Source organism: Lagenorhynchus albirostris, chromosome 7 (assembly GCF_949774975.1).
Source record: "Lagenorhynchus albirostris chromosome 7, mLagAlb1.1, whole genome shotgun sequence".
Taxonomy (NCBI): domain Eukaryota; kingdom Metazoa; phylum Chordata; class Mammalia; order Artiodactyla; family Delphinidae; genus Lagenorhynchus; species Lagenorhynchus albirostris.
Genome location: NC_083101.1, coordinates 40,246,001 through 40,318,089, shown reverse-complemented (window position 1 = coordinate 40,318,089; position 72,089 = coordinate 40,246,001). Strand labels below are relative to the sequence as shown.

Sequence of the window (72,089 nt, the reverse complement as noted above, 5' to 3'; positions counted from 1 at the left end):
TATTGATGTTTAAAATATTCATAGGAAGAAATGACTCTAAGTGTGGGTCTTTATAAATTACATTTAACCACTAGAAGAAAAAAACTAGGATGTTTAACTCTCAAATAAAACAATCTATCCAATGAAAGGCCATATAGGAGGAGACGAAAAAACAGTAAGAAATGGAAGTGTAAGCAATAGAAAATATAAAGTTAAATAGCCAAAATAAATCCTAATATAAGATTAATTGCAGTAAATATAAATATGTTGAATTCAAATACCATAAGACTGGATTAAAAATACAAAATTGAACAACATGTCTACTTGATTAATTCTTAAAATAATAGGACAAAAATTTGATAATAAAAAAAATTAAGTTTTGGTATAGTTACCAGTCAATATGAACTATAAGAAATCAGTGTAGTGATTTAAAACTAGATAAAATAGAATTCATGATAAAATACATCATAAAACATAAAGAGATTATATATACTGGTAAAAAAATAGATCAAGAATGTATAACGATCATGAACATATAGGTACCTAAAATAGACTGTAAAATATGTGAAAAAACAAGTGCTAGAAGCATAAGGTAGAACTGAAAACTAAAAAAAATTTTAAAAATCAGTATTTTACTGCGAGTTTCTTAAAACTAGATAGATCAAGCAGAAAAAAATAAGAAAAAATTAAAGTTTGAATAATGCTATGTATAAGTTCAAACTAAGTGATTCAGAAAGAACTTCACATTAAAGAACAACACAAAATCCACACTTTTTTCAAATTATATGAGAATTTCACAAAAAGTTATTAGAAAGAAAGAATAAACATTGTTTTAAAGAAACAATAACATATCATAAAATATAGTCTCTTACGATAATGTCGTATGCATAATATATAGCAAAATTTCATATATATGATTATTTAAAACAAATTTAAAAATCATAGGGGAATTCCCTGGTGTTCCAGTGGTTAGGACTCTGTGCTTCCATTGCAGGGGGCACAGGTTTGAGCCCTGGTCTGGGAACTAGGATCCCGCATGGTGTGCAATGCGGCCCTCCCCACCCCCGTCATACAATGACCCTTGAATTAAAGAGAAGATCAAGAAAAATGTATAAATACTTAAAACTGAAATGAAACGACAATGGAAACACTATTGCTTTAAGTTAGAGCGGGTATTTTTGCAATGCTCCCTTTAGTAAGTTATTAAACCAAAAAGCTATTGTGTGGAAAATTCAAGGTGTATGTGTAGGTATATGAATTTTTTCACTTCTCTGTCATGGGACAAAAGAAAAAAAGTTGGGTTTCAATGATGGCAAATTAGACACAGATATTTCATGGAAATATCTGTACCTTTAGGGTACTCAGAGGATGACCTTAAAAGAAGGAAGCTAAAATTGGATGGAAAAAAGTGTTAAATGTTGTTTAGAATGAGTTATATTTGATGTGCTTAAGTAAGAGCAATATTTACAAAGCCATATGAAGGCATACCTAAGAGATATTGTGGTTTTGGTTCCAGACTAACACAGTAAAAAGAATATCACAATAAAGCAAGTCACAATTTTTTTGCTTTCCCAGTACATATGAGTTATGTTTTCACTATACTGTAGTCTATTAAGTGTGCATTAGCATTATGTCTAAAATAACAATGTGCATACTTTAATTTAAAAATACTTTATTGCTAAAAAATGCTAACCATCATCCGAGTCTTCAGCAAGCCATAATCTTTTTTGCAATAGTAACATCAAAGATCACTGATCACAGATCACCATAGCAAATACAATAATAATGAAAAAGTTTGAACTATTGAGAGAATTACCAAATTGTGACATAGGGACACAAAGTGAGCAAATGCTGTTAGAAAAAAAGTGCTGATAGACTTGCTTGACAGAGGGTGGCCACAAATCTTTAATTTGTAAAAAACACAATGTCTGTGACGTGCAATAAAGTGAAGCACAATAAAACAAGGCATGCCCATAATCTGTATGTGTATGTGAATGTGAATGTGTATGTGTATGTGTATATCAGACTAAAAGTTAGTTATAAAATGTCAACAGTTAGTGGAAGGGGGTTTTACACTTTCTGTTTGTTTATCCTAAAACTGACTGAATATCAGAACCACCTGCAGAAGCAAAAAAATAAATAAAATCCAGATGCCCAAGTCCCATCTCTGAAGATTCTCATTCAATGGGTTCTGGATTTCCACTATGTTTAAAAACCTAAAGGTGATTCTGATACGATTCATAGACACAATATAAAGCTTCTGCTTTACAGGAAATAATACAAGATTACTTTGTTACTTTATAGTTATATTAACAGGTTGTACTGTTGACAGATAAGTCTGATGTCAAAATGCACTCCCCACTAGGGATAAAAAAGGAACTAGTACTCTCTACCGCCGCTTGGTGGCAGCATGCATATATTGCAAGGGCAATTATTGTAGGAATCCAAATTAATGGAACATTTTAGAATTGGAAGACTACATAGAGATCATCTAGTCAAGCTTCCAGCTATTATAGTTATGAAAACTAAGGCCCATATAAATGAAATGATTCATCTCCAAAGAGCATTAGTGAAAGAGTATGAAATAAAAAATGTCTCTGAACTTTTAATTTAGTGCTATTTTTATTAATCTCAAGAATTAGCTCAAACTTCAGTGTGACAGATTTGGGATTGAATTCTTGCTCAGATTTACTGGCCGCTTGCCTTTCAGTAAGTTACTAAAACTTTTAACTTCGCTTTTCACATATGTAAAATGGTGAGCCTTGACTGATATAGAGTATGAGATAGCCTAGCACTGTTCTTAACACATACAAGTACTTAAAATTTTTTGGCTCTCATCCCTCTTAAACAACCTCTGTCCTCTTAACAATAAAAGTGTCTTTCAGCTAGCAAAGCACCCCAGAGCTGACAACATTCTGGCAAGAGATACAGGATTCTTTTTCTTACTGGGGGTTCTTTATACCTGATATTTGAACTGCACTTAAACATGAACATCTCTTGTTTACACTGTATTAATGGATTTGATAGATGAATTTTAAAAAGTAATACGCAGAAATTAAGCTGCCTTACTCTCAAGAAATATAATTCGATAGTGGTGGCTAGAATGATAAAGAGTATTTGGACAGGGAGTCCATATTGGATATGAACAACCTGTACTCCCATTTGTCTATTAAGAATAAATAGAATCCTTTCAAAATCTGTTTTAAAGGGCAGTTATTTTCTTCTGACTCATTTAAGTTACCTGCAAGAAAAGGACAATCTCCTGAATCCTTGTTTAAAAGGCTTTTAATATAAAGCAAATAATTTTTTGCAACCTTTCCCAAACTTTTCATTACCAAATTGGCTGAGGCTTCTCAACGATGACCGTTTCACAACAGTATCTCCATTTTCACCTTCTTCAAATGAATTGGCCTAATAGATGTGCAATTAAAACAGAGCTTCACTCTCAACATATTTTTAATTTTGTATTCAAACAGTATGAAGAAAACAGGATCAGGGAGTTCAGCCATAAAAGTGAATGGATTACTGATACATGTTACATCATGGATGCAATTAAGTGAAAGAAACCAGACACGAAAGGCCACATATTGTATGGTTCCATTTATAGGAAATGTCCAGCAGTGGCAAATCCATAGAAACAGAAAATATTATACATTAGTGGTTGCCAGGGGTTTGGAAGAGAGGGAAATAGGGAATGACTGCTTAAAATGGGTGTAGGTTTCCTTTTGGGGTGATGAAAATGTTTTGCAACTAGGCAGTGGTGATAGTTACACAACATTGTGACAGTACTAAATTCCACTGAATGGTACAGTGAATTGTAAAATGATCAAAATGGTGAATTTAGTGTTATGTTCATTTTGCTACAATAAAAAGGAGAAAGAATTAGGGAAAGACTTTGAGTTTGGGAAAGTAAGTTGAACTGGTCAAGAAAAAGACAGCTCTACTGTTCAGTTTTCTCTCAGCTCTCCCAGTGCATTAATCGTCAGCAAAAAGTAGCCTGAACTTGTCGATGATAGTCATTCAACACAGTCCAGGGAAAAGTAAATAAAATAAAACCCAACTCTTCTTCTTTAGCACATCTATGAAAGGTTAACTTGCTGCTCAGCCACATGGACATTCATGAAGGCGTTTCACTTTAGGTGTCCTCTACTTCAGTACTTTACTCACAGCTCATTCACACATGTAGGCAACAGCATTCCTTAATTCGATGGACTCTGCAGTGCTGGTTGTGATCAGTCTCATGAAAAGAAAAGGAAAGGAGGAAAAAGCCTCCACATTGGCTTTGTGGTCTTGGATGCAGAAGACAGCTTGAGTGTCAAACTGGAAACTTTTATTTTCCTTTTCCTCTTCTTTTTATCTTTCCTCTCAGGTCTTCTGCCCACTTCCCACCCCCTTCTTTCAAACAGGAAAGACACTAATTAGCTCCTTTTTTTTTTTTTTTTTGTAAAACAACTGTTGTTTTAGATTTCTTGTTGTTCTGTGAATGTTATTGTTTTTACTGCCAAATGAGCTTCAGTGGTTAATGTAGGGGGTCTCTTGGGAACTTAACTTTTTCAAGTTTAAGTGTAAAAGCTTTTTAACTTGAATTGGCTTTTACTGGGTGCTTCAAGATTTGCTCTTGGCTCTCTGACGGGGGACCGAATAGCACTATGTTTCCTTTGAGGTTCCAATAAATAAAGGATTCCATGTCCTCCTGGGCACTTTTTGGTGATTTTGCTGTGTGTGCTCTCTAATAGCTATTTGCAGATTCCAGGAAAATGACATATAAATGAATATAAATAATCTTATAGTTTTAGAATTTGCTTTGGCTGTACTGGTATCATTCTTCTTCTTGTAGCAGATGGCTTTAAAGAGCATTAGCTATGTATATATTAAATATAATATAAATATACCAATATTAAATATTGATGTATAAATGTAATATATTAATATTTATATTAATGTATAATAATTATGTATTATATTAATATATATTTTTGCATAGCATATATTATATACAAAATATATATGGCTAATGTAATGTATTTATATGTTTAATATGTTCATAATATTAATATGATATATCATATAATATTGATTATAAAATAATTATATCACAATATATAAATATATAATTATTGTCTGATATAATACATTATATGTAATATATTCTATATAACACAATATATAACATATTATTATAAGACAACTATATAATACATATATAAAACTATATTTTAATTATACAGTACACATACAAGTATGTATAGCTACTTATAATTTTATTTACATAGGAATCTGTTCATCATAACAACTGATATAAAAATATGCAATATTTTAAATCAAATGGGCCATAATCTCACTACCTACACATAACTACTTTTAAAATCTTGAACCCTGTCTAAATCATGCTTACATATCTCTCAACCTGTTTTTCTACACATGCACATATACACACATTTATACATAATATGTATGTATACTACTAGTTTTCGGTTCAATGTATATAAATATATGATATATATAATTATATTCCTGTGTATGTATACAAATATAAATCAAAGGTATGTGTATATGTATATATTTCATATGTTTATATAAATATATCATACAAATAATGTATGTGTATATAAATACATGACTATATACATACATACACAGAAATATACTTATTTAAACAAAAGGGACCTAAATAAACATAGTTCTCTAGGAATAAAAATACTTATGTCTCACTGTTTCAATAACAGTTTATAGTTTTCTACTGTATTTGCTTCTATAATTGTTATGAACAATTCCCATTTGTTGAATGTTAAACTGTTTTAGTTTTTTGCCATTATTAATGAAGCTATGAAGAATACGGTAGGCAAGATTACTTGAAAAACTCTCCTCAAAGAAAACAGTTAGGTATGCTAGGTTAATGTAAACAACTTATTTTTAAATGTGTGGTTGATTTTTGAAGTGTGCAATAGAAATTTCCAGGACCCATGAAAGAAGGGTGGTACATGTGTGAGAGTTATAGCTACATTAAGAGTGGATTGAAGATCTTGATAGCTTAGAACAGAAGCTGGCAATCCTGTTTTTATGGAGCCAGATAGCAAATATTTTAGGCTTTGTAGACCAAAGAGGCAAAACTGAGGATATTATTTAGGTACTTAGGTAACCATTTAAAATGCTACCAGTTAAAATGTGAAAATTATTCGTAGCTCATAGGCCATAAAATATAGGCAGCTGTCTGGATTTGGAATACAGGCCATAGTTTAATGACACACCTGACATAGAGACTTGTTTTTAAATGACCATGACCACATGGGAGGCAGGAGATAAGACTCCATCCCTACTAGATGGGAAGTTAGAACTAAACCTATCCCTAGCTTCACCTTTGATGAAAGGGTGTGCCAGGAGAAAAAATATCTGCTGGCAAAGGGAGACTAAGATCAAATTCTCTTGCCCTCTGCTCTTGGTAGGAAACAGGTAGGAAATCTTGAGAATTCTGAACCGCAGATCTGTGTTCACGGTGTTTGGGTTGCAAATTTATTTGTGGTCTTGCAAACAGAAGGTAAGAAATTAACTTAAAATGCTCCCAAGTAGGTGGTATTCCAAACACAAAGCTAAACCCTTTCTAGAGAGGTAGACCTTCAATCCAGGCCTATAGCGTTCCCACAGATAAAGTTTAGCTAAACGTGAGCTCATGATCTAAATTTACACAATAATGAAGAAATCAGCTACAATTGGAGAGAATCAGCAAAAACAATCAATACCAGAATTAGATTCCCAAAGGCCATCCATCAGATGTTGGAATTATCAGGTGCAAGGCGGAAAATATACATAAAACTAGAACTGAAACAAGGAACAAGGATGTTTTAAAAGACTGGGTAAGATCTTTAAAAAGTTTTTAAAGTACATGTCATTGATAAAGCTAAAAACTCGAAGGTTGTGTAAAACAGCAGATTAATCGTGGAGAAGAGTGAAATTATGCTGTTTTTAAAAATATGGCAGGTCAGATTTTCTGCCTAATTATATAAGTAGATTTATCTTAAAAAAATACACGTTATTTTAAAGACTTATTGGCTGTAAAATAAGTAAAGGATATTTCAAAGGGCTTCTCTCCAAAGAAAAGTGAGAAGTAGCAAAACACAGAAAGTCTAGGGGAAAAAATGTCAATATATACATTGCTATAGGGTGAACTAAGCCTTAGGCCAGCAACAATGTGGAGGAGCTGACCCTTAGATACTTACAACTAAGGTGGAATCTTCAAAAAGTTTCAAATATTTATAACTAAAAAGATTTATTAAAATTAATAACCAAGTGTTTTAATTGACCTCAGAAGAACAAAACAATAAACCCTGAGAACATAGAAAAAATAAGTAATAAAGATATGAGCAGAACTTAATAAAACAGAAAAAAGTATAAAATTGAGGTGATTTAGTAAGTCACTTTGAAAAGATTTAAAAAACACACTTTGATTAAGAAAAAAAGCCACATAAGTAAATAATATACAGAAAGAATCAGGACAATGTTATAGCAGAGAGTACAAACAGAGAATATATGAAATGCCAGTAAATTTGAATATTTCTGTAAAGTGGACAATTTCCTAGCTCCTAAAGTTTACCAAAACTGACACAAGAGGAAATTTATAGCTGGAGTTCTTTAACCAGTAAAGGAATTAAGTCAATAGTTTACAGTCTTTCACCAAGAAAATACCAGACCCACCCAGATCATTTGCGAGGTGAATTCTATCAAACTTCTATTAAACAGATAACATCAATATTCATAAAGAAAAACTTCTAGAGAGTAGCAAAGGAAGAATGCTCTTTTATTCATCTTATGAAGTCTATATAATCCTAATACTGAAAAGAGATTAGGACTGTAAGGAAAAAGAATTTTACAGGTCAAATTTATTTGTAAATATAAAAGCAAAAATTTTAAATTATTATATTAGCTACCCAAGTTCACTAGAGTAAGAAAAAGCATGACCAAGTTAGGTCATCCAGTGAATGAAAAGGTAGTGTAATGTCGAGAATGTATATCAATAGATTTAAGTCACTACATTTTATCTCTTTCATTTGTCTCTTTAAAAAATTGATAAGTACTTATATTGATTTCTCTTGTACTAGGCACTGTCCTAAGTCATTTACAAATTTACTCCTTTAAACCTTCTATCATCCCTGGGGGAAGGTTCTATTTTGCTTCCATTTCTTAGGTAGGACTCTAACCCCCAGGAGAGTAAAGTAACATTTGCAAGTTTTTGTAGATGGTCAGTGATGGGACCCATACAGGAACATCCAAAGTCTGTGCTTGGAAACAGTGCCCCATATTGACGCTCATATTGCAGATGAAAGGAAAAGAACCACGCACTTACAGTATAGATTAAATCTTACATTACAGGTTAAAGGAAAGGAACCATGCATTTACATTATAGATTAATACCCACAAAACATGTTAAAGGAAAAAGAAATATGTGCTTCTCTCAAAAGTTGTAAAGAAAGCATATCTATTTCTAAATATATTTCCCAATTTCTTTTGGTTGTTTTCTGACCTTTGTAGTGCATTTTGCCATGAGGAAAATTTTAATTCTTACATAATTAAATGTATCCTTTTTTCTTTGTATCTTAGAGAGGTATTCCTCATGAATAATTTATTTCAAGTCTCCCAGGTTTCTGATACTTGTACAGTTTCATTATTTTTTTACTTTTAACTAGTTGCTATATCTAGAATTTATTAATGATAGCCATATTTTCCCACTTTTGTTGAATAATTTTTGCTACAGATCCAAAATGTCAATTTTATTTTAATCTCAATTCCCTTATGCTCTTGAATCTAATCTTAAGATGCTTCCTATTCCACTGGTTGTTTTGTCTATCTGAAGCAAAATGCTACCTTAATTATAATGTAATTATAATATAATAAATGTAATTAGTAAACATAATACAATATATAATAAATAGCATAATATAAAATAACAAAATATAATTTACCATATAACAAGGTCAAAGGAGAGCAAGACTATACAGTCATTTGAAATATCCCCCAAAGATATTTTATAAAATTCAATATTCATTTCTAATTTAAAAGAATTAGTAAAATAAGGATTGATGAATGCTTCCACAATAAGAAGAAATTTTATGTCTAAAAGAGAAAGAGGTAAATGATAAACTTTAGTAACACTGGCAATAAATGCAGGACAAGATGAAGGTGCCTGATATAATGTTAAAGAAAAACTATTATTTAACATTGTTTTTGCAGTACTGATGGGTTCAGTGAAAAGAGAATCTCATAGAAAAGAGTATCTCATTCTTCTTAATGTCTGTACACTTTTCCATTGCATGAACATAACAGCTTTTTTTTTTTTTTTTTTTGCGGTACGCGGGCCTCTCACTGTTGTGGCCTCTGCCGTTGCGGAGCACAGGCTCCGGACGCGCAGGCTCTGCGGCCACGGCTCACGGGCCCAGCCGCTCCGCGGCATGTGGGATCTTCCCGGACCGGGGCATGAACCCGTGTCCCCTGCATCGGCAGGCGGACTCTCAACCACTGTGCCACCAGAGAAGCCCCATAACAGCTTATTTAATCAATATGTTACTGATCTGCATCTGGATTTCTAGGTTTTTATGGAATTTTATTTATGCACAATTGTTTCAAACTCTAGGACTTCCTCTTATGTTTATATCTTTTGAAAGAAACAATATCTCCATAGATGATTTATCTGTGCTGGCTGCTAGCAGACTATGGCTACTTCTCAGTTCTTCCCTTTACATTCCTAGTCAATATGAAAATGGAAGGCAAGAAGGTCTTCTGCTTAGAGACTGTAAAGATAGGTCTTGATGATAAAGTCTTGGTGTTAAAGGCTAAAAATATCAACCCAGAAAAAATGTTTTTCCAGCTATAACTATGTGTGATTCCCTTGGCTTGATTCTGTAGAGAATGTAAGACAAGACTGTAGGATCTGCCCTCAAAGTGCTTTCAGTAGGACGAGCTAAGTAAAGTATGGTGGCATATCTAATTCAAGACAAAATATAATGGCTACTTTTCTCTCATAGCAAAACTTGGTGGAGTGAATGTAGAAGTCACTGTAGGCTTTTAATTAAATGAACACAATAAATCTTGTATTGGAAGGTGATTATTCTGGTCTCTTTGTGGAGATGAATTGGAAATTGTCTAGAAGAAGGAAAATTAGCTTAACCAAAGTTAAACTCATAAATAATTGAGCATTAATTAAATATTTGTGGTCTATGTTTCTCTTTGACCATAATTTCTCCCAATTTATACAGCTCTTTGATACCTGATTAATCATTGTCAAAGATGCAATTAACAATGATTATTACCGTGTATTAGGTTTTGCCTGGGCCCTGAAGAAACTATCCTAAATTACCAGCTATGACTGTCACTTGATTTCCTCACAAAGAACAATCAGAACTCCTGGTCTTAAGTGGCTTGGAATGTGAAACTAAGAAGTCTCTTAGATATTATTAGAGGACACTACAGAGCCCATTGGTGAAAGTTTGGAAAACATTGGGCTTCTTAAAATTGATTCTTGTAGTGCTTTGGGAAAGATCACTGAACCAAAAGGATAATGGTGTTTCTGGTTCTCTTGTTAGACTTCTACATGGAAATATCGCTGAAGCTTCTGGACTCAATTTCCTTCCTCTTGTGTGAATGTCACTGAAAATATCCAACTCCATTCTATCCCCATATAACTTCTGAAACTAAGCAAAATGAAGACTCAAAATTCATTTCGAATAATGAAATGAATGTATAACGTAGAATGGAACTGGGAGAATACCTGGTTTAAATTCTGGGAAGTACTAACTATACAATTCTGGATAAGTTGCTTAATCTTGCTTAGTCTCATTTAATGCCCATCTCACAGGATGTTATGATGATTAATATCTTTGTATAACGTACAGTGTTATGTAATTTCTTCTTATTGCTTTTCTTGAGTAAATTCATATCCTTAAGCAACTCGCTGTAAAAAATAGTTACTTACTTGCTTAAATTACTCTTATCTTCTATTATCAGCTGAATTGTGTCCTGCTCAAATTAATATGTGGAAGTCTTAACCCCCAATACCTCGTAATATGACTGTATTTGGAGATAAGGCCCTTAAATAGGTAACTGAGGTAAAATGAGGTCAAATGGGTGGGCTCTAATCGAATATGACTGGTGTCCTTATAGAAAGAAAATATTAGGACACAGACATGTACAGAGAGAAGACCATGTGAAGACAAAAGGAAAAGATGGCATCTACAAGCCAAGAAGAGAGACCTCAGAAGAAATCAATCCTGTTGACACCTGATCTCAGATTTCTAGCCTCTAGACCTGTGAGTAAATAAATTTCTGTTGTTTAACCTACTCAGTCTCTGGTACTTTGTCATGGCAGCTCTAGGAAACTAACACAACATTTTATGGCCTCCTTGTCTCAAGTTGAAAGTTCAATATTTGGCATCGTAGCTAGGAAACAAAAATAACATCTACATTCCTTGTTATAGTCTTTCTTCCCCATTCTCATTGCTAATAATTTCCATATTTGGGTCTGTTTTCTATATCTTGTAAACAGAGTGTTATGCTCATTTCTAGCCTTACTACTAATATACAATAAATGTGTAGATACTGAATAGATTTTGGAGAAGTGCAACATATAGTTGGTACATGTGTGTATGTGTGTGTGTGTATTCATATAATTTATAATTTTTCTCTATTTTCTTCCTTTGGTGTGATCTAGGATTCTCTGATTTTGTGACTAGTACTCTTGAATACTAATCCCTGAGTTTAATTCACCAAAATTGTCAATAATAATAATAATAATATGGGGAAAGAGTGAGTGATAGAGGGAGAAGAACAAACAATCAGGCAAGGGCAATACTGTGAAGTATTAGGGTCTTATTAATAAGATTAGGTTAGTCTAGAGGAAATGACTGTAAATATCATCAGTGAGCCCAGTTGGACTTTACTGACTGCTAGACACATCCCTGAGTTCTGTTCTTAGTCTCCAACTGTATGATTACTACTGTCTGGAAGTATTATTTGAACAACTAAAGCCACTTAATGGAAAAAGAATATGTCTTTAGAGAATCAACAGTAATTTTTCTATCTGATTAAAAAGCAATGTTGACTGTCTGGAAATCTCAGTCATATTTGTAAGCAGGAAAACATTGGCTATTAAAAGCGGATGATGTAAAGAGATAAGCAGAAGCTTTGGCAATAGATATACCTGGATTTAATTCTCACTTCTACCACTTGGCAACCGGATAGCCTTAGGCAAGTTTCATACCTCCCTGAAATTCACTTAATTCAGTCTGTAAATTGACATAATAACTTATTATGTTATTATGTGTGTATTATGTTTTAGGAATTTTAAATCAGTTATTGAAATAAAAGTGTACAATATATAGACAAGTATGGATTCCTCAACAGGTGTTTGACTTTTCATTTCTCCAGTATCCCACCCGCATCAAATAAAGAAAAATACTTTTTAAAATTTACGAATACTTCATTGTTCTAAAGTTAAAGCAATAAAAATAACAATAATCAAAAGGCCTACTACTATCATACCATTAGAAGAAAAAAAATACGTGTTCATGAGAGTTCCAAATTAGAATACAGGTTTTCATTAGGCACCTGTTTATGTATGCTATTCTGCTCTTTACAATAAATAATTAAATTTAAAAGACTTAATTTCCACTTTTAAGACTTTATATTATTAGTTTACAAGTCACATATTGACCTATGCCAAATTTTATACTGGCCCATGCTAATGAATTCAGTACAGAAAACAAAAAGCACCACACTCAAGCAAACTATATATATATATATATATATATATATATATCTTACATGCATTTATTTTATTTTTTTTTAACATCTTTATTGGGGTATAATTGCTTTACAATGGTGTGTTAGTTTCTGCTTTATAACAAAGTGAATCAGTTATACATATATATATGTTCCCATATCTCTTCCCTCTTGCATCTCCCTCCCTCCCACCCTCCCTATCCCACCCCTCCAGGCGGTCACATAGCACCGAGCCGATATCCCTGTGCTATGCGGCTGCTTCCCACTAGCTATCTACCTTACTTTGGTAGTGTATATATGTCCATGACTCTCTCGCCCTGTCACAGCTCACCCTTCCCCCTCCCCATATCCTCAAGTCCATTTTCCAAAGGTCTGCGTCTTTATTCCTGTCTTACCCCTAGGTTCTTCATGACATTTTTTTTCTTAAATTCCATATATATGTGTTAGCATACAGTATTTGTCTTTTTCTTTCTGACTTACTTCACTCTGTATGACAGACCCTAGGTCCATCCACCTCACTACAAATAACTCAATTTCGTTTCTTTTTATGGCTGAGTAATATTCCATTGTATATATGTGCCACATCTTCTTAATCCATTCATCTGTCGATGGAGACTTAGGTTGCTTCCATGTCCTGGCTATTTTAAATAGAGCTGCAATGAACATTGTGGTACATGACTCTTTTTGAATTATGGTTTTCTCAGGGTATATGCCCAGTAGTGGGATTGCTGTGTCGTTTGGTAGTTCTGTTTGTAGCTTTTTAAGGAACCTCCATACTGTTCTCCATAGTGGCTGAACCAATTCACATTCCCACCAGCAGTGCAAGAGTGTTCCCTTTTCTCCACACCCTCTCCAGCATTTATTGTTTCTAGATTTTTTGATGATGGCCATTCTGACTGGTGTGAGATGATATCTCATTGTAGTTTTGATTTGCATTTCTCTAATGATTAATGATGTTGAGCATTCTTTCATGTGTTTGTTGGCAGTCTGTATATCTTCTTTGGAGAAATGTCTATTTAGGTCTTCTGCCCATTTTTGGATTGGGTTGTTTGTTTTCTTGTTATTGAGCTGCATGAGCTGCTTGTAAATTTTGGAGATTAATCCTTTGTCGGTTGCTTCATTTGCAAATATTTTCTCCCATTCTGAGGGTTGTCTTTTGGTCTTGTTTATGGTTTCCTTTGCTGTGCAAAAGCTTTGAAGTTTCGTTAGGTTCCATTTGTTTATTTTTGGTTTTATTTCCATTTCTCTAGGAGGTGGGTCAGAAAGGATCTTGCTGTGATTTATGTCATAGAGTGTTCTGCCTATGTTTTCCTCTAAGAGTTTGATAGTTTCTGGCCTTACATTTAGGTCTTTAATCCATTTTGAGCTTATTTTTGTGTATGGTGTTAGGGAGTGATCTAATCTCGTACTTTTACATGTATCTGTCCAGTTTTCCCAGCACCACTTGTTGAAGAGGCTGTCCTTTCTCCACTGTACATTCCTGCCACCTTTATCAAAGATAAGGTGACCATGTGTGCGTGGGTTTATCTCTGGGCTTTCTGTCCTGTTCCATTGATCTATATTTCTGTTTTTGTGCCAGTACCATACTGTCTTGATTACTGTAGCTTTATAGTATAGTCTGAAGTCAGGGAGCCTGATTCCTCCAGCTCCATTTTTCGTTCTCAAGATTGCTTTGGCTATTCAGGGTCTTTTCTGTTTCCATACAAATTGTGAAATTTTTTGTTCTAGTTCTGTAAAAAATGCCAGTGGTAGTTTGATAGGGATTGCATTGAATCTATAGATTGCTTTGGGTACTAGAGTCATTTTCACAATGTTGATTCTTCCAATCCGAGAACATGGTATATCTCTCCGTCTATTTGTATCATCTTTAATTTCTTTCATCAGTGTCTTATAATTTTCTGCATACAGGTCTTTTGTCTCCTTAGGTAGGTTTATTCCTAGATATTTTATTCTTTTTGTTGCAATGGTAAATGGGAGTGTTTTCTTGATTTCACTTTCAGATTTTTCATCATTAGTATATAGGAATGCCAGAGATTTCTGTGCATTAATTTTGTATCCTGCTACTTTACCAAATTCATTGATGAGCTCTAGTAGTTTTCTGGTAGCATCTTTAGGATTCTCTATGTATAGTATCATGTCATCTGCAAAAGTGACAGCTTTACTTCTTCTTTTCCGATTTGTATTCCTTTTATTTCCTTTTCTTCTCTGATTGCTGTGGCTAAAACTTCCAAAACTATGTTGAATAAGAGTGGTGAGAGTGGGCAACCTTGTCTTGTTCCTGATCTTAGTGGAAATGCTTTCAGTTTTTCACCATTGAGGATGATGTTGGCTGTGGGCATGTCATATATGGTCTTTATTATGTTGAGGAAAGTTCCCTCTATGCCTACTTTCTGCAGGGTTTTTATCATAAATGGGTGTTGAATTTTGTCAAAAGCTTTCTCTGCATCTATTGAGATGATCTTACGGTTTTTCTCCTTCAGTTTGTTAATATGGTTTATCACATTGATAGATTTGCGTATATTGAAGAATCCTTGCATTCCTGGAATAAACCCCACTTGATCATGGTGTATGATCCTTTTAATGTGCTGTTGGATTCTGTTTGCTAGTATTTTGTTGAGGATTTTTGCATCTATGTTCATCAGTGATATTGGCCTGTAGTTTTCTTTCTTTGTGACATCCTTGTCTGGTTTTGGTATCAAGGTGATGGTGGCCTCATAGAAGGAGTTTGGGAGTGTTCCTCCCTCTGCTATATTTTGGAAGAGTTTGAGAAGGATAGGTGTTAGCTCTTCTCTAAATGTTTGATAGAATTCACCAGTGAAGCCATCTGGTCCTGGGCTTTTGTTTGTTGGAAGATTTTTAATCACAGTTTCAATTTCAGTGCTTGATTGGTCTGTTCATATTTTCTATTTCTTCCTGATTCAGTCTTGGCAGTTGTGCATTTCTAAGAATTTGTCCATTTCTCCAGATTGTCCATTTTATTGGCATAGAGTTGCTTGTAGTAATCTCTCATGATCTTTTTTATTTCTGCAGTGACAGTTGTTACTTCTCCTTTTTCATTTCTAATTCCATTGATTTGAGTCTTTTCCCTTTTTTTCTTGATGAGACTGGCTAATGGTTTATCAATTTTGTTAATCTTCTCAAAGAACCAGCTTTTAGTTTTATTGATCTTTGCTATTGTTTCCTTCATTTCTTTTTCATTTATTTCTGATCTGATTTTTATGCTTTCTTTCCTTCTGCTAACTTTGGGGGTTTTTTGTTCTTCTTTCTCTAATTGCTTGAGGTGCAAGGTTAGGTTGTTTATTCGAGATGTTTCCTGCTTCTTAAGGTGGGCTTGTATTGCTATAAACTTCCCCCTTAGAACTGCTTTTGCTGCATCCCATAGGTTTTGGGTCGTTGTGTCTCCATTGTCATTTGTTTCTAGGTATTTTTTTATTTCCTCTTTGATTTCTTCAGTGATCACTTCATTATTAAGTAGTGTATTGTTTAGCCTCCATGTGTTTGTATTTTTTACAGATCTTTTCCTATAATTGATATCTAGTCTCATGGCGTTGTGGTCGGAAAAGATACTTGATACAATTTCAATTTTCTTAAATTTACCAAGGCTTGATTTGTGACCCAAGATGTGATCTATCCTGGAGAATGTTCCATGAGCACTTGAGAAAAATGTGTATTCTGTTGTTTTTGGATGGAGTGTCCTATAAATATCAATTAATTCCATCTTGTTTAATGTATCCTTTAAAGCTTGTGTTTCCTTATTTATTTTCATTTTGGATGATCTGTCCATGGGTGAAAGTGGGGTGTTAAAGTCCCCTACTATGAATGTGTTACTGTCGATTTCCCCTTTTATGGCTGTTAGTATTTGCCTTATGTATTGAGGTGCTCCTATGTTGGGTGCATAAATACTTACAATTGTTATATCTTCTTCTTGGATCGATTCCTTGATCATTATGTAGTGTCCTTCTTTGTCTCTTCTAATAGTCTTTATTTTAAAGTCTATTTTGTCTGATATGAGAATTGCTACTCCAGCTTTCTTTTGGTTTCCATTTGCATGAAATATCTTTTTCCATCCCCTTACTTTCAGTCTGTATGTGTCTCTAGGTCTGAAGTGGGTCTCTTGTAGACAGCATACATAAGGGTCTTGTTTTTGTATCCATTCAGCCAATCTGTGTATTTTGGTGGGAGCATTTAGTCCATTTACATTTAAGGTAATTATCGATATGTATGTTCCTATTCCCATTTTCTTAATTGTTTTGGGTTCATTATTATAGGTCTTTTCCTTCTCTTGTGTTTCTTGTCTAGAGAAGTTCCTTTAGCATTTGTTGTAAAGCTGGTTTGGTCGTGCTGAACTCTCTCAGCTTTTGCTTGTCTGTAAAGGTTTTAATTTCTCCATCAAATCTGAATGAGATCCTTGCTGGGTAGAGCAGTCTTGGTTGCAGATTTTTCTCCTTCATCACTTTCAGTATGTCCTGCCACTCCCTTCTGGCTTGCAAGGTTTCTGCTGAGAAATCAGCTGTTAACCTTATGGGGATTCCCTTGTGTGTTATTTGTTGTATTTCCCTTGCTGCTTTTAATATGCTTTCTTTGTATTTAATTTTTGACAGTTTGATTAGTATGTGTCTTGGCGTATTTCTCCTTGTATTTATCCGGTATGGGACTCTCTGTGCTTCCTGGACTTGATTAACTATTTCCTTTCCCATATTAGGAAAGTTTTCAACTATAATCTCTTCAAATATTCTTTCAGTCCCTTTCTTTTTCTCTTCTTCTTCTGGAACCCCTATAATTCGAATGTTGTTGCGTTTAAGGTTGTCCCAGAGGTCTCTGAGACTGTCCTCAGTTCTTTTCATTCTTTTTTCTTTATTCTGCTCTGCAGTAGTTATTTCCACTATTTTATCTTCCAGGTCACTTATCCGTTCTTCTGCCTCAGTTATTCTGCTATTGATCCCATCTAGAGTACTTTTAATTTCATTTATTGTGTTGTTCATCGTTGCTTGTTTCATCTTTATTTCTTCTAGGTCCTTGTTAAATGTTTCTTGCATTTTGTCCATTGTGTTTCCAAGATTTCGGATCATCCTTACTATCATTATTCTGAATTCTTTTTCAGGTAGACTGCCTATTTCCTCTTCATTTGTTAGGTCTGGTGCATTTTTATCTTGCTCCTTTATCTGCTGTGTGTTTTTCTGTCTTCTCATTTTGCTTATCTTACTGTGTTTGGGGTCTCCTTTTTGCAGGCTGCAGGTTCGTAGTTCCCGCTGTTTTTGATGTCTGTGTCCAGTGGCTAAGGTTGGTTCAGTGGGTTGTGTAGGCTTCCTGGTGGAGGGGACTAGTGCCTGTGTTGTGGTGGATGAGGCTGGATCTTATCTCTCTAGTGGGCAGGTTCATGTCTGGTGGTGTGTTTTGGGGTGTCTGTGGATTTATTATGATGTTAGGCAGCCTCTCTGCTAATGGGTGGGGTTGTTTTCCTGTTTTGCTAGTTGTTTGGCATAGGTTGTCCAGCACTGTAGCTTGCTGTTCGTTGAGTGAAGCTGGGTGCTGGTGTTAAGATGGAGGTCTCTGGGAGATTTTTGCCGTTTGATATTATGTGGAGCTGGGAGGTCTCTTGCTGACCAGTGTCCTGAAGTTGGCTCTCCTACCTCAGAGGCAGAGCCCTGACTCCTGGCTGGAGCACTAAGAGCCTTTCATCCACATGGTCAGAATAAAAGGGAGAAAATGTAGAGAGAATTAGTAGAAGTATGAAGAAAGAAAGAAAGGAGGGAAGGAATGAAGGAAGGAAGGAAGGAAGAAAGAAAGAAAGAGAAAGAAAGAAAGAAAGAAGGAAAGAAGGAAAGAAAGGAGGGAGGGAGGAAGGAAGGAAGGAAAAAAGACAGAAAGAAAGAAGATACAGTAAAATAAAGTATAATAAAGTTATTGATTTAAAAAATAATTATTTAGAAAAAAAAAAGGGACGGATAGAACCTTAGGACAAATGTTGGAAGCAAAGCTATACAGACAAAATCTTACACAGAAGCATACACATACACCGTCACAAAAAGAGGTAAAGGGGAAAAAATCATAAATCTTGCTCTCAGAGACCACCTCCTCTATTTGGGATGATTCGTTGTCTAAAGGAGGGAAGGAAAGAAAGAAGAAAGAAAGAAAGAAAGAAAGAAAGAAAGAAAGAAAAAAGAAAGAAAGAAAGAAAGAAAGAAAAAAGTAAAGTCTAATAAAGTTATTAAAATTAAAATTATTAAGAAAAAAATTTTTTAAAAAAAACCATGGACGGATAGAACCCTAGGACAAATGGTGGAAGCAAAGCTATACAGACAAGATCTCACACAGACGCATACACATACACATTCACAAAAAGAGGAAAAGGGGAAAAAATCATAGCTCTTGCTCTCGAAGCCCACCTCCTCAATTTGCGATGACTTATTGTCTGTTCATGTATTCCACAGATGCAGGGTACATCAAGTTGATTGTGGAGCTTTAATCCGCTGTTTCTGAGGCTACTGGGAGAGATTTCCCTTTCTCCTCTTTGTTCTCACAGCTCCCAGGGGCTCAGCTTTGGATTTGGCCCTGCCTCTGCGTGTAGGTCGCTGGAGGGCGTCTGTTTTTTGCTCAGACAGGACGGGGTTAAAGGAGCCGCTGATTTGGGGGCTCCTGCGCACTCAGGCCAGGGGTAGGGAGGGGCACGGACTGCGGGGCGAGCCTGCGGCGGCAGAGGCCGGCGTGACGTTGCACCAGCCTGAGGCTTGCCGTGCGTTCTCCCGGGGAAGTTGTCCCTGGATCCTGGCAGTGGCGGGCTGCAGAGGCTCCCCGGAAGAGGGGTGTGGATAGTGACCTGTGCTCGCACACAGGCCCCTTGGTGGCGGCAGCAGCAGCCTTAGCGTCTCCCGCCCTTCCCTGGGGTCCGCGCTTTTAGCCGCGGCTCGCGCCCGTCTCTGGAGTTCCTTTAAGCAGCGCTCTTAAACCCCTCTCCTCGCGCCCCAGGAAACAAAGAGGGAAGAAAAAGTCTCTTGCCTCTTCAGCAGGTGCAGACTTTTCCCCGGACTCCCTCCCGGCTAGCCGTGGTGCACTAACCCCTTCAGGCTATGTTCAAGCCGCCAACCCCAGTCCTCTCCCTGCGCTCCGACCGAAACCTGAGCCTCAGCTCGCAGCCCCTCCTGCCCCGGTGGGTGAGCAGACAAGCGTCTCGGGCTGGTGAGTGCCAGTCGGCACCGATCCTCTGTGCGGGAATCTCCCCGCTTTGCCCTCCGCACCCCTGTTGCTGTGCACTCCTCCACGCTCTGAAGCTCCCCCCTCCGCCTCCCGCAGTCTCCGCCCGCGAAGGGGCTTCCTAGTGTGTGGAAACTTTTCCTCCTTCACAGCTCCCTCCCACTGGTGCAGGTGCCGTCCCTATTCTTTTTTCTGTTTTTTCTTTTTTTCTTTTGCGCTACCCAGGTATGTGGGGAGTTTCTTGCCTTTTGGGAGGTCTGAGGTCTTCTGCCAGCGTTCAGTAGGTGTTCTGTAGGAGTTGTTCCACGTGTAGATGTATTTCTGGTTTATCTGTGGGGAGGAAGGTGATCTCCGCATCTTACTCTTCCACCATCTTCAAGGTCCCCCCCTCTTACATGCATTTATATCCTACCGTGTCTCATAAAGCATTGTGGTAACTCACCAGAATACACACAATCAAATATAATGGCAAAAGCACTTAATATAAACAGGGCCAAGGAAACATAGAAGATGAAGAAAAGATGAGGGAAATGGGAACAGGAGGAAGTGTAGTTAATTGAGTTGTATGTTTTCACTTTAGGATTCTCTGTGGATAAAACAACATGTAAATAATTGGTTACAAAGGCACATTATTTGAAGGTGCCAGACTGCACATTAACAGTCTGACACCAAGGGACAGCACAGGAAAACTATTCAAAGATAAAGATTTTAAAATCTTTGCAGTGTGAAACCTTTTAGAGCAAGTATAATGAGCTTGACACACATTTCAACATTGAACATGTTAATCACATATTCAAAGTATGTCTCAAGTCATTGGAAATAGTTGCTGTCTCTGACCCTTATATATAAAACTGATCTGTTGGGCTTCCCTGGTGGCGCAGTGGTTGAGAGTCCGCCTGCTGATGCAGGGGACACGGTTCGTGCCCTGGTCCGGGAAGATCCCACATGCTGTGGAGCAGCTGGGCCCGTGAGCCATGGCCACTGAGCCTGCGCGTCCAGAGCCTGTGCTCCACAACGGGAGAGGCCACAACAGTGAGAGGCCTGCATACCGCAAAAAACAAAAAAACTGATCTGTTATGTGTAAAACTCAGGAGGTATTGATAGCCACTTTTTAGCATCTGAACAGGAAAACAAAGTTGTTTCCCAGTGATAATAAAGAATGAAGTAAGTGCAAAAGGATACAAAAGACAAAGCACTCAGGGAATGTATTAACAAAACAAATCAAACTAAATTCTGGTGACCTGGGTCCTATGATTGTACACACTCCGTGGAAATACCCCAGCCTAAATACCGGCACCTGAGGAGGGGTACTGCAAAGCCCATCACAGTGTAATCCTCTTAAATGTCCCTTTCAAGGTTGGCTCCACTCAATACTTAGTATAGGATATCTTCCCATCAGGCAGCAAGACTGGCTGCCCTGCCCAATGATTGACAAGAAATTAACACACTAATGAATAAATGATGCTAATTTATTTCTATCCCTGACAATGGGCAACAGCACACACTCTGTTTTAATGGTATGTCCTCTTTCCCACTTTTCTAAATAGCAAATCAGGTTTTTCCCTTCATTGCTTTATATCATGTGTGGCAGGCATGATGGGAAATGGCTACCAATGGTTCTGTTATTGATTTTTACCTTCATTTCACTGTAGCTAAAGAAGATACTTTGGGGCTTCCGTGGTGGTGCGGTGGTTGAGAGTCCGCCTGCCAATGCAGGGGACACGGGTTCGTGCCCCAGTCCGGGAAGATCCCACATGCCACAGAGCGTCTAGGTCCGTGAGCCATGGCCCCTGAGCCTGCGTGTCCGGAGCCTGTGCTCCACAATGAGAGAGGCCAGAACAGTGAGAGGCCCGCGTACTGCAAAAAAATATATATATACTTTATATGATTCAATTTCTTAAAAATGTATTGGTACTTGTATTGTGGCCTAACATATGGTCTATCCTGGAGTTCCATGTGTACTTGAGAAAAATGTGTATTCTGCTGTTGTTGAGTGGAGTGATCTATATTTGGCTGTTAGGTTTAGTTGGTTAACTGTGTTATTCAATCCCTCTACCTCTCTACTGATCTTCTGTCTAGATGTGTTATCCATTATTGAAAGCAATGTATTGATCTCCAACTATTATTTTAGAACTATTTCTTACTTCAATTCTGTCAATGTTTGCTTCATATATTTGGGGGGTGTTTGGTACATATATGTTTATAGTTGTTATATCTTTTTGATAGATTGAACTTGTTATCAATATATAGTGCCCTCCTTTACCTCTTGTGACAGTTTTTGATTTAAAGTTTATTTTGTGTGATATTAGCATAGCCATCCCAGATCTATCTTTCTTTCTTTCCTCCTTTCTTTCTTCTTCTTTCTTTCTTCCTCCCTTCCTTCCTTCCTTTCTTCCTTTTTTTTTTCTCTCTCTCTCTTTCTTTCTTTCTTTTTTGTTACTATTTGTATGGGATATTTTATTCTATGCTTTAACTTTCAACCAACTTGTGTCTTTTGATATCAAATGAGTTTTTTGCAGGCAGCATATAATTGGATTATGGTTTTTTTTAACTCCGTTCTGCCAATGTTTATGTTTTTATTGGAAAGCTTCATCCACTTACTTTTCCAAAAATTACTGATGAGGAAGAACTTAATTCTGTCAGTTTCCTGCTTGTTTTCTGTATGTCTTATGCATTTTTGCCCCTCATTTACTCCATTACTGACTTCTTCTGTGCTTAGTCGATTTTATTGTAGTGAACACTTTTGATTCCCTTTCATTTCTTTTTGCATATAGTCTATTGATATTTTCTTTGTGGTTATCAAGAAGATTACATTTACCATTCTAAAGTTAAAACAATATAAATTGAATTGAAACCAACTTCAATAGCATACAGAAACTCTGTTCCTATACAGTTCCATTCCTCCTCTTTACATTACTGTTGTCACAAATTACACCTTTATACATTGTGAGCCCAGTAACATTGATTTATGATTACTTTATGCATTTGTTTTTTCAATAATGTAAGAAATAAAAAGTGGAGTTACAAGCCAATAACACAATACTGGCTTTAATATTTGCCCATGTATTTATCTTTACTGGAGATTTCTATTTGTTTATACAGCTTTGAGTTGCTGTCTAGTGTCCTTTCATTTCTACCTGAAGGTTCAATTTGGCATTTCTTATAGGGCAGTGGTAGGAAGTTGTAACAAACTCCCTCAGCCTTTGTTCATCTGGGAATGTGTTAATTTCTCCCTAAGTTTTGAAAACAGTTTGGCCAAATATAGAATTCTCAGTGGACAATTTTTTTCTTTCAGCACTTTAAATATGTCTGGCCTCTGGCTTCTGTGGTTTCAGATAGGAAATTAGCTATTAATCTTTTTGAGGATCGCTTCTTTGTAACAAATTTCTTTTTTCTTTCTCCTTTTGGAGAAAAGATTCTTTCTTTGTCTTTTGGCTTCTGAGAGTTTGATTATACTGTTTCTTGTTGTGGGGTTCTTTGAGTTTATATTAGTCCTGAAGTCAACCAAAGATTTACAGCAACCAAACACATACTGAACCAGGGAAGAGGCAACTTGAAATGGCAGGAAAGCTTTGTGGCATTTTTACTTGCCCTTGCCCCATCCACTGTTAGTGTAGGGATGGTCTTAAAGTGGTGGAGTCTTAATGCAATGACAGTCTTAAAATAGCAGCAGACCATGTTCCTTGTATGGGACCCTCAATCCTGGTTCAGGAGGGAGCAGAAGAGTCCCTACTCTCAGATTATTATGTGTATCTGTTCTAATCTGTCTGGGAATGACACAAGATGCTTATCTCTGTTTTACCTAACTTGGAACACAATCTGGAAAAGCAGCGGTCATTGCTCAAAAAAAGTGCAAGGTGAACTAACAAAGCACAGATGGCTGGGGCAAAAGACTGTTAATTGAAATACTGTAGACCACATAAGATCCAGGAGCAAAAGTTGGGGGAGATTCTTTGGGAAATTAGAACTTACAAAAAGTACACATGTGTACAGAGAAATTAAGAAAGCCACATGCATACTCAAGACAAGATGCATGCTCTGAAAACACCAGAGAAGCCTCTAAGCATTTACCTTGGGCTGAACCCTGAACTCAGTGCAGGTCAGCTAAATGCTGAAGGAGTGATCCAGCAATCTGCACAATGGGGAGAGGTGTGTGGTTTTGAGTGTGCATGTGGATGTGCATGTGTATATTTGTTTTTGTTTGTTTTAGGTCCAGGAATTCATGGAAATCTCTGTCAAAACATTAGCTAAACATGAACTAAAGGAACAGAGACTTCAGTGCCTACATACGATAAGGAATACAGTCATTGCAAAACTAGTTTGGAAAGGTCCCTAAACAAACAGACTACTATAGCCTTCAAAAATCAAAAGCACAGAAAACCCTGGGAAAGTGAGAGAATCTGATTTCCATAGACACCACATTATAATATTTGAATGCCAAATTTTCAACCAAAAAAATCACAAGGCATACAAAGACATGGAAAAGTATGGACCATTTAAGAAAACAAATTAATTGATGAAACCATCCCTAAGGAAGCCCAGACTTTTCTCCATTGCATATTCTTGCCGCCTTTGTCAGAGATTAATTGACCATAAGTGCATGGGTTTATTTCTGGGCTCTCTATTCTGTTCTAGTGATCTACATTTTTGTGCCAGTAGCGTACTGTTTTGATTACTGTAGGTTTGTAGCACAGTCTGAAGCCAGAGAGCATGATTCCTCCAGTTCTGTTCTTCTTTCTCAAGACTGTTTTAGCTATTCAGAATCTTTTGTGTTTCCATACAAAATTTAAAATTATTTGTTCTAGGTCTGTGGAAAATGCCCTTGATATTTTGATACAGACTGCATTGAATCCATAGATTTCCTTGGGTATGATGGTCATTTTAACAATATTAATTCTTCCAATCCATGACCATGGTATAACTTTCCAGCTGTTTGTGTCATTTTTAATTTCTTTTATCAGTGTCATATAGTTTCCTGGGTACAGGTCTTTTACCTCCTTAGGCAGGTTTATTCTTATGTATTTTATTCTTTTTTATGTGATTGTAAATGGGATTCCTTCCTTAATTTCTCTTTCTGATAGTTCATTGTTAGTGTATAGAAATACAATAGATTTCTATATATTAATTTTGTATCCTGCAAATTTACCAAATTCATTTTTGAGCTCTAATAGTTTTTTGATGCTGTCTTTAGGATTTTCTGTGTATCATGCCATCTGCAAACAGTGACAGTTTTACTTTTTCCTTTCCAATTTGGATTCCTTTTATTTATTTAATTTTTTCTTGTCTTATTGCTGTGGCTAGGACTTCCAAAACTACATTGAATAAAAGTGGTGAGAGTGGGCATCCTTGTCTTGTTCCTGATCTTAGGGGAAATGCTTTCAGCTTTTCACCATTAAGTATGTTAGCTATGGGCTTGTCATATATGGCCTCTATTATGTTGAGGTATGTTCCCTCTATGCCCACTTTCTGGAGAATTTTTACCATGAATGGACATTGAAGTTTTTTCAAAAGCTTTTTCTGTATCTATTGAGAGGATCATATGGTTTTTAGTCTTCAATTTATTAATGTGATGATAAGAGACCTAAGACAGCTACAGAGGCTAAATGACCTTTCCTTCCCTGACTGGGTAGGTATCCTTGTTCTGCCTTCTAATTGAGTTAGTATCTGAGTAAAGAACTGCCAAGTATCATTTAGTTCACAATACACTGCTGTGGCAATATAGAAATGAATTTGGCTAAATGATTTGGCTTTTCCAAATTATAGTAAATGAATATACTGAATGAATACTTCAACTTAATGAAATGTTTGTAAAAATATTTTAATGTAGGCACTTCAGTGGAGAATTGAAAACAAAACAAAAAATTCAGGTAAAGGGTTGAAATAAAAGTACACTCAGTTGTATCCAGTTTCCTCTTGTAAAATTCTCTTTTTAATTTGAGTGGACAGTAAATTGAGAGTATCTGACTTGGGGCTAAGGAAATCTAAGCCTTCTCAGCCACACCATATTCTCTTATGTCATTTAATAAAGACACCAGTTGGGTTGCTGAAAAAATAGTGGGAAAAATCAATCCCTCCGATCCAAAGGGCTGCTCTTGAAAATATGTGGATTGTTGTAGTTATTTTGCTCTTCTGGCCTCAAAAGGTCTAATCTTAACCTTATCCCCTCATGGAGACAGACTTTTTAAACCAATTCCCATATTACTCATTATATGACTGTTGAAAAAGAGCAACCCAGCTCTTTTCCTGTGCTTTCAACCAGTTATCTTATTCAAAAATCTGTTTGGATTGTTATACCTTAATCTTGCCTGGCAAGGGACTTATGGGCAGGTTCTTATTGTTTGAAAGTTTGGTGCCAGTATCTGCAAAGAAAGAAAAAAGTAAAGAAGGAAAGATGTGTTTATCAAACATCCCAATAGTGAAGGTGTGTGAAAGCAACTTTTGAAAAAGTTAATCTGTCAGAGTTTAGCCTTATTATTATATTTTATTTTATTCATTGAAAATAAATAATTATCAATGAATCCTTTCTAGATTTTCTAGTTTCCCAAAGTTCCCTGTATTCACATTCTAAGAGGAAAAATCGTATTTTAAGTCACTGCTCTCCACCTTATATTATTTATAATCACTCCTCATCACCTCTTCCCTCAAAGAAATGTGATCCTGAGAAGTGTCCTTTGTTTGTCTTTGTGGAATAAGTGATGGGGATGCATCCTGGAGACCTGTGAGATGTTTAAATTGTGGCATAATGAAACTAGGATGGAGAGATCTGGAAAGATCTGGAAAGATGGCTGGTAGAGTGTGGCCGGATGTGAGAGAGGAGAGATGTGCAGAGAGAGGGAGAGGAAATTTGCAGAGGGAGAAAATTAAACAAATAATTAAATAAGTTTTGTTGTGTGGTGTGGGATGCAAGCCTTTCTCTCCCCCTTTCCTTCACAATCTCTTTGTTAAAGACTGTGTTTTTCATTAGTGTTACTAAGATAGGATTTGCCATTTTGTTTGGATACTGAGAATGGACCCATTGGAAACAGTTACATTTGGGTTATCTATGACTATCTTTAATGAAGAACATAAATATTGGCCACACTATCTATGCACATGCTATCACCATGCCTTTTTCCTTCCCTATTCATATATCTAAGTCCTCTTCTTTCTTTAAGGTCAATCTCAAATCTCATCTCAAATGTACATTTATTGATATATTCAACCCCTAATGAACTATCCCTTCTTTGTCCTCCTTAGGCTCTGATTATTTATAAAAACTCATTTTTGAACTTAGAAACTATCCAATATGATATATTAGTTATTTCATCAGCATATGCTATATCTTCAACACAATTATAAGCTTTTGTGGGGCTGGGATCATACATTCTGTAATTTTTCTCCGTACTTACACTTACTTTGATAAAAAGCACATTCATTCATCTAAGCATCATTTATTGAGTGTTAATTAAATATCTCAACTCAATAAATATTGTTTGAATGAATGCATGCATGAATGAGGGAGTATGCAATAGGTAGCCTAATGTACCACCCAATATGAAAAAAGCAAAAACATAAACACAAAAGCAAGCCAAAAAGTGGACCAGGACTTTCTGTAAAATATCCTGCTTTTTGTTGGATGATGCCATGAAAATCAAGATGCTCCTGAAAGGTCTTAATAGCTGACCAAGAATAGTAAACAATTGAAATTCTCTCAGGCTTATTCAACCCTATCACTAGACACATTTATACCTCTCAGGAATGTTATTAAAAGAAGAGATTAATAAAGCTTTTATAGATGAGTTGATAAATCTCTAAATATTTAAATCTTATTTCCTCATACGTTTTCTCTATTTTGGGGTTCCAAAAGATTTAAATAAACTACAGGATAATTAAAAATTAGACATTATCTTTCTTACCTTCACCTTTTTTTTTTTTTGCGGTACGCGGGCCTCTCACCGTTGTGGCCTCTTCCGCTGTGGAGCACAGGCTCCAGACGCGCAGGCTCAGCGGCCATGGCTCACGGGCCCAGCCGCTCCGCGGCATGTGGGATCTTCCCGGACCGGGGCATGAACCTGTGTCCCCTGCATCGCCAGGCGGACTCTCAACCACTGCGCCACCAGGGAAGCCCCTTACCTTCACTTTTTTTATGGTAAACACCTTTTTATTTTCTCCATAGTGCTGCCCAGTTTCCACCAGTACAGTTCTTAAGTGAATTTTGCTCTGGATGGTGGGATATGTAAGATGTAAATGAATTGTTTGTATATGTTTTAGAATTCTTCAAAATGGCCTGGCCATGGAAATGCATTGAATATTATTTAAATAACTAAAGTAACTTCCTCAGAATTATTATTCTATTCTAGTTAGGATACTATCTGCTCTGGTTTGTTAAAATTTTCCTTTAGAGTGGTTTTAATTTTGTCTCTGATTGGGGTCCTAGGATTTATTGCCATACCCATCCTGTACCTGTTTTCCTTTGCATTACTCACCTTGCAGTTTCTGATTCATACAGGGCCTTACAGGTTAGTGACAACCTGGCCATCACAACTCTGGGAAGGACAGGCCTACTTTTCAGAGGTGTTGATGTTTTCTCTACCTGAAGGTTTTCAAGAGATATCAATCTTCCTCACCACCTCCCTTGGCCCTTTTAATGGACTAAGCAGTTCCTCATGAAATTTCTGTAGGATATCTGTACCAACTTCTCCATATTGTTCCATCCTGAGTCTAAATTCCTGGCCTCAAGGTAATGTTAGATTTCTAGCTCCAGCCCCTATTTACATAAGGCCTATACTAAGGAACAGAACCCATAGACATCAGTCTGCTCTTCTTTCTCTGGATTTAATTTCTCTGTTACTTTCTGAAACATGCAGGTGTTCCTTTCTTTCTTTTAATCTCAGCTATGTGCTTTTAACTTTTTCAAAATTCACCCAGAATTTACGTGTGTTTCCAGTAAGAGTACATTAAATTGAGCTTAGTCTGCTATTCTACTGGCCTATTTGAGATCCAGATAATTTGCTACTTCCTGGATTCAATTACCTGTATATTTCAGGCATCTAAAACTCACCATGTTCCAAATTTCCCTCCTTATTGTTAGTAATTTTCTTGGGACTCTGGATGACATTAAATGGAATAAAGTTAGTGAGTGGCCCAGGAATGCCTGAACGTTTGTTTGTCAGAGTGGCCAAGGAAAGTTTAAGCAAGGAAGAAAATCAAGTGAAAAACAGAATCACATTATTATGGCTGAGTTTACTCCCAAGATTCCATGCAGAGCTCTCTGTAGAGCTGGGTTGGGTTATAACTTATGCCAGAGCTCTACGTGGGGCTGACACCATCTCATGCCAAGCTCTCAATTCTGGGCTAATGTCATCTCTGGTCCGCTGTATGGAGTGGAAACTTTGGAGGAATGGCTAGTGTTTTCCAGGGTGTATGAAGAGGGAAATTGTGAACATGACTTTCTAAATTATGGAGGAACTACCCACTGTAAATGTACCTTGAACTACGTTGTTTAATTTGACCAATCAGATCAGTGACTTTCCCCTTGAATGAAATGCTGCTATGTATATGAGCAGAAGAACAAAGCTGGTATAAGGAGATGGAGATACTGGGAGTTTTATTTTCCCACCAATTATTTTTCCTCTGACCATGACCTTCCCTGTGAGTCTCCTAGACCTTGGGGATGATCCCAACCCCTTGGGTTGGGTGATGGCAACCCCATCTTCACTAGAACCTCTAAAGTTAACTTTCATTTTTCCCACTCTTTCTATCCGTCCCATGTATGCCAGTCAGACATCTGATCTTGGACGTTTACTGACAAAATATGCTTGAATATAACCATTTCTTTTCACTCCCATTGCTACTGCTATTGTCACTGCCTTAACTAGGGCTTTAAGTTCTATATATAGAAATATAAATATATATAAATAAAATATACAAATAAATAAAATATTAATTCTGATGATTTAAAAGTCTTTTCTTGATAAAGACTTTTCCTGATAAAGATACACAATATCTTATATATTTCTGTATTATCTGTTCTTTTCTTAGAATTTTAGTCATATGATTCTATCTCTTGGTTTGTCTAGAACATTTTGATTGAATGCTGGCTATTTTATTTGGCTGTTTTTGTTTTTCTCAGTGGAAATGTTGTTTGGCTTCAAAATATTTTATTCTACCTGGAAGTAGCAAATCTTAAAATTACAATTTTTTAAATGCTGTCAAATATCAATACGATAGGTATCACAAAATCTAGAAAAATGACATTTAAAAATTAACTACTGCCAGATGTATCTCTATAAAACTTTTCCCCCACTCTTTTAGCTATATAGTCTTCAATTGCCTCCTCATATGACAGTTTATGTATTTTAGAAATAAAATTTTAAGAAATAAACTTTGTAGTTTATAGACATAGATTTCTTTTAACATGGTTGATTAGAATTTGTTTGTAGTTATTAATAGTTTAGAAAAGTTTATTTCAGCTTCACAATTTATTATTGAAAATGTCACATTAATTTTCATTGTTAAATTTGAGAAAATCTCTATGGATTACTTCTTCCTAAATATTTACTATTATAAATGCATTACTGATTTCAGTACTGCTATAGGTTTGTGCATTACAGGAATTCTGATAAAATACTCTTTCACACCATTCCATTACACACACACACACACACACACACACACACACACACACACACACACACACTGTTATTGATGGAGTATATCCTTGACAGAAGAAAATTTCTGTTTTGACTAATCATTGATGAGAACTGAATCATTGACTTACCTTTCACATGCCTGATGATTGAAATAATTTTCCACAGAATAGCTTCTGGCTTTATACTTTTCAGTTCTTTTTTTCTTCTTCAAACACACATGCTTTGAGAGCTGTGAAGTGCAGGACATGGCTATACTATAAGGTGGTTTTTGTCCTTATGCTTCTGTGTCTTGTGCTAGTTAAGTCAGTATAGTAGTCAGTAGGAGTACTGGAAGTTATTCCTGTAATGGGATAGTATATAGTCAATTACATATGGTGGTGTCTGAAAATCACATAATAGCCTCATCTAAAACATCTCCTTAGCCAGATTTCAAAAAACCTGTGGCCATTCCAAGATAATCCAACATAGCAGAATATGATAGAGGGAAAATTGGCAAAGAAAGAGACGCTGGTCTTACCTGATTGAAGTTAAAATATCTCTTTTGACAATTTTGAAAAAACGTATAATTACATGAACTAATTTCTAGGGTTCTTCCTAGGACCTAAAAAGGAACCCACAGAGCTGTGGAACAACAATAGAAGCTACTGTAATGAGAAGCCTGTGCACTGCAACAAAGAGTAGCCCCTGCCCAACGTAACTAGAGAAAGCCGGTGCACAGCAAGGAAGACCCAATGCAGCCAAAATAAAAATAAATAAATAAAAATAAATAAATTTATTTAAAAAAAGTCATACCCAGCTTTGAGGCATGAGAAATATGATGAGGAGAAATTAGCTAATGTTTTCGGAACTTTTAAAATATCAAACTCAGTCTCTAAGATTTTAGTATTATATACAATATCGGTTACTTATTAGTGGTTTGGGAAGACCAATTTAAAAATTTCTCTTACTATATTGAAATTCACGGCCCTGATGTTTTCCACATTGACTATATGAATGATGAAGAAAACTCAATCATGTATTTCATTTCCAACTGGACAGAAAACAAAATTTTAAAAAAATGTTTGGACTACTGACTTTTGATTTCTTCTAACGCAAATGTATAGGTAATTTTTATTCCCTGATTAGGAGGAAAGTGGTGGAAGCGGGCAGGGTTAAGAATTAAGCAGTTAAGCTGTTGGTCTCACATCAGACAAATTATCCTTATACCTCCTGTCAATATTGTTAACAAAGACTGTTATTTTATTAATCCTTATGATCCCGTGATTCTTTCTTTCATGTTTCTGGGCACAGCAGGTGAGAGAGTGGATTTGTTAAGCTGGGTGGGTTTATCCTTCTTTTATGCGTTCATTCAATTTTATGTTCATTTACTTATTGTACACATATGGCAATAGAAGCTGCTAAAGCAATCGTTGCTCTTCTGCAAAACAACAAGGCACAGAAGCAGATGTCTTATTTCCGAGATTTCTCCCCCCAGGATTATTATGATTAAAGATCCTTTGCCCCTCTCCCTGGAGAGGACAAGGGGCTGCTTGCTGGAGATTTTTTAATGACTTGGGGAAAGGCTCAAATATCCCCCCATTATGGTAATCCACCCCAGGGACAAACCACACAAGAATATTATGAATTTATTTTATTTTTCTATCCTTGCAAAGGTAATACTCAGCTCATTAGAATATGAAAAATATACTGTCAAATTTCAGAATTACATGGATGAAGAAAATCACCAAAGTGGCATCATATCATGTGTGTTATAGTTGTATTTACTATATTGACTATATTAACTATATTGTGTTAACAATAGGTTGTATAAGTATATATTGAAAAGGCAAAACGCTGTAACTTATTTCAGAGAAAATAATTATGTTGGCAAACCCCAAATTGTACGTTGTAGACGGGTCCTAGGAAAAGAAGATTTAATTCACAGTGGACAATAGGTTAGCTTCTGTTTTCAGCCATGTGCTATTTCAAGAATCAAACATCATGAATAATACAGGATATAGGAGGAATAGTCTAAAGATGGAAAAGCACATTTTGATTAGGAAAGGGAATTTAAGGTTTAAGTCTTTTTTTTTTCTTAAGGAAAACTGCCTTATTACAATGAGATAAGAAAATTGTTTCCTTCTTTTCTTCCTTCCTTTCTTCTTCTTTTTTTTAACCGTTTTTATTTTGGATATTTGACCTCTAAGCTGAGATGACTGAAAATACCTCCTCTGGGCATCAACCTTTTTGAAAGACTTTTTCCCCCTCCCTAAGGGCTATTTGTCTCTTGGAGGCATTGTCTACATTACTCACCAAGAGGCAAGCATTTGTCGTTGCACTAAATGCTGACATCTCCTGATAAGAGGGAAGCTGCAAAGCAGAAGAATTGAAGGTCAATATGTTTATATTGCTCTCAAGCGCATTGATGTACATTTGTGTATTGGGGAAGGGGAGTGAAGCTTGAGAGTGGGCCAGTGGGGAGGGGTAAATATTTAGTGATGCTGTCTACCTATGGGCTTATAAAGTTTACAGCTGCATTAGGAGGACAAGCATTACCATTAGCATGAAGAGTGGAGCAGAGCTCAATTGCAAAAGCTTCTAGCCATACACATAGGGCAATACGTAAATGATACGCATTATTGCATTCACCCTTTCACCCTCCCCTGTTCAAGCTAATTGGAAATTTCAATCCATTTCGGAGAAGTAACACAACTATCAATCATTTTCCCTGGCACGAATCTTCCAGGAGGAAGAAAATGGAATACAACTAGCAACAGAGCTCACGCACTAGCCCATGTGTCTTAGATTTAATATCTGATCACTAGCTGGATTGAAGCCAAGAGGTGATTCACGAATTTGCTGCACATTAGAATCACCTGGGGATCTCTGAGACCTCCCTGTGCCCAGCTTCCTCCCTAGATCTACTAAATGAAAATCTCTGGGGCTGCGACCCAGACACCAATGTTTTCCTTAAAAGCTCTTTAGGTAGTTCAAACAAGCAGCAAAGCTTGAGAACCAGCCCAAAACGGGAACAAACTTATTTCACACAGATAAAGTGGGGCAATTTGTATGTTAAAAGAACGTGTATCTCTCTCTATCTCTCTCTATTTTTTTTTTCCTCTTTATTCTGTTTGTGTTTCAAATAGGCTTTTTTTTTTTTTGCTGCAAAAAGCGTTATTGTTTCCATTTGGCCCAAGGCTTGGGAGAGCGGTCAAGGGCAGTTAAAAAGCTGCCCAGTGGCTGCAGAGTGGGGCTTCAGGAAAAGCTCTGACGCCAGAGGGGCTCCTCAGAGGCCGCTGGACTTAAGAGACTTCGGTTCGTGCTCGAGGGTGAGCCTTTCAAAGAGATACTCGCCCAGCCCAGCCTGCGGACCACCCAGCCTGCGGCGGTTGGTCAGGTGGTCGCCCATCTTCTTGATGAGTTTCACCTGCTCCTCCCGGAAGCCGCTCTCCCGGAAGTCGTAGGGGTGGGAGTCTGCGCGGGCGGAACCCAGGGCGCGCAGATCCGATAGTGCGTGGTTCAGGTTCTTCTCCCTGAGAACGGCGGCTTCCACAGCGTCCTGGGCTTTACCCCACTCATCTTGAGAAGGCCTCCGCGCATCCTGGAAGAGGGCGCGGCCACAGCACTGGTTTTGCATTTTCAAGAGACGCTGGGCGCCCTCACACTTCTCCTCGGCCAATTGGCGAAAAAAGTGGCCCACACCGCGTCCAGAGTCCCATTGTTGCTGTCGAAATAGAAGCTCAGAGAGAGGTAAGTGTCGACAGATGCATGTTGAACAGGCGGTGGACGGTGGCCTCCACCACGGTGGAATAATTCTGACGAATCTGGGAACTCGTGGTTGATCAGTGATAAGGAGCTAAGCTCAAAAAACGGAGTTGGCCTGTCCTGGAGGCTGAGGATAGCTGAGTGGCTGAGGGTAGCTGAGAGGCTGATTCTAAAGGTTGTGACTGGAAGAAAGGTTGGAGGGTGGTCGGGGGCTGGAGCAAGGAGCATCCCTGGGTCTGTTCCTTCCAAACACTGTTGAAGCAAAAGACAAGATATGCAGGACCGCCGAGCACACTGCCTCAAATAGGCTTTGATATAAATGAACAAGAAGTCCAAGCAAGGACAAAACTTACCGTTCCCCCCACCAAAATAGCTGGCGATACTGGAATCTAGACCTGGGAAGGGATTCTAACATGGCTTTCTTAACATTCCCAGCCACTAGAACAGTGGTTCTCAAAGTATGGTCACCTTGTAACTAAGCAGTACCCTATGGGGCCTTCCTAGGACAGACCCATCCCCCATATCCTCTGCTGTAGTTCCTCTCTGAAGTACTCAGATAATAGTATCTCAGGCATATTTCTTGAGTTTTCAGATGCTAAAAACCACCACCAAATGGAAGAAATTAACTCCTTGATGATCATGAGCACGTAGCCCCCAGACCTTCTAGCACCTAAGGATGGATAATGTTACCTGCCCTATTGCCTCAACATCAACCAATCAGAGAATTGTGCACGAGCTGATCAGATGCCCTAGGAACGCCCCTCCCTCACCTGGCCTTTAAAAATGCTTTGCTGAAACCCTTTGGAGATTTCCCGGGGTTTTGGAACACGGGCCACCCCTCTCCTTGCTCGACCTTGCAGTAAACCTTTCTCTGCTCCAGACTCCAACCTTTAGGTTTGTTTGGCCTCACTGTGCTTCAGACACACAAACCTGCATTCGGTAACAACCTGACCAGCTTTACCAGCATCCCCTGATAATGTGTTAGATATTCAAGTTTCAGGGCCCTGTCCCAGCCCTATGGAATCAGCAACTCTGGTGGGGCTCAGTGATCTCTGTTATAACAGGCCCTCCAGATGATTTGTATTCACCTTGAAGTTTGAAAATATCTGCATTGTCAGCTGGCCAAAGCGTCCACCAGCAGGTGAAGGGGAGTGGCGCCTGGAAAAGATAGGGACCGGCCAAGGCAAGTACGGCAGCATTTGCCGTGGTAGTAATGGAGAATGCCTTTTCTCCACTGGTTGGCACAGACTGGTCTCTGGGAGCAGTGGCAGGGTTATTTAGGATGCTTTACATTTCAGTGTAGAGTGACCGCTGTCCTGGTTTGCCAGGGACTTCTGTGTGAGCACTTGAAATCTCATCCTGGCAAACCCCTTAGCCCTGGGTTTGAAAAACGTAGGGAATAACATGAAATTTAGGGGAAACATGATCTAGGTTTTGGGCAAGTCACAAGTGCTAATTGAAGCTAAGCAAGTATGGACAACATCTAGCCTTCTTTAGCCCTTTGTGGGGAGGAGAATCTGACTGGGTTGAAAGGACTTGTTGTTAAGAGATCTTTGTAGAAACGTCCCCTCTGCTTAGTCCGCTGGTCCTCAGTTCTGGCTAGACGTTGGCATCGTCTGAGGATATTTTAAATGATTTTATTGGTCTAGGATGACCAACCGTTGGTGTGAGGGTTTTTAAAAAGTGCTTCAGATGATTCTAATGTGAAGCCAAATTTAGGTGCCACTGCTTAAGCTTTTGAACCTCTGCTACTTATTTTAACCTCGTCTTCCTAGGAGAAAATCCAACTGTAGTTGAGGTTTGTTTTTTTTCTTTTTTTTTAAACTGTTTTATTATAAGATTTGCTGTCTTAAATAAGATTGAATGTACAGAAAATCCTGCTAGTCCATCTGGTATAGCTGGATACCCAGAATAATATCGTTAAGATATATACCATTTAAGTATTGCGACTGGCCTTTTTAAAACTAACATATGCATTGAGTTAGTATGATCTCTTTTGAAGTTGTCATGTTGGGGAGCTATACCTCTAATCTGCCACTGCTAAATATCTGGACACCTCTTATTAGGAATTGCTTTTGAAAATCTTTAGGGATTAAAACCAAGATTGCTGTATTATTTGTACTGGGACCACAAAAACCTCACAGAGTTCCCCCACTGTACCTTCTACCCCCATCTCTAACCCTTGGCAACTTCTAATCTGTTCTCCATCTCCACAGTTTTGTTATTTTAAGAATAATATGTAAACATAATCATGAATTACTTTATTGGCTTTTTAAAATTTTTCCCTCGGCATCATTCCCTTGAAGTTCATTTCAATTTTTGCATATATTAATAATTTGTTCCTTTTTGTTGCTAAGTAGTATTCTATCATAAGATTTTATCACAATTTGTTTAAACATTCACCCATTGAAAGACATTTGGGTAGTTGCCAGTTTTGGGCTATTATAAATAAAACTGCTGTGAACATTTATGTGTAAGTTTCTGTGGGAACTTAATTTTTTGTTTCTTTTGGATAAATGCTCAAGAATACAATTACTGGGTTGTAGGGTGAATCTACTTTTAGGGTTAAAAGAGACTGTCAAGCTGTTTCTCAGAGTGGCTAAACCATTTTATATTCCCACCAGTGATATGATATAATTTTTCCACATACTCGCCAGCATTTGATGTTGTCACTATACTTTAGTTTTTCTGTGATATCTCATTATGGTCTTAATTTGCATTTCCCTAATGGCTAATGATGTTGAACATCTTTTCACGTGCTTATTTGCCATGTGTATATACTCTTCCCTGAAACGTCTGTTCCTGTCTTCTGCCTATTTTCTAATTGGATTTTTTAAAGTCGTTTGGAGGGTTCTTTGTATATTATAAATACAGGTCATTTGTCTCATATGGGATTTTCAAATATGTTTTCCCAGTGTGTAATTTTAGTTTTCATCCACTTAAAAGGATCTTCTATGAAGCATTTTTAACTCATTTTGATGAGATCCAATTTATCAGTTTTTGCTTTTATTGATCATATTTCTGGTGTAAAGTCTAAGACTTATTAACTTAGTTCTAGATGCCAAAGATTTTCTCCTACGTTTTTTTCTAAAAATGTCCTGCTTTTACATTTAAGATTATGATCCACTTTGATTTAATTTTTGTATAAGGTGTGGAGGTTTAGGTTAAGGTTCACTTTTTTTTTGGTCGAGGGATGTCCAGCTATTTCAGTACCATTTTTTTGAAAAGTCTATTCTACCTTGATAGCTTTTGCACTGTTGTCAAAAACAAGTTAAATGTATTTATGTCAGTCTGTTTCTGAGCTTTCCAGTGTCATTGGATATGAGTTTCAGGAAACACTGAGCCTGGATCACTTAATGCTACTGAGTTGGAGGGCTTGTATACGTTGGGCCTGTTGGCACAGCAGATGCTAGCAGATTAGACTAGTGTTGATGGGACTAGTGCCACAGGAGGATGGGTTCCCCTTCAGGCTATGCTGCCGCTACAGTAGATCGAGTCCCCTCTACCCCAAGTGTGGGGCAGTGACCTGCTGCTGTCACTGCTTTGTATCAAGCTGCTTTTGCCTCAGGTGTGTGGTGGGATCCCTTGGAAGCTGTTGCTGCTGCTGCTGTCAATCACAAGGTTAAATTCATTTTAGAAATACTTAAATATAAATACATAGACAGGCTTTTGTAGGACCTCTGTATTTGTTTTCTACTGCTTTCATATGAATCACCACAAATTTAGGGACTCAAGACAATGTAAATTTATTACCTTACAGGTCTGACATTGGTCTCAATTGGGTAAAGTAAAAGTGTTGGCAGGATCGACAGATGAATGGATAAAGAAGATGTGGCACATATATACAATGGAATATTACTCAGCCATAAAAAGAAATGAAATTGAGTTATTTGTAGTGAGGTGGTTGGACCTAGAGACTGTCATACAGAGTGAAGTAAGTCAGAAAGAGAAAAACAAATACTGTATGCTAACACATATATATGGAATGTAAAAAAAAAAGGTTCTGAAGAAACTAGGGGCAGGACAGGAATAAAGATGCAGCCATAGAGAATGGACTTGAGGACACGGGGAGGGGGAAGGGTAAGCTGGGACGAAGTGAGAGAGTGGCATGGACTTATATATACTACCAAATGTAAAATAGATCGCTAGTGGGAAGCAGCCGCATAGCACAGAGAGATCAGCTCGGTGCTTTGTGTCCACCTAGAGGGGTGGGCTAGGGAGGGTGGGAGGGACATGCAAGAGGGAGGAGATATGGGGACATATGTATATGTATAGCTGATTCACTTTGTTATAAAGCAGAAACTAACACACCATTGAAAAGCAGTTATACTCGAATAAAGATGTTTTTAAAAAAAAAAGTGTTGGCAGAGCTACATTCTTTTCTGAAGGCTCTTAGGGGTGTTTCTGTTCCCTGGACTTTATCAGCTTCCAGCGGTCACTTGCAGTCCTTGACTCAGAGTCCCCTTTCTCCACCTTCAAAACCCGAAATGTTGCATCTCTCTAATCCTGCTTTTATTAGGACATCTCTCTCTTTCTCTTTCTACAGTTGGGAATGGTTTTCTGCTTTTAAGGATTCATGCAATTAGATTTGTTCCATGAGATAATCCAGGATAATCTTTCTATCTCAAGGTCTATAACTTCAGTCATATCTGCAAAGCCCTTTTTTCCATGTAAGGTAACATATTAATCGGTTCTAGGGATTAGGGTGAGGGCATTTTTAAGAGCCATTATGCTGCCTACCACACCCTTAATAAGTGACCTTGAGAAAATTACTGAGATTTTTAAAGCCTTAGTTTCCTCAAATACAAAATGGAAAGATATCTAGTTTATATTATGAAAGTGAAACAGTATATATGAAATCAACTAATTCAAAAAATAAGATTTCTTTTTCTTTATGATTTCCATAATTCTCAGAGTTCAGTTACTTGAACAGTTACTTTTTTTAAACAGAGCTAAGGCATTTCAGGGTTCAGGTGCTGTAAGATTGTCTGAATTATCTGAGTAACAGTTAGCTACGCACAGGTGTAAAGCATTTGATTCACTCCCTGGTGTTCTTTATCTTCTCATCCCACCTAATCCGTATCCCTTGTCTAGCTCCAGCCAGTAGAGTCAGAGCTTGTTTTACTGTTTAACTAAAGTTCAATTTAAATTCTCTCTACGTCTCCAGATCCTCAGCCCTGGTTGCATATTATAATCACCTGGGGAGATTTCAGAAACTACTGATGCCAGATTTCTACCTATCATGGGTATTTGAGGAGGGACCTGGAATGAAAGGCCCTAGTTTATGGTTTTTGCAGCCAAATCATAGTCTACACTGAGCCAAATCACTTGAGAGATCACCTCTAAAAAGGAATTTATCTGTTACAACTAATGCTCTTCTTTGCCAATATCCTTGATTTGTCCCTCTTTGGGGGAAAAAAAGGGGGGAAACCCCCCCCCCAGCAGTTTGGCTCCCTGGATTACAAGCTGATGCTGTGGAATTAGTGTTGGCTCAGAGCGCACGTCTTCGGATACCCATTCTTTCTCCTGCTCCCTTGCATGAAGTTTATATCCCTGGGCAGTTTTTCATCCACTGCCCTCTTTTGCTTCTAATCTTAGCAAGTAAAGTCTCCCCTTAATGAAACAGCATTTCATGGGACTTACTGGGAGCATAGGTCAGTTCCAGACCTATCATATGTTAGCTAAAGCAGATATAAGTGATGTATTTTTGGCATTCATCCTTGTGGGTTGGAGAGAGAAGACAGAATTTTATCTAGGTGTCATCTGACTGGGCAAATGGCCTCTTTCCCTCTGCTGCCTACCATGTGAAAAACTGAGGGTGTTATCTCTAGAAGGTATCAAAATAGTTCAGATAAACCAAATTTCTCACTAAAAGATGACAAAACTGTGGCTTAGGTGGTTAATTTTACATGTCAATTTGTCTGGGCCATCATGCCCAGTTATTTGGTCAAATATTATTCTGGATATTTCTGTGATGGTGTTTTGGGTTTTTAAAAAAATTTTTATATTTTATTTATTTTTTGGCTGCGTTGGATCTTCGTTGTTGCACGTGGGCTTTCTCTATTTGCAGCAAGCGGGAGCTACTCTTTGTTGCAGTGAGTGGGCTTCTCATTGCCGTAGCTTCTCTTGTTGCCGAGCGTGGGCTCTAGGCACGTGGGCTCAATAGTTGTGGTGCACGGGCTTAGTTGCTCCACGGCATGTGGGATCTTCCTGGACCAGGGCTCAAACCTATGTCCCCTGCATCGACAGGCGGATTCTTAACCACTGTGCCACCAGGAAAGTCCCTGTGATGGTGTTTTTGGATGAAATTCATATTTAAATTGGTGGACTTTGAGTAAAGCAGGTCATCCTCCATAATATGGGTGGGCCTCATCCAATCAGGTGAAGCTCTTAATAAAACAAAGACTGACCTCCCTGTTGCAAAAAGGAATTCTACCAGAAGACTTAACAGAAATTGAACTGCAACGCTTCCTAGAGTCTCTAGAATGCCTAACCGGCAGATTTTGAATTTACCAAGCCTCTGTAATTGTGTGAACCAGTTGTTTAAAATCTCTCTCTCTCTCTCTATCTATATATAGATATCAATATAGATATAGATATCAATATCAGTATCTAGATCTATATTTGTCAATATATATGGTCACATTGTATACACATGCTATTAGTTCTGTTTTTCTGGAGAAGCTTGACTAATATAGTGGCCCATATAAATAAAAGGATGAACCCAGGTTCACCCAGGTAGAAAGTAGTACAATGAGAACTGGAACTTAAGGCCTCATGACTCATTCAGCTGTGAACACTGACCCAGAACTGGGGTCAGCAAACTCTCGCCCACTGGTCAAATCTCACTTGACTCCTGGTTTTGTAAATAACGTTTTGCTTGAACACAGCTGCACTCATTCATTAACGTACTGTGCATGGCTGTTTCTGTGCTACAGCAGCAGATGGGCAGTTGCAACAGAGATGTATGGTACACAAAATCCAAAATATTTACTATCTGACCCTTTACGGAAAAGATCTGCTGATCCTTGCTCTAGGATGCCATCTGATTTCTGATAGCACCGAGGAGAATAATTCGTGCACATTGGGTTAGATTGTTAATCTCATGTCCTCCTTAGGTCAAAGATCTCTTAAATACTCACCCTTGCAGTAGCCAATTTGGGGAGGATTATCTGAGGATGCAGAAATATTTCTTGCCAGGTCTTTCCAATCCACACTGCTCCCTGACTGTGGTTCTTAAAACCTATTTTTTAAAAAAAATTTGTTGGCGTATAGTTGTTTTACAGTGTTGTGTTAGTTTCAGGTGTACAGCAGAGTGAATCAGTTATACATATACATATATCCACTTTTTTTTTTTTAGAGTCTTTTCCAAATAGGCCATTACAGAGTATTGAGTGGAGTTCCCTGTGCTAATAAGAACAGCAGGTTCTTATTAGTTATCTATTTTATATATAGTAGTGTGTATATTTCAGTCCCAATCTCCCAGTTTATCCCTCCCCCCCCCAATCCCCTGGTAACCCTGTTTGTTTTCTACATCTGTGCCTCTACTTCTAAAACCTGTCTCTTTTAACCGTCTACCACTCATTGCTTACTGGCTCTGGCTTCATGTATTTGATAATCTATTTCTTGTTCTATCCTGGATGACATGTTCCAAGGACTGAGATAATATCTTATTCCACATGATTTGTCCTTGATATTGTCTATCTTGGGGTCTTCATCTATGTCCCGAAGAAAACAGTCACCCTCTTGTCTTTTAGTACTACTAATAATACCACATTTTATGGGATGAATTTGATCCAATGCACTGAAATATCCCTTTAGAAGCTGTATGCAGCCTGTCACTGGGTTTTAGCACAGGGGTGGAACTCAGATTAGTGTTCATATTTAAACAAATCTACTTGACCAGAAACTTTTGTCTCACCAGTTATTTTATTACACAAGTAACTTCTGTCTTTGCATCTATGATGTAAATATTTTTAATTGCCTAAATTATCTGAAAAATTACTTAGAGCTTCCATTTCAGTAGGCATTGGAATTGTTGTGGTATGACTGTTTCATTATTTTATTTCCAAATGTTAAATTAGGCTTCAAGCTTTGGCCAAGAGTAGACAAAAAAGGGATTAAAAAGAAATGAAGAGTGGGAAAGACTTCTGATGCAATGGAGACTTAATAAAGATTTGATTTTGTATCAATAATTTATGCCATTGCAAAATAACTCCCTGGTAAAATTCCATTCTTTGGTAATCATTAAGTACAGAAATTAACAATCAAAATATGCAGTGCTCTTCTTCATTTTCTAAAAACAAACCTATATCTAGATGAGAGGAGAATTTATTGCATAACTGAGGCTCTGGACTTACGACTCCAAGTCCTGTCTTCTTTCAACCATACCTGCTACGTTTCTGTCTGACTTCTTGAACATGAGGTAATGGCTTCAGCTTTCATCCCCTTCCTCAGTCTATAGCTTGGTGACTAAGAGTAAGGGATCTAAAACTTGAGAACTTGGGTTCAAATCTTGACTCTAAAATTTACTTGAGTACTCTTGAGCATGTTATCTGTTTTTGCCTCAGTTTTCTCATCTATAAAATAGAGATAACATTACTTCCCTCAGGGAGTTGCTATGAGGGTTAAAAGAAAATTCGTAACGCAAGAATTTATCAGTTCTTGGAACATAATAAATACTGAAAAAAAATGTTAGCTATTATCAAAGGCCCCTCATTTTATAGATAATATAGATTAGTTTATATAGGTATAATATTTACATATACATAAACATTTTATATCTCTATGTGTGTATACATTCTTCTCATAACAGAAATTGAGCAGTCAACATTCACATCAAAATATGTGCTCTGTGAAATGTAGATCTCCTGTGTACAGACACAGTGCTATAGTTACCTATTGCTACATAATAAAGAAGTCCAAACTTGGTGGTGAAATAAATTTTAACATGTGCACAGATTCTGTGGGTCAGTAATTCAAACAGTACACAGGAGATGGCTTGTCCCTACTCCATGACTGATGTCTGAAACCTCAGCTCATGAGGATTCAAATGGCTGGGGCTGGAATCATCTAGATAATTTTTTTTTTTTTTTTTGGCGATACGCGGGCCTCTCACTGTTGTGGCCTCTTCTGTTGTGGAGCACAGGCTCCGGACACGCAGGCTCAGCGGCCATGGCTCACGGGCCTAGCCGCTCCGCGGCATGTGGGATCCTCCCGGACCGGGGCACGAACCCATGTCCCCTGCATCGGCAGGCGGACTCTCAACCACTGCACCACCAGGGAAGCCCCTAGATAATTTTAATTCACATGTCTGGCACCTGACATGGGATGACTTGAAGACTGGGCCCAACAAGGACTGTTGACTGGAGTGCCTACAGATGGCTGCCCATGTGGCTTGGACTTCTCATAACGTGGTAGTTAGGATTCAAGATAGAGTATCCCAAGAATGAGTGTCCAGAGTTCAAGCATTCCAAGAGAATCATGCAAAAACTGCATGACCTTTTATGACCTAGTCTTAGATATTACAGAGCGTCACTTTCAGTATATTCTGTTGCAGGAGTTGGAGATCTTTTTCGATAAAGTGTCAGTCAATATTTTAGGCTTTACAAGCCATACAGTCCTTTTGCAACTATTCAACTCTGCTGCTGTGATGTGAAAACAGACACAAACAATACATATACTAATGAACATGGCTGTGTTCCAATAAAGCTTTGTTTATAAAAGCAGGTAGAGGCCTAGATTTGGCCCACCAGCCATAATTTACTGACCCCTGCTCTACTGTTTGAAGCCCTGGAAAGCCTGCCTAAATTCAAGGGAAAATGCCCACATCTGGATGGGAAGAATGGCAACGAATTTGAGACCCTGCAATAAAACCACTACATAGGGGATATTTCTAAGAGGATCTGTCTGCATACTTGGTTTCTCACATGTATGGTGGATATGAGGTATTGGGACATCTTACGTCTCTCTAAGCCTGGGTCGAGGTCATAGTTGGAATCTGAACTCAATGACCTTGATTTCTGGAATAATTGGTAGCTCTAATTATGATTTGCTTACACTCCTTACCCCAATAAATATACCACAAAAGATAGATTTCAAGAAAACGGTTGCTTTATGGCAGATTTTTATTGTCTCCATTGACTGAATTATTCCATTTTGGTTGGAAAGCATGATTTTTGTTTCTTTCCTAACGAGATCTGCAACTTTTCAGATGTGGTATTTCATTCTACTGAGAGGATGATGTAGGTTTTTATAAATGGAAAAAGCAGGGCAGGCTGAGTTCACTCAGATCGTACTAATGCTTACAGGAATAACCGGAACTGGAACACAGGCTTCCAGGTTTTCCTGTTCTGTGCTCTTTCCGGTAGGTGCCATTGTCTGCTGGGTCTGGCAGTAATAATTTCTGACCTTTACCTCTCTACGCTGTTGTGAAGTGGTTTGAGGCTTTGTTAGCTTTCTTATGAGTTTGTACTAAATTGTGTCCATAAAGTAGGCTGAATTCCTCAGGGAAGGATGATAGCTGTTACTGTGTTATTACTGCAAATGTTGTGTTGGTTACCTTTTTTTCTTTTGTCCAGCTGTATCCTGAACTTAAAAGATACATTATCCAAAATGAAAGATGTGCATCTGGTGGAAAACACTAATTTAAGGGATGAAAATTCCTGATGATTGCTTCAGTCAACGCTTAATACACACTGAGCTTCATTAGTAAATAGACAACTCTCAGATCTTTCCCTTGGAAGAGATAGCATAATCAGGCTTTGTGTTGATTTTGCATTCTGTTCTTTAGAGACAGAACAAATTAGAATAATTGGCTGGTACAGGGAAAGCACAAAGAACTTTTTTATATTTTTGTGATGCATCCCTTAATAAGTGTTGAAAATGAGACTAGAGGTAAGAACGAGAAACTCAGAAGGGCAATGGGGGGAAGATATTGTTTCTTTGAAAATATTCTTTCAGTGTTGGCCCAGAAGAAATATGAAGCCGAGGAAAATATTTTTTAAAAAATGATGATTTTTGTGTTAACGATGTGAGTGTGGAATTAGTAAGAATCAGGAAGCAAGCGTCCTTTTCCACCAAGGACTTGGGAGCAAATGAAACCATAAATACTCCCCGCTCCTGGAAACCCTTTTGGAGCAGTAATCAGAGAAGGGTAAAGTCAGTGCCTCAGGGCAGAGGTGTTCAGAGCAAAGGGCTAGGAGGAGAACAAAAGGAGAGTGGATATGTTTAGAGCTGTCATTTTGAAATTTACCTGCTTCTGCCTCAGCACTGCTTTGCCAGCGTGTTGGTCCAGTAGAAATCGTCAAAGCAGGAGCAGCTCTATTTTAAAATAATAGGATTAGAGCAAGTGACTTTAATCCAGGTCTCTTTAGCTCAAGAGCGCAGAGGAGAGTGTGAGGAAAGAGTGAGGCCACAAGGAATTGTTCACTGGGTAAATTTTCCCCAAACCTCACTGACTAAGAGAAACTGACCACTGGATTATGTGCCTTGAAGGAAAGCAAAAATGTTGAAAGCAGAGTGTGCAGCTTGTTTAGAAAGCAAGCTCTATCACTTGGTCACCTGCTGATGATAATAGCATTGGCTGAGACCTGACCATTTACAACGAAGGCACTTCTGTAGGTAGTAAGTTCCAGGAGGGCCAGAACTGAGTATGTGTGTTTCAGCATTTAGCATGGTTTAGCATCTTAGAGCCCGGTACATTATTGGCATATTAGACTTAAAAATGAATATTTTCAGATTGTCTGAATGAGTGGATGTGTGTGATTCATATCCTATTTGCAGGTCCTTACGCCCTACAGTGGATTTTCAGTGTCAGATTGTGAAAGTATTTATGATGGGGATTGGCATTGTTCCCCATCTTATGGATAAAGATTACACATCATAGGACTTTATATTGACATCCCAAAAGCCTCATAGGAATTAACAAAAAAATAAAATTGGATTCTGTATAATTTCTGATTTGTAAGCTGGCCAGAACACTGGTATTTCAGCCAGTCCTTTGGTAGTTCCGATGACGTCCCCATGAGCACCCAGACATAATCAGAATGGCTTTAGGATTTGGGAGCCAAAATGTTCCTCAGTATTTACTGCTTTGCTAGTCCATTTAAGAAACTGGACTATTGAAAAAATAGCTTCAGACACAATATGGCATTTTATGATTTAGCATGAAATCTGAGAAATACAGAGGTTATCTGAAGCCTGCAATGGTAACGTTCCCTCTGCTATTGGAGTTATTGTCTTTAAACAAAGATTCTACATCAGTAATGCTATATATATATATTTTTTTTTTTCATGATATTCAGGTTAATTTCCTGTTCTCTCTAAGGAAGTGATGGGCTGGTTGGTATGAGAGATGGTGTGGCTTCCAAAGGTGAAAAGTAGCATTTTGTTGTAATTTCTGCCTACCTAAGGATGGGAGAGGCCCAGGACACTGCAGTCAGTATATTATGTGGGGCAGGTTATATTGTGGTTTATTTATGAACTTTTACATGTTTATTTTCTATGCAAGTTTCTGTGCTCTTTTTTGAGTTTTGGTAGATAAGTATTTTGTAACTTTGGAATAGTTGGAGTTATGTATATATAACATATATATATATATATTTTAACGTAGTAGTTAAAGCCGTGGAGAGTGTATTAGTCTACCTATGTTCAAATTCTGGCTTTACCCTATGGCTTCCCTGTGGCTTCCTCTCCTTATCTATTAAAAAAGGAGTATAGTAAGACTTCTGTGATGAGTTACAATAATGCCTGGCATATACTAAGTGCTATTTAAGCATTTGCTATAATGATTATGTATACTTGAAGGCAAGGACCTTGCCCCTTGATTGTCTCTGTATTCCTAATGCTTAAGAATTCCTAGGGCTTTTATAGTGCATTGTCTTAGAATAGAGATAGCTCAGTATAGGTCTTGTCACTATAAAGTACTGTTATGTTGAAAGTCTTTGCTTGTGTACTAATCTATGACATATCTGCTGAGGACAAAGAAAGGAATAGTTTTAAAACTGCAATGGATAACAAAAGATTGTATGATTTAATGCCTTTATTATGTAATTATAAAACTAACAAATGATGATGGTAGAAAATTTGAAAAACTCCTAGACAAAATAGAGATCAATAAAATTTGGAGTAAATTTCAGAGTGTAAAGTTGTCCATAAATATTAGTGCTTTCACATTTTCCAGGACTTTAAGTAGACTGCTTCTTAAGAGTCTATTCATGATATTTTATTTTAATGATGTTTTCATCATGGGGACACACACAAATCTGTTAAAAAAAGAAAGACATGTAAATCACTGATGTTTCAGATGGCCACACGAAGTAAAGTGGGAAAGGTCAACAAGCTGAAAGAATGTGGAGTGGCATCTCCTTAATTGCTTACATAATTCTCATAATTACCTCTTTGTGGCTAAAATAATTAATGGGGAATCTAATTCAAGAAAAATGTATGAACTTCACACCTTCTTGAAGCCAAGTATTTCTTTCCACAAAAGGTTACTTTCCACACCATGATTCCTTATTACCCGACAGGGAAAGAGTATTGTACGGCAAAGGGTCTTCCCGAAGGAGGGTGCTTCCCGCACTCATTGTCATAAATGACTTCGGAATTACTGTTGCTGTATTACCAAAATCTTAAACTAGGATATTTTTGACAAATGCGGTCCTTGGTTAATTTTTAGAGCTACAGACTGTTAGATGGCTCTGAAATAACAATTGTCTGGCTATTCTTCAGGGTGATCACAATATGGTAATGACCTTGAGGTATCACTAAAAAGCAGGAAGGTGTGAGTCTTCCTTTGGTTCCAGAGTGAAGTGCTAGTTGGAGTTGGAGTTGGAAAAGAGGCCAAAAACCAAGTGATAGAGAAGGAAATGTGAGGTCATCAGTGAAAAACCAGGTTGAAGTTAAGGTGAAGAGGCATGAGGAAATGGTCAACTGTTACAGTATTACAAAGATCATCAAGAAGCATATCCACGAATGCAGTTTGTATTGCAGTCTGCTGAGAAAGAGACAAATATCCTGGCCTGGACTTCATGGAGATTATATTTTATTGATTCTGATAATGGATTATTGTTGAAAAGGGCCTCCTATAAATTACAACCATGCAAAGGCAGCAAGATAATTTTTTTTTTCTTTATGTATGTGTTTCTCATTCCTACTCACTTTCACACTTACCCTTTCTCTCTCAGGGGAAGAGAAAATCACAAAAAACAAAAACGTCAAATCTCAGCTATTCATTTTCAAAATATTTTTTTTTCCAAATTCCAGTGGAGGCAATAGTTTAACTGTTAAGATTTGTAAGCCTCAAAAAGCTAGATTTTTACAAACTGTTGCCAAATTTTATTCCATAAATAATAGCTTTGGAAAGAATATGTGATGATGCAAAGTTGGAAAAAGTTGGTTTTTCTTCCATAAATGACTTCACTGTGTTTGGGAGAAGAGGCAGAGAAGAAATCAAGGTAATCAAACATGGGGTGAGTTTTCCTGATAGGGGACTCTAATGCTTTAAAATAGACTAGATAATCCTAGGGATAATCTGAGGGTAGAACAGACCAATGCCTCATTCCAATCTGGTACCCTGGAAGAAAACGGTGTATTTCCTTTGAGGTCTTGAGAGGTTTTTCTTTTGCTTTGTTTTGTTTTTGGTTCATCTTGTAATCAACCTTATTAAGGTATCATTTACATACAATAAAATGCAGATACTTTTAGTCAGCGGTTCAGTGACTTTTAATTTATGTATACATTTGTATAACTACCACCCCCATAAAGATAGAAAACAATTCTAAAACCCTAGAAAGTTTCCTCCTAGCCTTTTGCAGAAGTATCCCCACCTTCCACCCCAAGGCCACTACGGATCTGTTTTTTATCTTTAGAGATGGCTTTTGCCCAGTTTAGAATTTCATGTAAGTTGAATAATACAGTAGGTGCCCTTTTGATCTGGCTTCACTTGCTCAGCATATGGTTTTTGAGATTCATTCATGTTGGGATGTTTTAAACCAGGACTTTAGCCTTTTGTCTGAAGGCACCTATAGGTACATCTGAGTCTCTGGCATTGTCACTGTCCTTGGCTCAGTATTTTAAACTTTACTAAGAAGCACAGGGTAGAAGTAAGGAAGATGATTGTCAGTATAATGGAGGTGAAGTGGGTTCTGTTATATAATATTCTCAGCATAAATTGACCTGCTTGGAATCATTGTGCTGATAATCAACAAGGATACTCTTCCTACAAAAAACCTTGATACTATAAAACTTCTAAAGGACGCTGTCCTAGGACTCTTTTAGTTTTCATTTTTTGGGAAGCATTTCTGGAAAATTCAAATGCTCACAACCTGAAAGAAGCAATTATTCACCTGAAGGCTAACTCTGCTAAAGTTGAGTTGTCTGACCTTTACATGCTGATAGAACCCAAATAGCCTTGCAAAACAATGCTATAAGCACATAGATTATTTAAGATGGACGTGTGTATGCAGTAAAGTGAAAAAACAAAGAATCTTTGAGTTTCCTTTGCTGGTTTTTTTTATTTTTTCATTTAAGTTTCTATAGCATATGCTAATAGTTCAGGGTAACCTCAGGTTAGTTTTAGGTCCACTCTTTACATAAATGTTGAAGTACTCCATACCCACCTTTTTTCTACCTTCCTTCTTTCCATGTTTCCTTTCTAACTTCTTATAATCCATTATACTTAATCCTGCATTTGCTGAGGTGGCAATTAGCGTAGGAAAATACTGTGAAATTTTGCTGTTCAGAATGCATGTTGACCAAATTCTATATTGAGAAAAGGTCTGAATTTACCCACAGTAACCCTTTCTCAGCGTCTTTGAATAAAGGCCATAGAAACTGGGCTATAATATCCTGACAGGTATGTAGAACTCATAGCAATTGCCCTAAAGAGCTTACCTAGCGTAGATGCATATGAATGCATTTAATGATTGTTTTATTGGCAGCAGTGCCAACATACACAGTCTGTTTTGTTTTATATCATTCTCATTACCTGCTCTTTACCACTGTATACATTGCTAATGGCGTGGTTTCTATGGCTTGTGAATTTCACGGCCAAATAATATGTAATTCATTGCACACTTCAGTGTAGAAGATGGAGACTCCATAACTTTTTGTGTGCTCTTTGCCCCTTTGGCATGTATTACACTGAGATCAGGCAAAATAATAAATTTATTTCAAATGTGCTTGATAGCGAAACATCAATTAGGACTAAAGGGCAACATTTCTTCTCCCAGCAACCTAACAGTTTTTAAAGACTACGCCATTGAACGTGGAGTTACTGAACATGGGACTCAGTTCGCTGGGATCCCTTCTTAGAAAAATAAAGGAAAACTTGAGTTGGATTTGTGTGGCTTATTCAAGTAGTAACTAATCAGCTACACCTTGGTGAACTTAATTTGTCACAATCGTTTGGTATTTTATCAACTCTCTTCCCCCGACTCTCACGAGAACGGATCATGAGTATCTTAAAACATGCTAAGTCGTCTTCCATCCCTGTTAATCTAACTACAAAAGCACACTTTCCTTATCCAATGTAACTTACTGTCTTTTAGGGTAACTGTGGTTTTAATTCTCTACAAAATTACAACCAGCAAAGAGAAACAGTTTCAAGGAGCCAGCACACTGTAGAGCTTTAGAAAGAAGACTTTAGAATTAAGGACAAATATATCATTTTATAGCTAAAGCACCTGAGGCCTAAAGTAGGCAGGTAACCATCGAGGTCAGGGAAAGGGGTGGAAGATCAGGTTTCCAGCTGAGAAAGAGTCTAGAGGGACTCAATCTGAGCAGGTCAGAAACTGAAAGGAGACCACTGATGTTCTGGGAAGGCTGGCATCTGGCCTTGAGTGTGGGATTCAGACAGGGAGTGGGCCCGGGGGGGAACTGAGCTTCTGCAGTAGGCAGAGAAGTCCACCTCGTCTCCGGAAAGTGACACTGACCTCAGGGTGTTGCGGGGAAAGAACAATGAATTCCAGTCCGCCTGAGAAAGCAGGCCAATCTGATTAACTCTGAATTTAGGCTTATCTCAGATACTTCTTGAGAAAGAACTTGGACAAGAGCAAGTCCAGCGCAGCCTCTTTAAATCCATGCCCAGTATTTTCTGGGGGAGCTGCTTAAACCCCCCAATTGACTCCAGTATTTTAATTCACTCTATATTTAATTCCGACAGTTCTATGATTGATTATTTAATGGGCAAATAAGTAGGGTCACAAAAGAATGTGAATGTATTTTACAGGATGAGGATGGGCGGAGTGGAGCAGTCTGGAATAGGACACCAATAAAACAGGATCTTGGTAAATAAGAACATTTATTAGAAATGGAGAGGAATTCGCAAGGAAATTAGTGCCTGACACCACACCCTACTCTCTGCGTGTGTAGAAGCTAGTTTCTAATTTTATTTTCATAGGAGATCTCCCTGTGATGAATTGTCTTTTACCTCCACACTATTTATCACATGGGCATATTGTGAAGTTTGTGTGAGAGAAAGCAAGTATTAGAATTTGTCTTGCAAGCAGCTATAAACATTTCCTGGAACCAATCTAGGGTAGAAGGAAAAGGAAAGGAAGGTGGAAACAAAGGGGAAAGACAGCTAATGATGCTGGAGTCTCTCACTGGGATTTGTGGTATCTCTTTTTGAAACTAAGTACAGAAAGTCAGAACTTGACTGATTGTTTCTTGATCACGGTTTATTTTCATTTTTGTTTTTTTCTTGCTCTCTCATCAATTATTCCAGCCAATATTATGTCATTTTCAGTTTCAGTAAGCATGCCTCTTGTTTCCATTCACATTATTTATGCAAACGTTGACTGAACTGATGACCCCGAGTTATCAAGGAAACATTAGATACACCAGTGGATACATTTCTTAATTTTAGAAAAAAATTACTGAGTGAAGGTTAAAATAACTCTTCTTAAATTTGTCATATAAAAAAATTCTCCTAACATACAATACCTCATTGCCTAATAATGCCAGATAAATGAAGAATTCCTGTATATTCATGAATGCAGGCTAGTCTGTATATTTTTTGGCAGGTATGAGCGTTACCGAGGGTAACGACCTAGTTTGCTGGCCATGTCCTGTGTCCTAGAAAGTTGTAGTTTCTGTTGTCTTTCGGTTGGTCCATTGGATATCAGAAGTGAATTTATAAAATTATACTTCCCTTTACACTTACTTTGCTTTTTTATTTTATTTACTTGAAGTATAGTTGATTTACAGTGTTGTGTTTCAGGTGTACAGCAAAGTGATTCAGATATATATATTTCTTTTTCAGATCCTTTTCCATTATAGGTTATTACAAGGTTTGAATACAGTTGCCTGTGCTATACAGTAGGACCTTGTTGTTTATCTATTTTATATATAGTATACACTTACTTTGTGTGATCCAGGCTAGTCAGACCACATGATTGTTTTTACTTCTGATATATTTTTTTCAGGTACAACCTCAAAGTCTTTGATAAGAAGATATTTTAAAATAAGTTTAGCGTGTGTGTGTGCTCTAAATCCAACAGTAGTTATTAGAGATATGGTTTTGCACTTAGGTATTCCTCTTTTTCTTGTTCTTGGCCTACCAAAAGAAAATTAGCTTTTATTTTCTGGTTGGTTTGCTAGATGTTTATGACTATAACAAAAGTCTTAAATTTTGTCTCATATCTTAAAACACAATCTGAATTAGCAATGGATATTGTGCTATACATAGGGGCTGTGATATAAATATAGTTTCTAACTTCAAAAACATATAACCTAGAAGGGAACACAGACACATATGCAGCAATTATGGCAACTGCATTTGTTTACTAAGTGAAATATTAGTGAGATGGATAAAGTGCTAGCAAGCCTTGAACAGCCAAATCAGCTTCAAAAATAGATGTGCAGTTCTTTAAAAATCTTTTTAACATTTTTCCAGCTACATGTAGAATATAACTTACTATAAAAACGATACGGGTTTTATTTTAAGCAATTTAGCATTTTGACATCCTCATAATGAAATTAAATCCAGAAGGAGGTTTCTCTCCATGATCTCTTGAAATGGTCCTTGATCATTCACAATATTTACCATAATAACAAAGGTGGTACCAAGGGCAGGAAACTCCAACATTATTAAAGTTTCATAAAGCAAAGTCAATTTTAAGAATATAATGTCTCCAAACTGACGAAGGTCTTGAAAAATAATTTCAAGGGAAGCATAAATTATTTTCTGTTTGTCAAAGGGCAGAAGTATTTAGGTTGAGTTAATGAATGGTAGAGTTTTTGAGTGGAGAGTGTCCTTAACATATTATGTAGATCTGTACTGTCAACAGATGCTAGCCATGTAGCATTATTTATATTTAAATAAATTTAAAAACAAGATTAAAAATTCAGTTCATCATTTGCATTTGCTGTACTTCAAAGATGTTTATTAACTCCACGTGGCTATTGAATACTGCATTGGATAGTACAGGTATAGAATATTTTCATTATCACAGAAAATTCTATTGAGCAATACTAAAATTATACCCAGATATTCACAGAGAAGGCAACAAAGTCTCAAGGAAATAATATAACTTCCCCAAGGTCACACAGCTGTGTTTTTAAAGAAACACAGAACGACACAAAGGAAATAGTAACAGAGGCATTAAAGAAACCCAACAAGTTTCTGGAACAGTCAAAATAGGGTTTAAAAGTGCATACTTAGCTGTTAGCAGGGCTGAAGCTCTTCATGGTTGGTAAGATCTACCTGCCTGAATTTGGACATTTAGCATTTTATGCAGTGAATTAAAAGCAAAAATCATTTAAACGAGTGGCTGCCAGCCCCATATTTTTAGCCACTGCTGTGCTTCCAGGTTATGTTTATCACTTTCATATATAGGGCACCACTCTGAAATGTGATGGTTTATCTGACCCCAGAGAAATCAAGAAATCTTGGGGGAGTTGTGGCTGTATTTGCAAAGATTGATTTTTAAATGCATCATGCAGACTGGCCCTGTTTTAAAAGGGATTCCTGCCATCACATAATCAAAATGTGAACTCTCTTCTCACCTTGCAAGTCAAAGATAGTTCCTGCATTTTTATTATTTCGTTGAAATCCAAATATTATTTTTCCATTCTCTAACTTGTTTTCATCACAGTGTGATCAACTATTGCCAAGGAAGGAAAGGTTAGATTTATCATCAAAGTTTGCTAAAGGCACCCTACGTAATTGAACCCTCAGGAGAAACAATCCTCATGTATTCTTTCTCTGTTGTTTCAATATCTTCGTAAAGAGTCATTTCAATATGTTTGGTTCTGTAGCAGAGGTTCTGTGAAGTGCTTATCTTCCTCAGAGGTCCTGTGGGTAAAGATGGGTAAGGAGAGAGAGGGAAGGAGGATAGAGAGAGGCTCAGTGCTGAGATAAGGACAGTGTTCTAAAGCCTCCTGGGGCTGGGGGTGGGGTACGCAAACACCCACGAGTAATCCAGACAGAAACTGAATAATCAAGGGGATGACCACTGTGAAGTCATGTGGTCACCTCTCCCTCTAGAAATAAACATTGCCCTCAGGAAGTCTCCTCCCGCCCCAGAAGAGCATTAGGAAGGTCTGGAGAGGGGGATTATTGGCAGAAATGGAAAAAGCAGGTTGAAGGGATTAGCCTGGAGCAGAGAGACCAAGAAACCCAAACCAGTAGAAGGAAGGCAGACTTTTCATGGATGTCTCCAAGCCCAAGTTTTCATGGACGTCTTTTCATGGACGTCTCCAAGCCCAAGTTCTGGGAAGCACAAGTCAAAGAGTGTTCATTTAACCTCTTTGGGCCCCCACGGGAGTGGAGGAAGACTGGACAGAGAGGGAGAAGGGGCCATTGAAGGTACAGTATTTACTATGGGATTTAACTCCTGAAAGGCCTCCCAGTAGCTTCAGATCTGCTCAAGAATCCTTCACGTCCTGCTGGTTCGCAGTGAGTGGCTCACAGCTTCAAGGCCTCCTCTGCCAGATGGAGAACTATTTCAAACATCCTGCTTCTATTTTGTACTGTAACAATCCAGGCAGGAAACTCGACCCCATTTTCAGGTTCTAAAGAAAAATTCTAAGTACCTGAAAGACCTAGAAACGTGGTGGCTTCTATTTAAGATGTGGAAATAGAGAGCGTATACCTGGACTTGGGTCTGCAGGAGCGCCAAATTGCACCAATAGTTCCCTTTGTTTTCTCTCCCATCTCTGTTTCTCCTTCTCTCTCTGCTGGATTAGCCACAGGGACTCCAAGTTCTTCATTGTGTGGTCCTGGTACCAAGATTCTCCGGGGAATTATAAAGCTATTCACCTTCTACATCGAGCACTTCTTATTTTTTCCCCAGCAACGTAAGTCATCCTTAAGAGGAGTCAGGGTGCTAGCTCTTAACTATATATTAGTCATCCCTTTGTACATTAAATGTTCTTTCTTGGAGACTGCTTCTGACATGGTGTTCAGCGTGCTCTCAGCTGGCCTCATTTAGAAGCCGATCCTGCTTCCAAATGCTGCCTGTTGCTGGCCTCCTGAAGTTCTGCCCTGCCTTCCCCATCAGGTACAGTTCAGGAGCTGCCTACCTCAGGGTGATAGGTTATCTTCTAGTTGCTTTATTCCTTTCCCTTTTACGTTTAGAGATATATCATTTGAATACTTAAACTTCTCTGTGACCACAGCTTTATTTGCAACCCACAGGTTTTGTTATGGCATATTTTCATTATCATTCAATTAATAAAATTCTAATTCCCATTGCAACTTTATCTTTGACTTACATAATGATCAGAAGTATGTTTTCAATATCCAACTATTTGGTAAAATATTGGTTATATATTTTTAAATTTCTTGCTTATTCTGAGTCTTGTTTTATAACCAGCATATAGTCAATTTTATAAATGTGCCATGTGCACCTAAAAATTTGCATGTAATATACATATTCCATCATTGTTGGTGCAGTGTTTTATGTAAATTTAGGCCAAGGTTTTTAATGGTGGTATTCAGATCTTCTGTAATTTGCTGATTTGTTGTTGTGGTTCTATGTTACTGATCTAGGTAATTTTTCTATTTCTACTTAGTTTTTTTGAATTTCCCTTCATATATTACATTGAAGTTTAGATTTATACTATATTCCTTATAAAGTAACAGTTGGTTTTTTTATCCTGCCTTATCGCCAGTGATACTTTTTGCTTTCAAATCTATGTTAACATTAAAAAAAAACTTCTTCAATTTTATTTATTGTTGTTATGACATAATTTTTTCATCCTTTAATTTTTAATCTGACTCTTTTCTCTTGTAAGTGGCATAGAATTAGTTTTTTTTGTTTGTTTCAATAATCTTTGTCCTTTGAGTATTTACAGTTAATGTATTTTCTTATAGACCATTTACTCCTTGTTTACTATTTGTCCCACCTTGTTATGTTCTTTTTGCTCTTCTTTCTTCCATTTAGATTCTTCAAATTCCATTTTCCCTTGTATTAGCTTGTTACTTTTACATAAGTAGCAGTTGCACATGTACCATGACTTACTAGCTCTTTTACTGCTTCTCAAGCAATGCTGAGATCTTAAATTTCTTCTACTACTTTTTCCTCTTCTATTTGTTTTAATGCATTCTGATTTTTGATATATTTTATTATTACTCTTGTGCAGTTAGATTTTATTTAGATTTATCCACTTATTTATCCTTTCTGTTATACATAATTCCTTTATAAAGTCCTTATTTTCATCTGTGATAATTTTCCTTCTGCCTGTGGGCCTCCCTTTACAATTTATTTCAGTCAGTTCTGATGAAAACATATTCTCTAAATTTTGTTTGTTGGCAAATTTCCTTATTTCATCTTTCCTTCCAAACAACATTTTCTCTGCCTCTAGAATTCTCACTGGGCAGTTATTTTCTTTAGCACTTAAAAATGTTATTCCATTATTTTCTAGTATCCAGTCATTTTCGTTGAGAAGTAAGCTGTAATCTTAATCCTATTGTTCCTTTGAAAGTAGTATCTCTCTTTTTCCTCTGGCTAGTTTTAAGATGTTCTGTTTTTCTTTGCTATTCATGAATTGTACTGTGGTTATCTTAGGTCTGGTTTTCTTTGTACTTACTCTTGTTGCATTTTTTTAGTGCTTATTGAATTTATTGCTTGATACGTTCTTTTTAGTTTTAGAGAACTCTCAGCTGTTATTTCTGAAATACTGTTTTCATCCCAATCTCTCTCTCCTTTTATCTTTGGACTCCAGTTTAAATATATGATAAAGATGTTTACTGTGGCCCATATGTCTCAAATGCGCTTTTGTGTACTTTATATCCTTTTTGTTTTCCATGCTTTTTTTTTTTTTTTTTTTGCGGTATGCGGGCCTCTCACTGTTGTGGAGCACAGGTTCTGGACGCACAGGCTCAGCGGCCGTGGCTCACGAGCCCAGCCGCTCCGCAGCATGTGGGATCTTCCCGGATTGGGGCACGAACCTGCGTCCCCTGCATCGGCAGGTGGACTCTCAACCACTGCGCCACCAGGGAAGCCCTGTTTTCCATGCTTTAGTCTTAATATTTTTACTATTCTGTCTTCCAGTTCACTTACCTCTCTTTACATGTGCCCAATCCACTACTGAGTTTTAAATTTAGTATAAGTTTCAATTCTATCAGTTCAACTTCAATCAGTTTATAGCTTCCAGTTATCTAGTTAAATTCTCCACCTTGTCATCTATTTTCTTGAACTTGATAATATTTACCTAAATATGTATGAACTTTAATGTTTAGGTCATCTGTGATTCTGATTCTGTGTTTTTTTTTTTTTTTTTTTTTTGCGTTACGCGGGCCTCTCACTGTTGTGGCATCTCCCATTGCAGAGCACAGGCTCTGGAAGCGCAGGCTCAGTGGCCATGGCTCACGGGCCCAGCTGCTCCGCGGCATGTGGGATCTTCCCGGACCGGGTCCCCTGCATCGGCAGGCAGACTCTCAACCACTGCGCCACCAGGGAAGCCCCTGTTTTGATTTTTATTCTAATTCTCCTTTTCTTGGTAGTCTTGATGGTTCTTCAACGAATACTAGACTTGGGATATGACAAGTTGTAGAGAATCTGAATGCCATTACAGTTGCCCTTTGAACAACCTGGGTTTGAACTGTACACATCCACTTATACATGGATTTTTTTGCAATAAGTAATACAGTACTACATGATCTGTGGTTGGTTGAATCCTCAGATTCAGAACCACAGATAGGAAGGGCCGACCATAAAGTTATATGTGGATTTTTGACTGCACAGGGAGTCAGCGTCTCTAACCCCTACATTGTTCAAGGGTCAACTGTATTTTCTTCAGGAGAGAATTTCCTATTCTCAGGTAGGGAGCAGAGGGGAAGATCACCTCAGTCACTGGACAAACTGCATCCTCATATTCCTTCTTTATAAGGTTCAATGTAGATGTTGCATCAACTTTCCTAACACACACACACACCGAGAGAGAGAGACTTTCAGTGTCCTAATTCATATGATTAGTTTTCCATTGGGCCACAATTCTTTGATAGGTTCTGAACCCCTGTTTTGTCTCTTCAGCATTATAAGCCAACTAAACCTTTGACTTAGTTAGCTTTTGACTTCTGCTTTTACTTCAGTTAGCTTTTGTTTGACTTCTTAGCATCTTGCCTTGTTTACCTATTATACATGGAAAATACTGCAAGGGAACACTGTTGCTGAACCCAGCTCAATTCTATGAATCTTTACTCTCTCTGGGATTTTGGTCCTTAAAATTCTAGCTGCCTTGTTATTCTAAATTCCAGCTCTGGTTTCCTTAGTCCTATGACATTGTCCTAAGATCTACTGGCATTTCTGCCTCTTAGGAGCCACATTTGGTTTCTCAGACTTTTGTTCTTCATCAATAGTTTCTAAATGACTGGGCTAGAAAAGCCTGTGCAGAATATTGTTCTCACTTCATTGAGTTTCTTTCTCTATTTTACTTTTCTAGGTCATGGCTACCTCAGTAGCTTTCTAACACTCACAGTCAAATGTTGCTTACGATTTATCTGGCCTTTCTAGTATGTTTTCCTAAGGTAAACTGATACAGTTGGAAACAGAAGTTCTTACCCACCATTTAAAAAATTCTGTTTTGTCTATGAATTCTTTGTCCCATCTTCTGTCACTTTTTCCTACCAAAAATTCCCATTCTCACACATAGATTATTTTAAGATTAAAAATTGTTATTAAGCTAATATGTTAATTTTGAAAGGAATTAATTTTGCTTTGAACAAGAACACAGATTGGTGAATGGGATATGGAAAATTCCTTAAGAACTTTTTCATCTCTAAGAGTAGTATGCAACCATCTGTACCATAATAAGTTTGTCAACTATGGAAGAAAACAGCCTTTATAAAATCAGCATTATTCAATAACAATCTCAAAAACTGCTGCACTTTTCTGCTCATGCCACCAATTTCCAAATGTTCAGAGCAGAGAATTGTGGGATGGGATATGGAGAAATGGCCTGTCATAGTAACTATAAATATTGAAAGAATGAAATTATAAATAGTTTTCTATGAATATATTTGAAGTATTTATTCCTAAAGAACTTCTAGAATAAGACTCAAAAGTTTAACATAGAAACACCTCTTGATAAGTATGAAACTCAGTAAAATTTATCTCATAATAGTTTTTTCTTTTATGTGATTCTCAGATTCACACAAAATTATTTTTATCTGGACTTCACAGATCTTCTTATATTTACTATGGGATCAGTCACCTTACATTTTTGAAACGTGGCAAAATACTTAAAATTGGAACATTTCGCAAATCCAGGGCATATGACGTACATTTCTGTAGAAGGCAATATTATATTTCTGTCTAGTTCTGCGGTAAACTTTTTCATACCTGCCAATCTGATTTGACTAATGTATTGTTTTTACAGTGCATTAGTGGAAATTAAATGGTAAATTCAGTCAAACATTCATTTCATACATCAAAAAGAAAAATCAGTCAGCACAACTGTCTGACTGAAGTGAATGAAGAAAACAATTCAAGGCAAACAATTGTCCCAGTAGACTTGTATAAATACAGTAGTGGTGTCATGTGCAGAATTAATCTTTCCTCACCCTTAACTGGAGAACACTCTGCCAGCCAATTCAGTCACTCAAATAATCCTGAATTTTAATATTCCAGTTTCATTTACTCTCAGTAGATGGTGACTGCCCTTTCTTCTCCTTCATCTGTCAATCAGTGGAGATTGTCAGAGCAGGAGAATAGTAATACTGGCATATTGTAACGTACTGTCCTGAATTCTGCAGCTTCAAAATTCTTAGGCTAACTCAATGATCTTAAAGAGTCTGGTGCAGAAAGGATATGTGAATTAAATCACAGACCATTGCCTGGCCCTTCCAGCACTAACATCCCTTATTCCTGGTTCTAATATATCACAAAATACTCAAGAGGAAATTTTTGAGTGGTCAGCAGAAATATGGCTCCAAAGCAGACACGTGGAAAAGAAACATTGTCATCTGTGATCCACTTTAAAGTTGACTTGTCTTTTACTCATAAACCAGAATCAGTGTGAATTCTCTTCTGCTAAATGTTAGAGAATCTGTTGGAGGAGTGTGGCCAATTCTTTTGAATTTTTTTACTCTCTAACTTTTTTTTTTTAACATCTTTATTGGAGTATAATTGCTTTACAATGGAGTGTTAGTTTCTGCTTTATAACAAAGTGAATCAGCTATACATATACATATATCCCCATATCTCCTCTCTCTTGCATGTCCCTCCCACCCTCCCTATCCCACCCCTCTAGGTGGTCACAAAGCCCCGAGCTGATCTCCCCTGTGCTATGTGGCTGCTTCCCACTAGCTATCTATTTTACATTTGGGAGTGTATACGTGTCCGTGCCACTCTCTCACTTCATCCCAGCTTACCCTTGCCCCTCCTTGTGTCCTCAAGTCCATTCTCTACCTCTGCATCTTTATTCCTGTCCTGCCCCTAGGTTCTTCAGAAGCTTTTTTTTTTTTTTTAGATTCCATATATACGTGTTAGCATATGGTATTTGTTTTTCTCTTTCTGACTTATTTCACTCTGTATGACAGACTCTAGTTCCATCCACCTCACTACTAATAACTCAATTTAATTTCTTTTTATGGCTGACTAATACTCCATTGTATATATGTGCCACATCTTCTTTATCCATTCATCTGTTGATGGACACTTAGGTTGCTTCCATGTCCTGGTGATTGTAAATAGTGCTGCAGTGAACATTGTGGTACATGTCTCTTTAGGTTTTTGGGGTTTTTTTTAACATCTTTATTGGAGTATAATTGCTTTACAATGGAGTGTTAGTTTCTGCTTTATAACAAAGTGAATCAGTTATACATATATCCCCATATCTCCTCCCTCTTGCGTCTCCCTCCCTCCAACCCTCGCTATCCCACCCCTCTAGGTGGTCACAAAGCACCGAGCTGATCTCCGTGTGCTATGCGGCTGCTTCCCACTAGCTATCAGTTTTACATTTGGTAGTGTATATATGTCCATGGCACTCTCTCACTTTATCCCAGCTTACCCTTCCCTCTCCCCATGTCCTCAAGTCCATTCTCTAGTAGGTTTGCGTTTTTATTTCCGTCTTGCCCCTAGGTTCTTTTTGACCTTTTTTTAGATTCCATATATATGTGCTAGCATACTGTATTTGTTTTTCTCTTTCTGACTTACTTCACTCTGTATGACAGGCTCTAGGTCCACCCACCTCACTACAAATAACTCAATTTCGTTTCTTTTTATGACTGACTAATATTCCATTGTATATATGTGCCACATCTTCTTTATCCATTCATCTGTTAATGGACACTTAGGTTGCTTCCATGGCCTGGCTATTGTAAATAAAGCTGCAATGAACATTGTGGTACATGACTCTTTTTGAATTATGGTTTTCTCAGGGTAAATGCCCAGTAGTGGGATTGCTGGGTCGTATGGTAGTTCTATTTTTACTTTTTTAAGGAACCTCCATACTGTTCTTCATAGTGGCTGTATCAATTTACATTCCCACTAACAGTTCAAGAGGGTTCCCTTTTCTCCACACCCTCTCCAGAATTTATTGTTTGTAGATATTTTGATGATGGCCATTCTGACCAGTGTGAGATGATATCTCATTGTAGTATTTTGTTTGTTTGTTTGTTTTTTTGCGGTACGCGGGCCTCTCACTGTTGTGGCCTCTCCCGTTGCGGAGGACAGGCTCCGGACGCGCAGGCTCAGCGGCCATAGCTCACAGGCCCAGCTGCTCCGCGGCATGTGGGATCTTCCTGGACCGGGGCACGAACCCATGTCCCCTGCATCGGCAGGCGGACTCTCAACCACTGCGCCACCAGGGAAGCCCTCATCATAGTTTTGATTTGCATTTCTCTAATGATTAATGATGTTGAGCATTCTTTCATGTGTTTGTTGGCAATCTGTGTATCTTCTTTGGAGAAATGTCTGTTTAGGTCTTCTGCCCATTTTTGATTGGGTTATTTGTCTTTTTGATATTGAGCTGCATGAGCTGCTTGTAAATTTTGAATATTAATCCTTTGTCAGTTGCTTTATTTGCAAATATTTTATCCCATTCTGAGGGTTGTCTTTTCGTCTTGTTTATGGTTTCCTTTGCTGTGCAAAAGCTTTGAAGTTTCCTTAGGTCCCATTTGTTTATTTTTGTTTTTATTTCCATTACTCTAGGAGGTGGGTCAAAAGGGATCTTGCTGTGATTTATGTCATAGATTGTTCTGACTATGTTTTCCTCTAAGAAATTTATAGTTTCTGGCCTTACATTTAGGTCTTTAATCCATTTTGAGTGTATTTTTGTGTATAGTGTTAGGGAGTGTTCTAATTTCATTCTTTTACAGGTAGCTGTCCAGTTTTCCCAGCACCGCTTACTGAAGAGGCTGTCTTTTCTCCATTGTATATTCTTGCCTCCTTTATCAAAGATAAGGTGACCATGTGTGCGTGGGTTTACCTCTGGGCTTTCTATCCTGTTCCATTGATCTATCTTTCTGTTTTTGTGCCAGTACCATACTGTCTTGATTATACTGTAGCTTTATAGTATAGTCTGAAGTCAGGGAGCCTGATTCCTCCAGCTCTGTTTTTCTTTCTCAAGATTGCTTTGGCTAATTGAGGTCTTTTGTGTTTCCATACAAATTGTGAATTTTTTTGTTCTAGTTCTGTGAAAAATGCCATTGGTAGTTTGTTATGGATTGCATTGAATCTGTAGTTTGCTTTGGGTAGTATAGTCATTTTCCCAATGTTGATTCTTCTCATTCAAGAACATGGTATATCTCTCCATCTGTTTGTATCATCTTTAATTTCTTTCATCAGTGTCTTATAGTTTTCTGCATACAGGTCTTTTGTCTCCTTAAGTAGGTTTATTCCTAGGTATTTTATTCTTTTTGTTGCAGTGGTAAATGGGAGTGTTTCCTTAATTTCTCTTTCACATTTTTTCATCATTAGTGTATAGGAATGCAAGAGATTTCTGTGCATGAATTTTGTATCCTGCTACTTTACCAAATTCATTGATTAGCTGTAGTAATTTTCTAGTAGCATCTTTAGGATTCTCTATATAGTATCATGGCATCTGCAAACAGTGACAGCTTTACTTCTTCTTTTCCACACTTTAACTTTTAAAGCAAGATTATTTTTCAAATAGTTTAAGTGTTGCTTGAATACTATTATAGGGCTTGTTTGTATTTTTGAGTTGCCTATTTTCTAGAACAAATTTGTGTGCTTGAAGTGCTTAATTGTAGTAATACAGATAGCACATGGAAAGCAAGCGAAATAGATGGCTTTTCTGCTTTGAAAAAACTCTGCCTGTCTATGTAAGTAACAGCACACACTCCTCATGAAATAATGTGTCAGGAAGGAAGGAAAGGTAGTTTTCCGTAGTTTAAGTTTATGATACCAAAAAGGACTCTAAGAATAGCTTTGTAAAGAGGAACCGCATAAAACAGAAGTAACCCTAGGAAGGAAAAACCAGGTCTTGGCTAATATTATGTATTTTCTGATGGGCTCTTATTTTTTTGGTGGTGGAAAGAGGATATGGCAAAGATGTAGCCATAATAATATTGACATGTTACTTCAGGCTGTTTCCTGGAATGCAGGGATAACATGTGGGATAATAAAAGCACTTGGCAAAGGGAGTCAGCTCTCAATCATCCATCACTCAGTTTGCAGAGTATTCTTGTACTTTTCCTCCTCCTTCTTGTTGCCTTTTGGCCATTTTATGTTTCTCAGCATATCTGAGAAGAAGGCAAGGTGAAAAAGAGTGGGTTAACTGTCAAATCAATCTAGTTTTCCATTTTGTAGTACCTCTCACAGTATGAGTATAGATAGAGAGCTTTAGAATAATGGAAAAGAAGAGTCTCTTGGATCAGTAATAGGCTCTTGATATTTGGGCAATCTTGTGCTCATTTAGGAAGCTAAATGACAGTTGAATAGTGTAAATAATTAGAAGTGTGTAAACTTCTAATTCAGTAATTAATTAAATGCTCATTCAGATAATATACCCAGGCAAGAAAAAAATTTTTTTTTCCCCTTGTCATAACATTAATGGACATTGGGGGGGATCTGTCTTTATCTCTTTATCCATCCAGTTATAGATACATATTTTGGATTTTATAGATTTATTAGTCCTGTAGCTGTTTTCCCTCACATCTATTCCTTGTCCTTTTCTTTCTCTGCTGACCCCTATAAGCTACATATACAATGGCCCACTGTTAACATGGTTAGGTTTAATGAGAATCCCTGGTATGAGATTGCGGAGCAGGAGGAAGGGGGAAACCAGAGTATTTTTCTGTCTCCCTCTCTATCTGGATGGCATCTCTGGCAGCCGTGTCTTCAACTATGGGGCTCCAAGTCCTAAAAAGCCTGTCAGACAGGTGAACCTGGATGTTGTCTGGACTTTTGTGATATCACCTGCTTCCTTTGGCCCTCCAGCCTAAGAGGGTAGCAGTCTTCTGGTGGTGATAATCTCTGGATTGTCTTACATCCCTTGTTTGGTCTCATGGCTCTCCCATGACCTATGTAACCAATCCCCTGTACTAAATTCCCTTTATTCTTGCTTGTAAAATGGTTTTGTTTCCCTGGTTAGATCCTGGGATACAATGGATAGGGCAGTTTTTCTCATGACTAACTCACTAATCAGTGAATATCAACAAATGCCCAGTAACATTAATACCCTAATTTTACTAGATTATTAGCGGCATTGACTGTAATATCTCAGCCATCCTTAGAGTATCTCTAAGGTAGCATGATTTGGGGGGTCTTGAGAGGGGTCATATGACCTCTCTACCAACTTCATAAATTCTCCTCCCAATGTCACATGTAAAATCATTTTTTAACCTCACAAAATCTGAGACATGGGGGGGATTGTAACTATGGGACATAGTTTCTGGAATTAGATGCATACATTTAAAGCATCAATCACACTACTATTTGTTCTATGACAATATAAATATTCCAAATGTATGGTCTGTATGAAACCTGGTAACAAATACAGTTTATAATCATCATCCCTATGAGATATGCTACTACCACATTCAATTTTTACTAACAAGGCATTTTTCCCCATGATATAACAAGTATGAATCATTACACAATACTAGGGGTACCGGTAATATCATAGATTTCAAGATTTTTTTTTCATATAAATAAAATGTATTTTGAATCCAGACACAAACCACCAAGTTTGGCAAATGTACAATACCATCCAATAGTGGAAAACCCTTCCATTATTTTGTAGAAGAAGTCTGAGGCTTCTACTACACCAGAAAAAGTGGAGAGAGACTTGGTCCTCGTTGGCAAAGGTCATCCCTGCCAATATTCTTTGATCAGAAAGGAATGATCCCTTCGAAGGTAGGAGGCATTCCAGAATACCATGATTTAGAATACACTCTCCATAGACACAGCACAGTTAGAAATCCTGCTCTGCATGGGTGCCATGTTGAAGTTGTAACCACATTCCTCTTCTTCATCCTCAGTGACCTCACAATAACTTAGGATCAGATCAGCATTACTGGGCCTTGACACTCACATTGTCAACCCACTGATGTGCCAGTAGATGTTTCCCAACTGGCTCACTGTAAAAATGAAGTCACAATTGTAGTGTTTGACAATTTCTGTAGTGTGAATGCTCCCACCATGGCCAATTTCAGGTTACCAACATGATGTCACTGAAGGCAGAGTTGGGAAGAGATTTTTTTGTTATTTCCATCACACAAATTCAAAACAGGTGAACAACCTCAAGAAAGAGCATAGATAATAACAAAATGTAGTAAAATAGGAGGTGATGAGTTTTGAGTATTCATTAACATTGTTTTTAATAAAATTTATTTCACAATAAGTTTATATAATCTAAATTTTAATAATGGCTATGTTTAACAACACAAAACTCCTGAAAAGAAAACAACTGGTTCTTGCAAGAGAGTATGAGCTGTATGTAGCATACTATTGTTTGTCCTTCTCTTAGATTCTCTGAGTTGCCTCAGCCTCCAAACACAAAGAGCCATTTAAGGATTATCGTTATCATGGCCCACAGTCCAGGGTATGTCGTCTTTCAAAGAAATGCAAAAAGAAGCCTGTTTACTATGCCCCTTGATATATGTAGAGCTGAGAACTACACTTTTGGGACTGACTCCATCTCTGGAGGGAAGAGAATTGGGGATGGAGGATTGTTGGGAAGCTCATTTTTATATGTTTTTATGAGTCTAGAGCAGTAAAACACAAAATGAAAATTTATCAGTAGAGTATTTGGCTACATAAAATTTTCAGTAAGTCACCCCACTATGAAAAATGTTCCTTTTCCACCCAGCCGTTTCAGGCTATCGCACAGGGTTCACTTCCAGTGCTCTCGAGTTAATGTAGGTGGCAGCTACCGTTGACACAGCTGCCCTTTCTGTGACGTAGCAAGCTTGGCTCCCATCATCCTCTGGTACCATCCAATTCTGCTGCTATCCAAAGCTTTTTCAATTCTGTGGGCCTTGGGGATCATCTTCAGAGTTAGCTCTTTTCTCTGTATTGTGCTCTGTAAAAGGTGTCCTAGAGTCAAGTTGCCCAGCTCTGGAATAGCACAGATTGAATGGAACAACTGCCTTAGTTTCACATATAGTCCTTTTGTTCTGTGGGACTAGATTCTAGGGTGGCTGGGCCCAGGCCATTTTGTAAAATGGTCACTCATCTGTATCTAGTAAGCCACTTCTCTCTGATACTCCTGTTGTTGCTTGACTTGGTCTACATTTAGGATATGTCTTTCTTAGCAGCTCTGTGTAACATCTTTAAAGTCTGATTCTATCATCTGTCCCAGAATATTCAGTTGCCATATATGCCTACATATGTCTTAATCCCAACTGTAGAATTGTTTCAACCTTTTTTCCAAGAAATTCTTGTGTTTCTATTAAAGAATGTGATACAGAAAGATATTTGGAAAGAGTAGCTTGCCTGTGATGAGTTAATGAGACCTGCCTGCCTGTGAAGGTTAATCTTATGTGTTAACTTGACTGGGCCACGGAGTGCCCAGATGTTTGGTTAAACATTATTCTGGGTTCTACAGTCTGAATGCTTGTGTCTCCCCAAAGTTCATATGTTGAAATTCTAATGCCCCAAGAGTGATAGTATTAGGAGTTAGGGGCCTTGGAAGGTGACCAAAGGGTCATGAGACTAGAACCCTTATGAATGAGATTAGTGTTCTTATAAGAGAGACCCCACAGAGATCCCTTGTCCCTTATGCTACTTGAAGATAAAACAGGAAGTCTGCAGTCCAGAAAAGTCTGCATCCGAACATGTTGGCACTCTGATCTTTTGATGTACAGCCTCCAGAACTGTGAGAAATTTCTGTTGTTTGTTAAGTTGACCAATCTATAGTATTTTCTTATAGCAGCCCAAATGGATTAAGACACTATTTCCCTAAGGGTGTTTTTGGATGAGATTAAAATTTAAATCTGTATATTGAGTAAATCAGCCCCCTGTAATGTGGGTAGGCCTCATCTAATCAGCTGAAGGTCTGAATAGAACACAAAAGCTGACCTTCCCCTGAATAAGAGGGAATTCTGCCACCTGATGTCCTTTGAACTGGGCCATTGACTTTTCTCCTGCCTTTGGACTCAAAGTAAAACATTTGCTCTTCCTGGATCTCAAGCCTGCTGGTTTTCAGAATGGAACATCATTGGCTTTCCTGATTCTCAGGATTTTGGACTCAGACTTGAGTCTTGAGTCTTCAGCTTGCTTACTCATCCTGTAGATATTGGGACTTCTGCACCTGTATAATCGTGTGAGCTAATTCCCTGTAATGAATATCTTTATATATAAATATGTACATATATCTGTATACACACACATATATACATATCCTATTGGTCCTACTTCTCTGGAGAACTCTAATATACTGCCTGATATACTTAGTTTTGACTCTATTAACCTCAGCACTCCACTACTGCACATGGTATACATATTTTTTGCATAACCCTAATTTCTTTATTGAATACATTTTTGAAATAGAAGGAAATATATTTTCTTCTTGTTTAAGATTTGTTTTGATGTGGACCATTTTTAGTCTTTATTGAATTTGTTACAGTATTGTTTCTGTTTTGGTTCTTTGGTTCTAAGGTGAAGTCTTAACCACTAGACTGCCAGGGAAATCCCAAAGATATTTTCTTTATACATACAGCAATACAAGTTTTTTCACCATAGCCATAGATCCCAATGATTATTTCAATGAGCTGATTTAGTATTGATGAAAATGATGGAGAATATTTTTTAAACTCAGTTTTTCTAACTACATAATCATAAATCTTCACACTTAATCAGTTTACATGTTTGGAAAATTAAATGACTCTAAAGGAGCCTAAGTAGTTATTTATGTATACTGTACAAAATTACAGAGACAGGAAATTGTTGATATTCCTTTAAGGTTCTTTTGAATTTCTAAAATATTTTATAAGATTTAGTTTACTTTGAAGTAGGATTAGCTTTTGTAAGTAAGAAATCAAAGTTCTGAAAGGAGGAGCACCAAACTAAAAGTCATTTCTCTTAAAAACTAAGCTTGGCCCTACCAGTGATTAGCTGTTGAACCAGTTCACATCTGTGGATCTCATTTTCATTATGTATAATACAGGTACTGGTGATAACCAGATAATCTCTATGCTTTTAGCATTATGTCATCCATAGACAAGAGTGTGAGTTAAGGAGAGGTTTTCTTGATTCTAACCCATCTAAACTCATCTTACTGACTTGGGTTTTTCTCAACCTACTTCCAAGACCACAGAATGACTTCTTCCTCCAACCAAACGGCACTGGGGAAAAAATCTGATACTCATTTGTCATATGTGTAAATAATTTAAAATGGATTCAAATGTTATTAACTCTCCAGTTTTATATTTCTTTGCTTTGGATTATAACAAGAATGACATTTTTAGCTAAATGAATGAAACTCAAAAGTGGAATTTCAGGTGACAGAGTATAGTTTGGGACATTAGGAGTTTTCTTGACCATTTAAAGAACTTTCAGGGTGATTGTCTACTTGGCTTACCTATAACATTGAGAGAAGTGTGTACGATGTTACAGGTCAGGACTGGCCAAGAGGCAAGGGAACTGCTACCAACCATACGTCATTAATATTTAATCAAGTATTATGTGCTAGGCGTTGTGCTGGTTGATAGGTGTGTAGGGTTAGTGAAGATGGTGCATGGAGCTTACTATCTACCTGTACTTACTTGTGACCATGGAATCTACAAACTGATCAGAGAAATATTGAAGACTCCAGGCCCACAATGCCCTACATTGAATAACAGTCATCTATTCTTACTTGATAGAGTTTGAAACACTTTAAAACTGGAGGAAAGAGAGGAACAATTCTTTACATCTTACCTCAACCCTGAAATATGTCCTCATTTTCTTACGTGTCCCTCCTGGTTTTTGCTTTAAGGAAGAAAGGGAACTAAAAAAAGTATTTCTGAGACATAGAGACAAATGAAAAAATAGTATCAATACATTCGGATAATTGATGCCTGAGACTGTGTAAGTAGCTTTGAGATAAAATTTAACTGAAAATAGTGCAACAGAAAGTGAATAAGTACCAGCTACCGATATTTATTTGACCCAAATATTCAGAGTCAAGGGCTGGACACTAATAATAATGTTCAAATTTATAATCAAGGTAAATACTTAGACTAGAGAAAATTCTTGTGTAGGACTTCTTTAGCCTCCTAAATTAATTTACCAAAACTCAAATACTATCCTTTATAACCTTAAAAATGAAAGCTTTACTTTTTAATAGGAAATCTGCATCTCATTGTAAAAATAGAACACTTCATTCCTGGCCTATACATATTTTCAGAAGCAGTAGTTTTTGGAGTGCTGGATACTTAGCATAAAGACATTGAGTCTTGAAAATTCATTTCAAGCATGAGAGACCTACATATATATATATAGATAGATACAGGACTATTAAAATGAAATAACCACTTCCTGGGAGCAAAAGTGTGTATGATGAAAACTCTCCAGAGTGATACCGTTTGCCTTATGTTTTGTGATCCTAAGTCTGCAAATACAAAAAAAGATCGAAAAATGAGGGATAAATACAATTTATGGTGATTATTGATATAATTAAAGTTCCTGGTACTACTTAGGTCAATTATCAAGGAGCAGAGAGAATTTTACCAGTAAAACAGTTCTACCAGATTTATCAAATCTTTTCTGAAACTTGATCATTAGAGTATCCTACATGCAAACATTATTACATTTTTATTTTTGACATTTTCCTGCTTTACTGAGAAGTAAATGATGTATCAGACTGGTAATACAGAGCCTGAAGTTTGGTCCTAATTTGTGATTTGGAATAAGTCCCATATCTTATGTAAGCCTTCTATTGTAAAAGTAAAGCTTTCATTTCCAAAGTTTTAGAGGACAATATTTAACAATGGGTTTTGGTAATTAAGTTTATGAAGGTTAAATAAGTCCTATATAAGAATTTTCTCTAGTTTGAAGTATTGACGTTTGATGACAAATTTAGAAGGTGGACCATGACCCCAGTTATCAGTGCTGGGTGCTTTCTCCTACACCAAGATATCTCTCACCTTAAAGATGAAAAGAGTAAAGTGTGTAAATTCAGATTTATATGAACTGACACCTAGGAATTGTGACTTAGGCATAACGTTTGTTCATGAATGTGAACTGTCTCACAGAAGTGTGAGCAAATCCATTGTATTCAGATTGAGTTTAAAGTCAACCACTTGGAGGATATATTCCAGAGAGTTACATATGTTTGTAGATCAAATGATCTTCATATTTTTATGAATTTGGTGTGAAATGCTTACCTGATAGAGCCTCAAAAATTATCTGTGGTTTGTGCAGGAGAACATAAGGGCAAAGTGGCAGACTAATGGACTAATAAAGTTTCATACTTTCCTGAGTTTGTTTGCGATGAGTTGGGACCATGTGGCCACTTCCCCCCAAAATGAATGTGAAATGAGAATAATGCATATATCTTCAGGAACAAAGCAGCTAGGAAATAGATGTACCTTTCCTGTGGTCCCTTTTTCCAAATAAAAAATGAGGGGATCTCAAAGACCTAGCCAAGGACAGGATTCCTGAAGGCCATTAAACCAGGAAACCCCAACTGGACTTTACAGGATTCAGAACTACTATTTATTGTGTGAAGCCACTGAATTATGGAGAATTGCTGGCCATACTGAAATATTGCTTAACCTTCCTAATACAGAATTTGACTTTTTTTTGCCAATGATAGTACTAACTCAAGATATTTAAGGGCTGTTGAAGAATAACGCCATAAATTTGTTTGTGGTGTCTCAGTTTACAGGGTTTGCATTTGTGCTTTACAAAACCCTATCAAGTAATTGAGGGGCGCAAATTC

The 72,089-nt window shown here is 37.4% G+C and overlaps 1 pseudogene; it reads right to left on the bottom strand.

Annotated features, from left to right (window-relative positions):
* Positions 1 to 33,831: 33,831 nt before the first annotated feature.
* LOC132522621 (ferritin light chain-like) lies at positions 33,832 to 67,214 on the bottom strand (annotated as a pseudogene).
* Positions 67,215 to 72,089: the final 4,875 nt, after the last annotated feature.